This window comes from Haliotis rubra, unplaced genomic scaffold (assembly GCF_003918875.1).
Source record: "Haliotis rubra isolate DU_JTF1 unplaced genomic scaffold, ASM391887v1 Scf1645, whole genome shotgun sequence".
Lineage (NCBI taxonomy): Eukaryota > Metazoa > Mollusca > Gastropoda > Lepetellida > Haliotidae > Haliotis > Haliotis rubra.
In genome coordinates, this window is record NW_025765609.1 from 6,655 (window position 1) to 78,743 (window position 72,089).

Below are 72,089 nucleotides of genomic sequence, written 5' to 3' on the forward strand. Positions count from 1 at the left end.
TTTTAAATGAAATGTTGAATATATGTTTTGAAATAAAACTCATTCCGAGTATGTACTTACAATGTTTATTAATGCAAACTTGTTCTCGTCACTATATGGCTGGAATAATGCCGATGTGACGCAAAACCCAACTCAACTCAACTCACTAAGAAAGAAAGGTCACACAAGCATTTATCCTGAGGTAACCTGGGTGGGAGTTATCTCCCCTTATCAAAATTAATTTGGGTATGCTGTTTGAATTGGAGATAATGTTGATACCTTCAGGTAACATATTTAAAGAAAAAAAATTGAATATTAATCTAGTGTGAATTTACTATTATAAAAAATCATGTTATAAAAAAAATCTTGTTATTATAAAACTTTTCATTGATGAACCAATGTTTTTTTTAACTCCTAGTTTTTTTTAGAAGTTAATAAATTTGCCAAATCCTTGTTTTATTACTTTTTACAGACGGTACCACAAGAGGGTGCCACTTGTCAAACAAATGCCGAGGTGACTTGCTATTTTTATTACATAATTACATACAAAATGATGCCAAATTTAGCAATGACATTTTGATATTTTGCATCCAACCTCCTTGATAGTGGCACATTGTAGCACGGATACTGTTTTCACATTTCACAATGCACAATGAGTCCTACATGCTACTTGACTGCTGTTTGTCACGGGAGTTGTTGTCAAGATACCGTAAACCCAGGGAAAAATCTAGGTGATCTACCCATCCCTAGTAATACCATGCACACGGACAGCACATTATACACCCAATGTCCTTAATCAGTCGCTCATTTTGTGGCACGGAATCCTAACATAGTCTGTCACACGAGAAGAGTAGTTGGAGGATACGTCCTCACACGAGGAAGTGATACAGGTTCCACCCGGCATACACACAAGTTTGCGTTTAAATACAGAAAACAAACTTTAACTTATTTTCCGTTATTCCAGGGAGGTGATCGGACACGGCGTACGACTTCACTGCCTCGCACAATATGCCGAACTACTTATTTTCCCCTTTCCGAACTTTACCCCTTTCCTGTCGCTAACCTAGGCAGTGAGTTCACTTATGGGAAACCTAATGTATTTGAAAGTTGTGTATGTTTCCAACATGTCCCTAGCCATTCGTCCTTGCTTCATATTCCCAAAGCATCTTGTACATGCTACACGAAGGCTATTAGAAGCATATACTGTTTGTAAGCAGTTATCTCGTTAGCTAGTCTTGTTTGATATGCTTGCTCCGATGACGACCCCACACAGATCGTGTTGTGATTCTTCAATGTGATAGGACAACAATTCAGAGCACAGAACAGCGTCATCATTTATTGTCAATCACTGGGTTGTCTGGTCCAGATCGATGTGATAAAGCTAGAGTATTGCTAAGTACGGTTAAGCTAATAAAACATACTAGAGAGGTTATAGAGGATATTTCTTGTGACTAGTGAAATGTGATTTATCTGTCGATATTTGCATAAATGGAGTCGCCACTGTAATGTCTAAATATTATATTACCTTATATATTCTATTTGTTATACGCTTCCAGTTTTGTTTAACTAAATCCACGAAGACCTGATTAACGAAAAGCACATGCTCTGTTAACTTCTATGTTCAGACAGCACACAGTTCTGTATTTGAGAGAGAGACTTTATTGAGGGGCAAAGGAGTTTGGGCTACATATTGCATCCACGGTGTTTGTCTCCATATACCAAAGTTCACCGTATGGAAAGTATCATGGTGAGTATTCCACAGTTATCAGTTTATGTGGCATTACTTGAGTATTAATGAGCACTGAAATAATAACATCATCATACAGGAGTGAGAGTGAGTTAAGATTTGAAGTCACATCGGCAATATTTCAGCCATATCGTGACTAAAACTAGTTCTAAATTCATAATACATTCCACATACATTAAGACTATCTTCCCTGAATGCTAAATAAATATTCTATAAAAGAACCCTAGAGTATACAGGAACCAACGTGGTACACGGGCAGGTATAGCTGCGAAGGGGGTGCAAAGGGTAAGGAAGTGATTTTTTTTATTTTAAGAAGACTGTTATCTGGTCCTTTTGTTTGCAATAGGTGCTATCTACATAATCCAGTAAGTTAAAAGTAGTAAGCCCAGTTGTGTCTCTGTCTAGAATAGATACTGACTGTGGAGAGAATATCGCCTTCCTCAACCTTCAGACATTGCTCGCGCCTGGATCGACCGACTCCTCAACGACGCCATATTTTCAAAAGGAAAGCGGCAAAGAAAGCAGCTGATGACAGCAACTGAAGTCCAGTGTCCATCGACTTCACACGATACCGTAGGCTGGGGAGATCATACAGTGCGCATGCGCCGACCTCACCACACGCTGTTTCCCAGAGAGTACAGGTAGTGTCGATGACCATCCCATACACGATAGGTGAAGGCAGGAAACCTGGGTAGAAGGATTCGTCCAATTTAATCTACCAGTATCATTAATACATACACATTGTACATAAAACATTCAATTCTCAAATCTGTAAGTATCTATTTGTAAAAGGAAATCACATTTAACGTTCTTACCATTATTTCAAGCTATATAAATCTGCATTATGAATTATCTTTCCAAATGAGATACAAAAGTGCATAGTTTGTGGTGTGAATACCTAATACTTATTTCCTTTTCACAATGTATACAACATGAAACGTGTTTTGGCTTTTGAAGCCTGGATGTAAAACAAACAGGTAAGTGTGTTTTACGCCCTATTCAGCAATTTGCAGTATTGCCCAATGGGGACACCGGGAAAGGTTTTCACGCATAGACCATAGTTTAAAAAATAAAATAAAATACGAAACATAATAACTTGCTGCAAGAAGTTGATACAAAAAATGTGATCACATACACCCCTACACTACAACAGCTTTCAGCTGTTATCTTATTAGGTACTGAAAATTAACCAATATTACTTAGGGTTATGCAAGGGTAGAGTCTCTATCCTGTTTCTTTTCGTGGTTTCTAGGACAAGATATGACGCCTGTGACTGTCTACTACGAGCGAACACATTGACAAGTCCCTTATACAGGACTGGTTATATACTCTGAATGGACGTAAATCAGTACCTACCAGTGAGTGAGCGAGTTACAATTTTACACCGCATCGGCAATATTACAGCCATATAGCGATGAAAACAAGATAATCAATTTAAGATATCTGTCGACAAAGGACAGTTACCCAACTAGACTATCACAGATATATATATTTGAAACTAGTAATTAAATCTAAAATACGTTAACTATAGAGGACGATACAATATAAAAACAGGCTATAGATCGCCAACAACTGAAGGTAGATCACAATTCTAGGGACAGTACCTACCAACAAAACTATTAAGGAAAGACGATATAGCGACAGCCATGGATTTGTCCTTCGGATGCACAGACCTTTGAAGAAAATCAAAACAATCAGTCAGTTTTTTACAAATTCATTAGTCAATATGATACATTGGTGGAAATACAAATATCAAGGAATTTCTCAATTTGGTGACACACGGAAGAGAGAGTTAAAGGGGCATAAAGTATTGTCTGTTGGCTTTTCATATGACCTTCAATCTCGAGTATTTCGCGTCAAGCTGGTTAATGTCGTTCTGTGACGTTGTCTTCCAGATCAATAGTATAACATAAACAACAGGCAACGGTTGGTTTTTCCGGGCTTTGCAAGTAAGCATACACACAAACAGCCCTAATACTCGTGTTATGGACATTCTGTTGAACAACGTGGGTACCTTCTGAGAAGATGTGTTCCGAGTGCTTCTAATTAATCTCAACACATTAAATATCATTAATACTGGTACTGATTTATGGGGTTTGTTTCTATTTAGCTCTATGATACTTTCAGGCAAACAATAGTAACAACAAAATGCTAACATGCTGTATAAGTTAAATTTATTAAGTGATATTCGATCAGTGAATTGAAATATTTACTCGAAAAGATGTTTTAGCCCCGATACTGATGTACGTTTCAAATATGTTGTACATAGAATCTTACAAATGTTATACAAATAATGAAAACTGTTCGGTCAGATTTGGCAAATAGATTGTTATAAAAAGAATATGGAGACTGAAAGTGTCAGAATTAATCCCCTATCAATCATGACACTGAATGAAAGTGCCGATTGTATTCGACTCTCTCATGCGCATGTGTTTATGAATCACTATTGAAATAGTGATGATCCCAAGTGTAAGCGAAAGGGTGAGTGTGTCCCACACGATTTTGAAGACAAGCTCATGTCATATATATATTCTACACCTCGAGAAATAAAGTTTGTGATTACGAATATATTCGGTACAATTTTCTGAAACTCCGCAAAATCATGGAATATCTACATGTACATATCTAAAAATGAATGTCTTTTCATCACAATGTACTGTTCTTGATATTATATAACTATGTCATGTATTGATTTGTATATAGTTCCATCTCAAGACAGCTGAAACCGACAAACATGAGACTGTAAAGATGAAGAAACTAACACCATGTTTGCAAATGTCAACTGATATACCGGCCGGATTTAGAATGTAAGCGAAACCACCCGCTTCATGTATAACATTGATATCTGTTGGAAGGCTGCAAGTACCTACTTCATTAACGTAATGACGACAGGGACTAAAGAAATTGTCGCCAAAATTCCGGAAACCATGTCAACGATGATATAGGGGTAAAAGTAGGGACAATCCGCCTGACATCTTCCCGCTGTGCCCTCGTTACCAACAATCTCAGTACATCCCACGTATGTCTGAAAGATTTCTATTTCTTCACAAAAGACACGAAATACAAAGACATACAAATTACAAACTGAAAGCAGACAAATAGAAGAAGATATATAAAGGGTACATTCAAATAAACACATCATTGTATTCCCCGTATATATGTGTGATACTGGCATCCTGTCGTACACGAATGGTGACGATGTCGACGATGTCATGTTTGAGGGCCCTCTCTTGTATTTTTATTGCTTAAGGACGTTAAATGTTTTATTTCTTCACGTGTTTTACGCTTTTTAGCATGTTTTATATGAATAGAAGCGACAAAACCCTTTTCACATTCATAAGAAATCTTTGCCAAAAGCAGGTTCGATTGTACAATTGTGACCATACCATGAGCAGACATTTGTTTCAGAAGTATTACAGCTGTATGATGTTGTTTCTTGTGATTCATAACACAGAGAGAGAGAGTAGCATCTAGCAGAGGTTGCCATGCAATTAACTATTGCTATAAGTTTTAAGATTAATGCCTTTTGCATCACCATGATCAACCCGATGCAAAATGGAAGAAGAGATATGGATGTTATATTGGAATGATATTTGCCAAATGAATAACATTAATAAATATATTCTTCTTTATTATTCCATTTTTGAAAACACATACATTGTTACAAATACGTGGTTGAATTAATCAACTATGTGTTCCAAATGTATTATTGTTAATTATATAATGTGGTAACAACCATTCTGTAGTAACTGGGGCGGTGGGGTAGCCTCGTCACGTCGAAGACCCGGGTTCGAATCCCAACATGTGCACAATGTGTGAAGCCCATTTCTGGTGTCCCCCGCCGTGATGTTGCTGGAATATTGCTAAAAGCGGCGTAAAACCAAACTCAGTCACTCAGTCTGTAGTTACTATTACTGGGCGTTGAGTTTATTTCTAGCATACAACAGGATCAAATGGGGCCAAATCATGGAATTACATGTGATCAAATTTGCTAAGATAAAGAAGCTAACTATATTAAATCAATGTAATAAATAACGACGATTTTTGGGTCTCGAAACTGCTTAAATAACGATTTCTTACACTAAAAGTGACGATGGTCGTTGTTCTCTGGACGTATACTTTGCCAATTAAAATCTCCACTATACCCCTCGATGTATCTACGGCTCGACCCGATAATTTTATTTATTTATGCCTTTGCTGGCTCCGCATTCTCACAGTAGCCAATCAGCTAAGCTGCCTTTACAACCAAGCTTGCCAGTGTCAAGAAAGATCGCGGTCGCAGCCTCGAAAGTTTGTTCGCAGTGCGACTCAGATTTTGGTGGAAATCATACAAATTGACAGGACTGAAACCTTAAAAAATATATGCAAAGCTCATTCTACCTCTTTCAGAGTACCTGTGCAACAATTATGTTGCCAAGTTTAATCGGTAAGATTAAAGAAGCGAACGTGAGTTGTGATTGGTACGCTCAACTTCCCAGCGTAGACAACTGATAGGATAAAAAGCCAGCCAAGGGAAATAATTAAATCATGGGGCCGAGCCGTAAATGAATCCAGGGTATAGTGGAGTGAGTGAGTGAGTTATTATTTAACGTCACATCGGCAACATTTCAGCCATATCGTGACGAGAACATATTTGATTTTGAAGTGGAATATATGTATAATATAAAAACCTGTCGATGAAGGACAGTAAAACAACTAGAATATCACAATTAGAATTAAAAGTAGCGTGGAAAGTTTAAAACTAATAGCAATATAGGGACAATACAATATAAAAACAGACTATAGATCGCCAACAACAGAAGGTAGATCACCATACTAGGGACCATGGGGACTTACAGTACCTTTGCTACCTGCATGGAGCCTCGTTGGATTTACACCATCCCTTCAGCCGTTGGCGATTATAAGAAATGTTAGCCAGGGTATAGTGGAGATTTATCGGAACGTATACCCTGGAGATTATCGAGGATGCCTACCAGACAGAGAGTCAGATACTTATCGTTGTGAGTCTGACATCCTACCTTACAGAAAATAAGTTTACATAGAATTTCATTGTGAGACCGACATCCCACCTTACTGGAAATGACATACTTACAGTTCCATTGTGAGACCGACATCCTGCCATACAGGGATTGATATACGTCACGCCGTCAACTCCACACAGAGGCATGAACTCTGTTGCATCGCAATGACAAAAGGTATCGTTGACCGTATCGTACCTGAAATTCAGGCAATGTCAAAGTCAGTTATACATTGTATGGTACACGGGTCTTCCCTGGATAATGTCATACTATTATGTGTGACAAATGAGACGGTAGTGTACAAAACCATCACTCGTAAGACCAACATCTTGTGCGTAAAAAAATGAGACAAGAATGTACACAGACATTAATCGCCAATGTATTTGTTTCACTGTTTTAAAATCACAAAGTTTCTTGAATCTGAAGTGTATTGTTAAAAGGACTGACAATTACCTGATGTATAATATCACATCAATGACTGTCTCGTTTTAAGAATTTTCTAAACAGGCAACTGAACCACTGATAGTGAGATCACAGCTACTGACTCTTCCGTCTCCAACCAAATCTCTAATTATCTGAACTGTGTTGAATTCTCCATCATAAGGGATACATATTTCAATATCAAAACAGTAAAGGACGTTTTTAATAATGCTAATTATCATTTTATCATTCATTTTTTAAAAGAGATAGATTTGTTAAATGAATTTTGATATCTGTTTTGTAAATAGAGAAAGTTTTATAATTGGTAGTTCAGATTATGAACTTTGATTGTTTGTGGCTGTATCCTGAAAGGGGGTTGAAGTAGCGTAAAATTATTGTCTTCCGGGGAGGATACGTAAGTTCCAAACCTTTCCAAGTCAATTACGCTCAACCATATTTTTTAATGGTAGTATTTTTGTTATTATAAATTTCGGCTAAATTTTTCTACCATCGCCAGCGGCTGAGGGGATGGTGTAAATCCAACTAGGGCCCATGCAGGTAGCCAAAGTAATGTAAGTCCCCATGGTTCCTAGTATGGTGATCTATAGCCCGTGTTTTATATTGTACTGTCTGCTTTAATTAAAATGTTTTATTTTTCCATGCTAGTTTTATATCCATATATGTGATACTCTAGTTATTTTACAGTCACTAATTTTTACCTACTTGTATTTATTGTGTGCCCAACATTTCTCGTCACTATACGGCTGACATATTGCCGAGGTGACGTTAAATGTTAACTCACTCACTCACTCTAATTATCTGACCTCTTTGATTGGTATTCTAGAAGTTGAGGAGATGAAGAACGAGGACAATTTTTATGGATAGACAAGTTCTTTATTCTCCATAGGCGACGTTTCGACATAGACAACGACATTAGAATATATGTCGAAACGTCGCCTATACAGAAAAAAGAAGTTGAATATCCATAAAAAATGGTCCTCATTCTTCCTCTAATTATCTGGTTAAAACACTCAATTTTCAGGTGATGACCGCTTGGGGTCACAACTTTCAAATACTTCCACCTTAACCCTCCTTTGGGAGTAATAGTCACTTACCCGCCATCCCCCAGGCCCTTGATGTTCTGGTTGTCACAGCCTAGGACCAAAGTCAGACAATACAGGAGAGTGCCAGTGGGTATCACTATGGTCGTGAGTTTCATACATCCCATACTGTTCAGCCGAAGTCGGCTAGTGAGAATGCCTCCGAGTAGTGTGCCGACAATCTCCCATATCAGCTCCAGTACACCTTTAAGACGTAATATACCGTGAGAGTCGGGTTAGAATCTGGATCTTCAGTAACCCATGCTTGTCGTAAGAGGTGACTAACGGGATCGGGTGGTCAGGCTCGCTGACGTGGTTGACACGTCATCGGTTCCCATTGCGCAGATCGATGCTCATGCTGTTGATCACTGGATTGTCTGGTCCAGACTTGATTATTTACAGACCGCAGCCAAATAGCTGGAATATTGCTGAGTGTGACGTTAATTAACTAAACTCACTCACTCGTGTTTTGGATGTCACACGTAGTTTTTGTACGGTATGATTCCCGGCTATTTTTTGTTTGTTTCAGCTATTAATAAATACGTTTCACGATGTATCTCGTTGCCACTTTAATGAGATTCACTATGTTACTTCCTGCACGCTCTCACAGGTAACGTCATCCATGAAGATCCGGGTTAGAATTGGTTTGAGCAGACCATGCTTGTCGTAAGAGGCGACTAACCTGATCGGGAGGTCTGGCTCACTGTCTTGGTTGACACGTGTTATCGTATACCAGTTCCGTAGATCGATGCTTATGTTGTTGGTCATTAGATTGTCTGGTCTAGACTCAATTAAACACCGCCGCGATATAGTTGGCATATTGCTGAGTGAGGCGTAAAACTAACTCACTCACTCACTCAACACGCAATATGCAGCTGTGAAAAGTAAATGATAAATTTTGTTTTTCACTTTCAAACGACCGTGATATCCTGTCCATTTAACTTTACTGCAAAACCTTACCACTACGTTTTCATATCTAGAGAAAATGAATTCATTCTGATTTGAAACACAATGGTTCATCACCAGCTTGTGGCCAACAATCATTTGGTAGTTGGCAACACTAATCTTAACCAAACTGTTTCCTCTTCACTGGTACTCGCAATTAAAACAAATTATATCGGACATTACACTGTAAATAATCACATTATTCAGACTTACCACATATGAAGTTCGCTTCAGCTGCTGACGTCATAAACTGGCTCTCAAGGTATTTTGGATTGAAGCTCACATAACCCCCAACAAAGAAAACAAGGCTAGAGCTCCCCAAGAGGAGACAGGCTACTACTGGGTTCTTCAATATCCGTAAGACCGTCTTTGGAAGGTCTGTGAGTAAAAGAACGTATCAAAAGTTAAGTTATGACAAGGACATGGTAGGCATCCAATTCTGGTTGGAATTGCGTTTACTTAGAAGACTGTATTCAGCAGATACTCACTCATACAGACTGTGATGAGCAATAAGCATCCTATTACGTGTGATAATCTTCTAGGAAGCCATGATGAAGGATGAATAGAAATGTAACTGAGGGACATGCAACTCCAGTGCATCACCACAAACCTTCATCCATATCATCATATTGCTCCTAAGTGAAGGAAACGTTTCGACTACAATGTATATGTTTTGCACGAATAACAATTTTCTAACGCATTCGCGGTTGGTTTTGTTGGGAATAACCTTGAGTTTCTTGAGAGGCATTTGTTTTCTCGTAGACATTCCTCGAATGAATCCCTTTCCTTGCAGTGAAATAGTGCGACCCATCGTGTCTGTTCTCTGAGGTCTTTCAGTACTGAGTTGAATTTTTGTGTAAGTACCCAAACGCTATGCCCCATATGACGGCCTGAGAGTGCTAAACATGACAACATGTCCCTCTTTTTGGTGATCTCTTTATTCATGCTTCAATCGTCTATGATAAAAAGCGTCGATCTCCCTTAAACGTGTCGTGAAATGATCGTAAACAGTCATGTAAGCGTACTCATGGGTCAATTGTATGCACCTCCGCGTCATTCAGAACCCATTCTCTCTCCGCGTATGTTTTATTGAACCGGAAAGTAGGCCAACGAATAACGATATGGTTTACAAAACCTTGGTAATAGTTGAGTTGAGTTGAGTTGAGCTTTACGTCACATCGGCGTTGTTCCAGCCATATAGTGACGAGAACATGTTTGCATTAGTAAATATTGTAAGTACATACTCGGAATGAGTTTTATTTCAAAGACATTTATTGATTACATTGTCATTCAAAAGCAGAAAAAGTCATAGCATCAAATATAAAGGCAGGCGGTTTGTTACATTTCATAGTTACAATTTATGGTTGTTACATTTCACAGTTACAATTTATGATACAGATCAACTTCCCTCAGGTAGTTCCGGTATCAGATACAGCTCACGCGTGAGAACAGATCTTTAGGTTTGTTGCATCATAATGTGAGTCCCTTTGCAGGCGATAAGTCCACGCATTCAAGCAGAATATGCTTGACGGTGAACACCTCATCGCAAAGAGACACATATGGGGTCCATCCCCATCCGTTTTTTTCAGCAGATAGTCATGTGAAAATCGACTGTGGCCAATAACGCACATCGCCGTAAATTACCTCATCGCGTCTTGACTGACAACCCAAGTAGGTATAACCGATTGTTGGCTTCAATTCATGGAGTTTGTTTCTTCCTACTTGGAGTGTCCCACCTTTTTGCATCAGGTCCCGAGTATAGCTTTTGATAGTGGGTTTGAAGTCACTGTATGGGATTAGCAGTGGAGATAGGGGCTTTTCAAGAGCTGCTTTTGCTGCAGCATCGGCCTTAGTGTTACCTGCTTTGCCGACGTGACCCGGCAACCAGCAGAGGATGATGTCATATTGGCCAGTAGAAAGGTCGTTGTACAGTTCTAATATGTCCAGGATGATTTGCCGATGTGACGTTAAATATTAACTCGCTCACCTCACTTATTTACAGATGGATTCAATGATGGTGTCGCAGTTGCTTGTGCCATTGTTGTTGGATCCAGAACAATATCTTTCAATATTTTTTCACCAAACTTGGCACAAAGATAAGTCTGGTGATGAACTGGTGCCTTTTGGTAGTTTTGAATTTCTGCAGAAAATATCTTTTGCGTTTCCATGGCAGCAAGTTTGACTGAAATTAGTGGTGGTGCTCTTTTCCGGAACATAACTGTATACTCTGTTAATATTCTCCTTCTATTTTGCAATATAGTCACTGGCTTGGTTCAAATATATCATTGAATCCCAATTGTTTACAGACCATTACCATATAGCTGGAATATTGCTTATTGTGGCATAAAACTAAATTCACTCACTACTATATACACGCCAAAACATTTGCGTAGCCATAACTAATTGACATAGTTATGAAGAGTAGTTTGCTATTGCGGGGGATATTGATGACTTTGCCTTCTTGTTTAAATGTAGTATTCTTGTCATTTCAATTTGGCTACATTTGACTACACTCGCCAGCTGCTGAAGGGTTGATATAATTCTGTCTTGGGTCCTTGCACTTAGCAAAGGTACCTTAAGTCCTCATGGTCCCTAGTATGGTAATCAGCCTTCAGTTGCTGGTGATCTATAGTCCGTTTTTATTTTGTACTGTTGTCTATAGTGATATATTTTTATGCAAGCGTACTAGTTTTAAATTAAGAGCTGTGATACTCTAGTACTTGTACTGTCTTTCGATGACAGGTTCTTACCTTCTAAATGTATTGATTTTAATATTGATATAAATTACATTGTTTTCGTCACGATATAGCTGGAATATTGCCAATGTGACGCTAAATATTAACTCACTCACTCATCCACACACACTAAAAAACAGGTCAAATTTTTAGTGGGACATCATTTTGTGTTCCCGCTAAATGTAGTTTGTTCTTATGGGGCCAGGAGCAGAACTGAAGTGAAAAGGCTTGATGAGTTCTGTCATTCTGTCATTCTGTATACTACTGTACATCATACATAGTTCCTCGTCTCAGAAAGTCTGCTTTCTATGTTCGACTACCAACGATAATAATCGATTATGACATAAACCTCACCATCTGTTGCAGGACAATCAAACTGCTGGAGAATCACATTTACATGAAAACTAAACTACTGGAGCCATGCATTATGAATTCGCGTGACCAGTCTTTATCTAGCATTCGTTTGACTTTTAAGTTCAAGTATTACATGTGTTATATATATAACATATTTCACTACTATTACCATATGATAACATTGGAAAAAATCAATTTCTCTGAGTAATTGTAAATGAGTAAGTTCAAGCACGTCGTATGGTGTCATGTCGTACTTCGCGTTAACAAGACAATGTTGCCGCACTTACCCACTACATCGTCCTTAAAAGACTTCGTCGTGGCAATGACATTGACAGCAGGTTTCTTAATATGTCTTGGAAAGCATCCCAAAGGTACGGCAAGAAGGATGGCTGCACATCCAAAGACCAGGAACCCGATCCACCATGCCCCGACCCACTGAGGGTGATGAGCATCCAACTGTGATTCTTGAAATCAAAACATACTCTCAAAATATTTCATTGACAGCTCCATATTTTGGTTTTGCACATTTAACAACGGTTATTAATATTTAAGGGTGTAGTCCAGCGGATAACATTTAGTACTTGTTGACATTTGAAAACATAAAAACACATGATTGGAAGAAGGTGTAGCAGACATATATCCGTAATTCCATGCGACATTCTCTGCATTTGAGGGCAGCATTTCCTCTAAACCTTCTTTGTGAAGCAATATTGAATTTGTGGGAGTAAAGTTTAGTTCACTTTTAACAAAACCTACCGCTGCTGTCTACAGGCATGGAGCTAAACCATCCACCAAGGTTAAGCGCAACACATGGACCGAGGAACGCCCCAGTCATAGTGATACCTGCAATACCATGCAGATTATCAGCAACATACCGTGTCAACAAAGGAGTTTATGTCGACATGGACAAATGAATACAATACGACCTGTTCATGTGATATTATACACGATACATCCTTCATTAATATCAGTAGCCTTGACACTAAACGAGTTTTCAACCAAGCAACAAAGGAGATACAAGGCTCTCCATTTCACCTCATTATTCTGGAAAATTCAGCAACCCACAACAGACATCTTTAGTGCATGTTCATGAACTTCTGTAAAAGGGACCACAAACGCATTTGCAAAATATAATTTATAAATAACGTTTGCTCCAAATCCACGAGTAGTGTAATGTAGTTGCATTTGTCCTTAAATCTTTATAGTTGTAATTGATCACATAATAATTCAGTGCAAAACTCTAGTTTTCACTCTAGGGGTACCGGAAGCTGGAATAACAGGTGTTGTAAACAGAAAATTACCTGACAGTTAGTCAGCCTAACTACTTATGTTGAGAGACAATTGAAATCATGCTTTAAGCATAATCAACGAATATTAAATTTAAATAATTCGCACATTGATACATGTTCAGAGTAGAATTATCTATTCTCCCTCTTAGCAATAAGAATGATTTCCTTTTCAGCTTAGATATTGTCTTTTGTTTCTTTTGAACAAAAAACTTATAAAATTCATCAAATGCGTTATAGGCCATGGTCACAAAGATAAACATACACCTTCCTCCACACGCACAGCACTTTCTCCTTCCTGAACTCTTCTATTTAACAGGTGTAAGACTTAAGAACATTTAGTTTAATTTCTTTGACCGAAACTCATTTCGCTTCTAAAATCTATCGTCAACATTTTCGCGTGTGTGACTTGAGGACATACCTGTCAGTAAGCTTGACTGTTGTTTGTCACGGGAGTTGTTGTCAAGATAATGTAAACCCAGGGAAAATCGTGGTGATTTACCCATCCCTAGTAACACCATACACACGGCCAGCACATTATACACCAAATGTCCGTTGTCATTCGCCTGGTCATTCATAGCTGGACACCGCTTTGGTTCCTGCAAGGAATCCTGACATAGTCTGACTCCTTGATGAGAGGAATAGTTGGTGGATACGTCCTCTAGACTATGACGTACGGGACTCACGAAGTGTAACAAACCCGCCATTAAACTTGCAACACCATACACAGCCAGTGCACATGAAATGATCCTGGGTATGAAGTGCCTTGCCCCAAAATGGCTGCAGAAGAAAATAGCTGAAAGATAACCGATTTCGCTGCAGCTGAGGAGTAGGCCACTTCTTGTGCTGCTGAGGCCAAATTGCTTCTCAAGGGAGGTGGTTTGGGACACCGTGTAGGGCTTGACTGACTCGAACACCAGAGATGATACACTGAACACGGCAGTGAACCAGAGAACATTGTTGAAACATTGACGTCGGTGTCTCCTAGATTTTGTTTTCACTCTTGTGCTGATCCGCTCCATCTACAGGTTTAAGGAGACATAAGAATGTTTTGGGTTTATTAAACTTGGTTGCAAAGGGGTTAGCTTATTTTGATGGTGTAATAAGGAACGAGCATTTGTAAAGCTATAATACATATGTTTCATCATTCATAGTACTGTGATTGTTCAGAAATATGTATATATATTTCTCTATCATGATCAGCTTTATTAAGTATATATTCAATGTATACTAATTCGTTCCATGTCTTCATCAGCTGTCCCCCAAACTAGCACTCCTTCCCAATCTGCATAAAATGGTATTGTTCAAGTTTACTTATATTCCATATACATATTACATATCTGCATAAAGTGGCTTCCCTTGATAAAATGAGACTGTGACACTTCGCTTGGTGCATTGATGATTGAACCATCAACAATATCAACATTGGCACTGGGAGTGTTTTTCTGGTGACCCCTGCCATGATATTACTGGAATATTGATAAAAGGGTCGTAAAACCAACTCACTCACTCAATCTAATAGAAACAATTGGGTGGCATCTATAGTCGGTCATGATTTTTCGTCTCAGACTGGCAATACTGTGGATTTCTTGTTTCTTCCAATCACCAACACCAAATCAATATGAACGGACGAGTAAAGCACAGATATTTGTGGCTTTAACTTTGTTACGAAACTCCAGATATTTTATTCAAGTGGCCTCAAAATTCATTCGTGAGGTACAGAATTAAAAGGTTGCCTGTGGTCTGTCTAATAAACTGAGAGGTTATGGTGTTATCTTTGTGCCTGTTTAAGTATCTTTTTAGGTAAGGCATGTAATTTGTCAACGTAGAATGACTGTTAAAAGATTGCGATCACTTGAATTATGCTTCTTTGCTTAGTCTACGTATATGTGGAGTATTTCATCAGCAAAGGAAAAACGTAGATAAGAAATATTAGCTATATTACTCGTTTCTAGGCTCTTGGGGGCAGTAGAATGTGGGATGTTTTGTAGTCAGCCTAATACATAACATAGGATATGTATATAACGGATATATATATTATCTTATCAATTATGGCTAAAACTAGTTGAATATGGTGTCGCGTAAAGCATCGGACGAATGCTGCGAACTAATCTGTGCAAATTTACTTTTAATGAATATGTTATGATAACATTTCCTCGTGGATAAATCCACTGACCTTTGATTATTTCTATAACTGACGTAGTGACTGCGAATAGCTACAATACTCCTGATTCTACACCGTGCAACGTTTACTCATTCACTCACTGCGATACTTTAATGTTTTCGCTATCACTGGACATATCCATGTACAAAGTTTCTTTCGTTAAATTATTTTGAACGTGTCACAGAAGAAGATTTATATACACTACATAGGACATTGTGTCTGTGACTTGCATTGTGTTTTCAAGCTAAGTCATACTAAATGCTACTTGGAAAATGAAGAGCATAAAAGCAGCGTGACAACAGAACATTTTCCTTTTCTGGCGATTTCGTGTCTTTGTGGCCAGACCTGACATGCCCAAATTGCGAGATTTTATTTTATGTCCAAATGTTCCATTCTCGTGTAGTCGAATTCTGACAAAAGGTGCTATGTACAAAAACACAGGTTGGGTGTATTCAGCACGATACATATGTAGCATGAATGTTTGCAGTTTGTCACGGCGGATATACGATTTATCAAACACAATAAATGCTATGTAGCGGTAACAGGTGTACCCTTACCAAGAGAAATCAGTGATCTGTAATATAAAGAACGAAGAATGAGTGTAGAGCTGATCTACTGGGCCCCAGATAGAAGACAAAGACTCCAATGTCCAGCGGTTTCCTGAAACAGGGTAATTTAAACTGCATATATCATACACGTCCATTGACCCCTTAGCATCAGATTGATATCTGTAATACGGATCATCCGTATATATCGTAAGTGCCAGGTGTCCCATTCGTAATTGTATTCGTGTGGTGTGGTGTGTGTCTCTGTGTGTGTGTGTCTCTCTCTCTCTCTCCCTCTGTCTGTCTGTCTGTCTGTCTGTCTGTGTCATTGTTTTTGAAGCAACTTCAGTGGTTTCAAGTCGTGCTGGTCTACTGGAAAACAAATTGAAAACGAGGACTCAAAATGTCGGCCAGTTTCTTGAAACAGCCTCATGAGCGTCCATTGACGTCATCTGTGTGTTGATGTTGTTTGCATTCATATAAAGATATAATGACCTATAGATTTTAATATGACAAATATATAGATATGACAAGGTCACGTTGTTCAGATAAAGATATTGTCTGACCAGAAAAGAGAGATGTTCTTAACATTGTACCTCTATTTCTCACTGTTCTTGATCTGCCACTGATTCGCACCAAGAGGAGTTCCAGGAGGTCTTTTACTTCTGTGAAACACCGATTGTCAAATACTCCATATGATGACAAAATACATAACATAGGATATCTATATCACGAGACTGTATAACTATGATAATTTATAGAAAACGAATGATAACAGAAAGCTGATAGTACAGAGATATTTCACTTTGCAGCAATATATAACTGACATTTTATGATAAGCCTAGTAATTTATCATTTAATACTTTATAATTCTAGGGTAACCATTCCTCGTGAATAATTTAAAAAATAAACACCTAATGTTACCTATGTGTGGAAATGTGATCCTAAAAGCATATCATCTACATTGCATGCCAATGAAACCATGTAACCTCATTTAAATTTAGTAGATAGTAGTATTTCATGAATCGAAAACAACACAATTTAATTCTAACTTATGCTAATGCTCCATTTTACAAGAGATTTATCTTACTGATACATTTACAATAGGAGATAACCGAAATTAACACATATAATTCTGATAATGTTATTCATATTTTCATATCTCTTGGCAATCTGTATATAAGCATGTTATATTTCATATATAATATACTCAACAAAATTAGAAATTGACTCCCACATTTTTGGTAATATTTCAGAGAGGGTCGTTTGTCATTCTGTAAAATCAAACTGGACAATTCGTCAACGTACGAAAGGTGAGGACGCTGTTGATTAAATGCTTACCAAAGTGTAAGCAAAGAGGTCTCACCTGGGATGGAAATAATCCCGAGACAGTGAAGCATTATTTAGTTGATTGTCCAGGCCACCATCATATCAAACAAAACTTTAGAAGAGCAGTGCTTGAGAAGGAAAGCTCATTTTCTCTAATTAAACTTTTGGATGAGAAACATAATTTAAAAAACTCTCCACAAGGCTGTTTGACAAAAGGTATGATTTCAACTTTCCAACAGTCAACTTCCCTTTCATGTCAAGCAACAGTTCCAGCCTTTGGTGTTAACATTTCACAACTTTTGAAGTACTATCGAGCGTGCTCTTATTATCAGGATTTCAAAGAGCGTCTTACCACTCTTGCTCAGAAGTTGTTTGATCTACAACACCCAAGGTTACAACACCCAAGAGGTTTTATTAGACAACACCATTGACAAATGTGTCCTCAGTAAAGCTCAGGTATCATCACTTCTTCTGATAGTGATTCATAACCTGGTATCATCATGCTCTGTCATCGTATCGTCAAGGTGACAATCACTGAATTGTCTGGTTCCAGACGCGATTTGTTTACAGCTGTAATCCTGCTGAAACAAATATATACTCATCATTTCGTCACAATTGTACAATCGACTCTGCTTTTAGCAGAGATTTCTTATGGAAGTGAAATGATTTTGTCGCTTATATTTACGGATTAAAGTCAGCGAATGATATTACACTTTGGGGCTGCATCGGGGAAAAAAATTGGATATGTTATAAAACAATCTAGTATACACAGTGAGTGAGTGAGTGAGAGTGAATATTTAACGTCAAATCGGAAATATTTCAGCCATATCGAGTATACACATAGATTTGTATGTAAAGCCATGTTAACAGGGTGGGTGGGGTTTAACAGCTTTTTTATGGAATGAGTAATTGCTTTTCAGCAATAAAATAGTATTCACTTCTAAATACAAACTATCACTTATGTTCTTGCTCAGTTAGGCCTTTAAAAAAAGGTCCAAGTCGATCTGAAAACCAAACACCACACCATACTACACTATACGTCTTGGTGGAACATCAGTTCTGATCACAGGTTTTAGAATAGTTGGTAAATGGTCACTTCCACAGAGCTCATCTATAACTGACCATTCACATTTACTTATGTTTCCTTCTTGATGTTTTTTTTAAACGGTTTAACATTGGTTTACGTCCAGCAGTTATCTCGTCCTTGCCCACATATGACAAATGACGAGCTAGGACTCTTATGGTACCTCTGCACAAGTGTCTTCTGCACTGAAACAACAACTATTATATGTTGAGACAATGTACAGTATATATGTCATTTGGGTCTACAGTGTATATATGTTGTGGCAGTTTACAGTGTGTACATATGTATATATACTAACAGTCACTTGTATAATTATCTGTATATTCAGATGTGTGTTGTAAGCAACCCTATTCTTTGTCGCGTGCACACCTCTTCATCGTATCATTGACCCAAAGCAATATATCACTCTGTCAAATTTAATACTGAAAAATAGTATGTTGCAGATAAACATATTTTACACAAACTAATCTAACATCTGTATCTAATCGAATACGATTATCAGATATTCCAACTATCTGCTATATTATATAACTGCACAGAACTGCGGAAGTGCAATTCTTATGCAGAGATATACCCTGCAAAAAATACAGAAACACAAAAGTGGTTTTCAGGTGCATGCTTTACATATTATATAAATAGACAACAAATTATAGTAAATTGTTCACATTTAGCACAAATCCTTATTACTGACATAGCTTTCATTACAACTGGAAAGAGCTGGTCTCCATGTTCCTGAAGGAGAGTGGAACCAATCCCCACATCTGAGGCATCAGTTAGTAGATAAATCATCCTTGTAAAGTCTGGAAGTTTCTCTCTAAAGTATCACACGCATTTTGTTGTGATGCTTCCCATCGCAGATGATAGGACTGTTTTTCTTGGTAATATCTGTCAAAGGTACAGCAAATGCAGCGAAAACAGAAATATATTTTCGGTAGTAACTTGCTAAACCAATGAAAGAACAAAGTTCCTTCTTCATTCTTCAATCTTCTGGATTTGGACAGACTTCAGTGAACCACTTCCGGTGTCATGCCCGAGAAACACTACTTCAAACTGTCCAACTGACACTTTGTAGGTCTAAGTGTCAGCTTGGCATCTCGTATTTTAGTGAGAAAATATCTCTGTATTATCAAATGTTCCTTCCAAGTTTCCGTAAAGATCAAAATATCATCTGTCAAATTTACTTAACTCGGAATTACTGCTAACAGTCACAAGAAAATAATGATGATTTACAAACATTTACAATTTGTAAAAATCATACTTACAAAAATTCACACATTTTGTAAAGATGATATTTACACAGCTTTAAATGTTTGTAAATTTAGGAAGGTTTTTACCACTACTTCTTTCAATTTCCCTTTTTCCCAAGGATCCCCTGTTTTAATTTCTCTCAGATGTGTATAGGAGGAGTGTATAGACTTAACTATTTCACGCATCTTCTGTTCTATTTGAGATCATATTGTTGATATACATAAAGCATCTTGCATGTGACACATTTATGCAGGAAAACTGCAGGAACAGCCGTATTTTAAAAGTATCCATTTGTGCTATCAACTAGGAACCAATTCTATAATTAGTATAACTTCACTCATCTGCATCCTTCTTGCTCTAAGTGTCAAAAACTGATATTGACTGTTATATGTTCCCCTACTATGGCTAGCATTTTCCAAAATACCGTTTTAAGTGCATGTTTCAGTTGTTATCCACAAAAGCGCAAATATAGTTAGTTGTTTACCCTGTCATTGTTCAGATAAATACAAATTACATACGGGTGTAGTGCAATTCCCCACCAGGTCATTACCCCATCTGCCATTCCCCCACCTGGACATTTCTCCACCCAAGAATATTATTGCCTGGTCATTTTGCCCACCACTTTGAAAGCACTTCCCAAAATTGATGAGTTAATTAGTGCATCTGAGTGAGTGAGTGAGTTTAGTTATACGCAGCTTTTAGCAATATTCCAGCAATATCACGGCGGGGGACACCAGGCATGGGCTTCACACATTGTGCCCATGTGGGGAATCGAACACGGGGTCTTCGGCGTGACCCCTCCGCCCTAGTGTTTCATTTCTCTGTTTCAGCACCCTTGTTATTCGCTATTTTTTACAATGTTTCATTTCACTCAAACTCAGTTTGAATCAGTTGCTTCACTGCATGTTCCAACATGTCGTTTAAAGTACCCATTAAGCACATAAAAAATTGCATTTGCCTCAGAGTATAAATGAACTGACCACGTTTAAGTTTATAAATGAATCTCAAAATTAGGGTGTTCCCATACTTTTTGTTTGTGGTATATTTCCTATCATTACATGTGTCATTAAAGCGTCATTTATGCCATTATAATGTTCTCTGATCCATTTCATCATATAGCATTTATTTTCATTGATCTCAGATTAAAAGATCTCATCCCAAAGTCGTGTAATCCTATTTCAGGTACTGAGAAATACTGATTTTGTACATATTAGATAGATTTTACACATCTATCGGTACCAGTTTGACCGCCTCCGTGGTATGGTGGTTAGAGCGTCCGCCCGGAGAGCGGAAGGTCGCGGGTTCGATCGCCTACTGCGTCATACCAAAAGACGTTAAAATATGGTACTTGTTGGTCCCTGCCTGGCGCTCGACATTAATGGGTATAACAAGGACTAGTCGGCTCGGAGTCAGTATAATGTGTCTGAGTGGGGTATTCATGCTTCACTGCCGCATGGTATCTCAGTGGGCTAGCACTATAAAACCAGCTTCTGTCTGGGCTAGTACAAGCAGCCGCACATACACATACACACGTATGCACGTCGTCATATGAGCGAAATATTCTCAAGCACGACGTTAAACCCAATTTCACCTCACCTCACCTCACCTCACCAGTACCAGCTTGACGTGTCTGGTCATGAGTTAACAAACATTGTGATTATATATTTTTTACCATTACATGTGTCATTAAAGCGTCATTTATGTCATTATAATGTTCTCTGATCCATTTCATCATACAACATTTATTTCATTTAATGTTTTGAAGCTCATATGGTAAGGTTACAGGCCGGGAGAGCCACATTTCCGAAACAGATAGCCAAAATTGATGTGGCTCTCCCGGCAATAGTTATGGTTGCGTGACCATAGAATGTGGCTCTTCCGGCTATGCTGTCAAGACATGCCTAGTGATTCAAACAGGTCACCGTATTTAACAAAACAAGACATGTTTCCTCATAATTTTATTCAGATCACAACCGTGATATGGTGGCATCCGAGCTCGTTGGCAACAGCCTTGTATGTTGACACCATCTGCAACATCCCTAATGGCTCTTAGCCTCTCTTCATCTGTTAATCGTAGCATATTTCTCGTACTTGTGTATCAGATCATGCATTCTAGGCTCTCTTTATACCCTAAAGAATCATTCTATACGTGAAATGGATGCAAATTCTGCTTGAATATTACTACGTTTTGGCGATTGATATTGTTGTGTGTAAACAGAAAACTGAAAATGTTACTTTGCAAGCAAAAATGTTAACAAAGGTGTTCCTAAACACTTTTTCACAATATCAAAGACACGTTTACATAGTTTACCGGTACTGCTAAACACCACGCTTGTGAGTAGAAAAGACTATTCGTTTCTTGTGAAAACAATATTATACGTGGGGACACTCTTTTACCGGGTTACGGTAATCCAGTAATTAATTAATTTCAGATACTGACCTATGCATGTGTAGTGACAGACTTCTGGGTGGTACTACTGGGTGGTACATGTGCTAAAGGGCCTAGATTTTCGATGCTCTTTCAGCGCTAAGATAGTCGTAAGTTAATATTAATGTATGACATTTGCGACTATCTTAGCGCTAAGAGAGCTTCGAACATCTAGACCCTGGCCTATGCATGTGTAATGATATACTTCTGGGTGGTACTACGGGGTACTACAGACACAACACTACAAACATGTATCATTATGAACTGGGGCAGTGGGGTAGCCTAGTGGTTAAAGCGTTGGCTCGTCACGCCATAGACCCGGGTTCGAATCCCCACATGGGTACAATGTGTGAAGCCGATTTTTGGTGTCCCCCGCCGTGATGTTGCTGGAATATTGCTAAAAGCGGCGTAAAACCAAACTCAGTCAGTCAGTCAGTCATTATGAACTATTTCAGATTCTGGCCTTTGCATGTGTAGTGTTGTATGGTGCTCAGGTCCAAGGGCTTGAATTCCCGACTCCCATGTGTTCAACAGATCCCCAATCAACTGTCAGCCCAGGAGGTGAGTGTCTGTCTCAGGTGTATACTCAGTACATACCACACTGTATACAAGCACTGGAGTATTATCATTCTAGCTTGGCTCGAAAGGCAGACGCAATTTCAAATGATGACTGAAAAGAGTGTGTAACTTGTAACACTGCATCCGTTGGGCTGTGGGGTAGCCTTGCAGTTAAAGCGGCCATGCCTTGGACCCACGTTTGATTCCCCTCATGGGTACAATGTGTGAAGACCCCAGCAATGACGTTACTGGAATATTGCGCAAAACCTGCCTAGACCCCAACTCACCCATCAAGGCTGCCTAGACCCCAACTCACCCATCAAGGCTGCCTAGACCCCAACTCACCCATCAAGGCTGCCTAGACCCCAACTCACCCATCAAGGCTGCCTAGACCCCAACTCACCCATCAAAGCTGCCTAGACCCCAACTCACCCATCAAAGCTGCCTAGACCCCAACTCACCCATCAAGGCTGCCTAGACCCCAACTCACCCATCAAGGCTGCCTAGACCCCAACTCACCAATCAAGGCTGCCTAGACCCCAACTCACCCATCAAAGCTGCCTAGACCCCAACTCACCCATCAAGGCTGCCTAGACCCCAACTCACCCATTCGCTTTACCTTGGAATGATGCCAGCAATCTGACTTAAACATAAATACATTTCTTGAAATTGTCGCATGTGAAATACTCATTGCACCTGTATGCCAGTCATTCCCCTACTTGTCTGTCTGTAATCATTCTACCCGTCATCATTTATGTCATCGTATGCCTGTCAGGGGCGAATACAGCCTTTTGAGAAAAAGGGGTGGGTGCACAGTTCATTTTCATCCGTTTTCAGCGTCATTTAATAAACTTTTGGGACAAAATGGGGGTGGGCCTTCATCCCACAAACTCCCCACCCCCTCTGGGTCCGCCTATGCCTGTCATCACCCTTTTGTCCGTTGGTCATCGATTTACCCAGTGTCTCTCACACACTTACTCCTCTGTCTGTCATCATATCCTTGTATGTCTGTCATCCCCACCTGGACTTCATCATTCATTTGCCAACAGTATCTATTAGAGATTACGTTAAAATAATCAAGTGAAAGTCACACTGTATCCAGCCCGGTATGCATTGTCTAACGCTAACCATGTACGTTATTTTCTGCTTAGGTTCACTGTTAGCAAATATTACACTTTGGAGGAAATCAGAGTTCTGTCCCTTGCGTAGATTGCCCCACCGTCAGCAACAGAAGCTGTCGAGTCAAGGTAGCAACCTGTTTTAGTGTGAGAAGCCAGTTCGTGGTGTCTCCAGCCGTGATATTGTTGGAAGAATGCTGTATTATCTTGATTCGTACAGAGCAGGGCCCAGATTTTTTAAGCTCTCTTTAGCTCACTTAGAGATTCGTAAGTGCAAACATTAACATTAACTTACGACTATCTTAGCGCTAAGAGAGCTCCGAAAATCTTGGCCCAGATCACGTGATGCCACAGATCTGCTGTGTTGTAACACTGTATCACGTCATTTTGGTACAGATCCCAGACTACCTATTTTGCCCTCGGAGTTCGAAGTCCACGTGGAAGGTACAATCATTGACCAGTCGATGACGGTGACGGCCGACGAGTATGTATCGATGATCATTGGAGCGTCGTCCCTGCAGGTGACACAGGGTGGGAATAGCGAAACTGTTATTCTCAACACCAACACATACGAAAGTTATCACATTCTTGGTGAGTAGTCTGCCCTTAGAGAATATTATTCCATGTACACATGGGAACAGTCTGGCCTTTAAACTAAACTAAAAACACAAATTCCGCCTAACTTACCCTTCCAATTTCCCGAGCACAGGAAGCTGAACACATCAACCCCAGTTCCGCACCAAATGTCACCTACTGGAAAATATATGTACACGCATTAAGCATAAGTCATGGTGATGAAAATGACAGCACTAAATACTTACAATTGTGGTCAGTTTTAATACTTTACTGGATGGATATGCTTTTGAAAAAAAAAACACCGTAAGAATCTTACACTATTTCATCCAATCACAGCTGTTCCATGTCTCTATTTCTTCAGATGTTTACATACGCTACTCGCTCAGGGAGCATGTGATTCTGATTTAGTGTAGTGGAACCTAGAGGAAAACGTCTTAGACTCTCGTTATATGGCAGTGTTGTTTATTGTGTAAGAAGGTTCTGGAAAGTACCACGGGGCACTGCAACAGGGCACAGGGGTCTTTCTATCACATTCTGATCCAGGGAGTTGATAAATCTTCTATGGTCTTTTTCTTTGGGATATAAGGGGAGCTAACTCTTGACTCCCACCTCACACTACATCTCAAGTTAAAAGACGGGCAGCATTGGTATGGAGGTTATTCGTACCAGCTTGACAGTGTAGTGAATATGACCATCTCTATCATTGTTGCTATTTCCCTGAGGACTGACTGACTGACTGAGTTTGGCTTTACCCCGCTTTTAGCAATATTCCAGCAACATCACGGCGGGGGACACCAAAAATGGGCTTCACACGTTGTACCCATGTGGGGATTTGAACCCGGGTCTTCGGCGTGACGAGCCAACGCTTTAACCACTAGGCTACCCCACCGCCCCATTTCCCTGAGGAACATTTCCCCCTAACCTTTGGACTTCATGACTGTGCATCCCTCTCCCCTTCTCCAAAAACCTTGATCTGCCTAAGACTGACTGACTGACTGACTGAGTTTGGTTTTTACGCCGCCTTTAGCAATATTCCAGCAACATGACGGCGGGAATCCGCCTAATTACAAGACGTGTTATGTGTGTGTTATGTGTGTGTTATGTGTGTTATGCACTACACCTAAGTTGCGCATTCGCATCACCATATTGACACTGAGAACCGTATCGTTAGTCTTGTATCTGAAATAACACTTGTTTTTCAACACCACAGATTCAGAGTGTACCGTGTATAACAGGTCGACCGACGTTGTGGACGTGTTGAACGGGGGTTCGTCAGGCATGTCGTCAATGCCACATACATACTCCACGGCGTCTGTGCTCAAGTTCGCCCAGAAGTATGGCGAGGTTTGTTTCTTATGTTGTTGAAGAACAAGAACCAGGTCCTCTAAACGATTAACTTCTGACCAAGAGGTAACCTAGGTAACCTTTTCACAGAAGCAATACAACGTGAGTAGCGTCGCATGCTTACCTATTTGGTATTATGATATTATTAATGTAAAGAGAATCTTATAACGAACAAAACAAAAAACAAGCCAGGCGTCAGTTTATGATATTAACATACGTTTATGTCACTCCTTATCCTCTGACCTGTGAAGGTCCGGGTTAGAATCAACCTTCAGTAACCTATGCTTGTCGTAAGAGGCGACTAACGGGATCGGGTGGTCAGGCTCGCTGACTTGGGCATGTCATCGGTTCCCAATTAAGCAGATCGATGCTCATGCTGTTGATCACTGGATTGTCTGGTCCAGACTCGATTATTTACAGACCGCCGCCATAAAGCTGGAATATTGCTGAGTGCGGCGTAAAACTAAACTCACTCACTCACCCCGTATCCTCTGACATTTCAAACACATGACATGATTATCCTTGTGTTATCATTGATCAAAATGATCAGGTAATTTGTTACTGTGTTTTGCCACTTAAGCCCGTGAAAACATTTTTGGCAGGCAATTGAGATTGATGTTTTCCGGCGTTGACATTTTGAATTTCTATTAACGAGGACTAATTATTAAGAAGGATGCTTGTGTTGGCCGTCAAGTACCCGAACCAATTACTGGCATCAGTTTACATTTCAACAAGCCGATTAACGTTTTCCCATCATTTCCACATTTAACAAATGTGTTTCTAAAATGAATAGGAAAACGATTTATTAACTTCATCTTACACTAACCGTTGAGTTGCCTCCCTTTGTATTGCTGGAATCCGTTAAACTCAAATCGTTGATATACCATTATAACCAGGTTTTCAGATCAGTGCACATTATCAAGAAAGCGTCACATTGAGCATTCCCGTCACATAAGCTGACTCTCTGACCCATAAAACACCGTTGAACTCCCATGTTTCCAGGTATATAAAGGCAAGACAACCGTTCGGGGCATTTCGTGTGATCACTGGCAGTCGTGCATGTACTGGGGGTTACTCGGCGTCAACTTCACTCTCGACTACTACTTCTCTGGTAAAACACACGCAACACCCGTAACACACGCACGTACGCACGCACGCACGCACGTACGTGCATACCTGTATTTAGCGAATGATTAAGGATATATCAATTCATTCCCCGAATGAAATACTTTTCGAGAGTGCAACACAGCTTTTAAGTGCAAAAAAACAAGCAACGCACAGGAAAGCCCACATAAAGGCTTCAGTGGCATGACGATCATAATCATCATTATCATTGCCATTGCAGGATATTTATGTAGCGCGCATATCCACGCAACTAGTACATGCTCAAGGCGCTGGATGTTCCCTTCATCAACGGATGTCTTTTTTTCTGGCATTGTTTTTTTAATGTTTTAACCAACGCAACTCCCTGGGGAGTATTCGACTCATGCAGCCTGTTAGGCGCAGCGATTTATCACACAGACCCATCCTCACAAGGTACCTATTTGCAGCTGGGTGAACTGGGACACATAGTCACAGTATTTTGTCCAGTGACACTGCACATTACTATACCCGCAACTAGGTGTCTGCACGTGTTCGGGTGTGTACTATCTGGTCACCTACCATCGGATGAGTGGGTTCATTTAAGTGCACAGGGTTGTGTACTGCACACCAAGGGTTGTGACAATACTAAGAGCCTGCAAGTAATGTTAGCTCCAAGGTTTATACACCCGGTCACAAGACTTCGATCCCGGTCACGGGTTCGATCACGGCACCTTTCGATTACTAGACCAGCGCCTTCGACAGCTCGCCATCCTTGCCCCCAACATTGGGATGTTCAGCATAAATATGATTAGTAGTTCGATACATGGAGGGGCGGTGGGGTAGCCTAGTGGTTAAAGCGTTGGCTCGTTACGCCGAAGACCCGGGTTCGATTCCCCACATGGGCACAATGTGTTAAGCCCATTTCTGGTGTCCCCCGCCGTGATATTGCTGGAATATTGCTAAAAGCGGCGTAAAAGTTAACTCAGTCAGTCAGTCGATACATGGAGGTCTATTTTGCCCAAGGCGAAGTGGGCGAATATCGAGGATGTTAGGCAACTGTCTCAGCTCAAAGGTTACACCTGGTATATAGAAGATCCTTATGACTTGTTTCAGTTTTCAACTGGACAACAGCAGACGGTTCTCCTGGAATCCCGGTCAGGGCTGAAATCGTCGGCTACCAGAATTTGCTGGGCCCCGGACCGGATTCGAGCTTTCATCATATATATGACTATACTGGCTTCAAGAGCTATCTCACTGACATAACAGTTTTGCAGGTTAGTTGTTTGGAATAGGAAGGGAGTGAGTATCCTTTTTCGCCGCTTTTAGCACTATTCCAGCATCATCCTGGCGGGCTACACCAGCAATGGGCTTCACATATTTTACTCATATGGGGGAATATACGTATTCGGCATGACGGATGAAGGCTTTGGCCACACGTCTACCCCACCACCCTCGTTTGGTAAAAGAAACCGGAGGGAAACTATTGTGATCACTGGTTGATTATCTTGAGGGTTCCATCGGTGATGTATCCCTGTTTCTTTCAAAGACAAAAACACGACTTTATGTCAAGAATATCTGCTCCCTTTTACCAGCGTCAACTTTATTCATGAACACCTGTGCCTTTTACCAACACCAACTTTATTCATGAACAACTGTGCCTTTACCAACACCAACTTTATTCATGAACATATGTGCCTTTATCAACACCAACTTTATTCATGAACATCTGTGCCTTTTACCAAAGTCAGCTTCACTCGTGAACACATGCTTCGTTTACCAAACTAAAAAATGTATCGTGACCATTTGTTTCAGAGGGGGTGACGTGGGCGCCCATTCAACTTTTGAACACCTGTGCCTTTACCAACACCAACTTTATTCATGAACACCTGTGCCTCTTATCAAAGTCAGCTTCAATCATGAACAAATGCTTCTTCTACCAAAATAAGAATGTTCAGAGGGGTGAAGTTGGCGCCCATTTAACCCATGAACACATGTGCCTTTTACCAACGACAACTTCATTCTTGGACACCTTTGTTTCCAACGCGCACGTCACTCCTGAACTTTCTTCATCACGTTTGTTCAAAAGAGTTGTCCTTCTTTTATCACGCCTATAAAACAAATGCTCATGATACATATAATTACTTTTACACATCCAATTATCTGCCAATATATATTGAGGTTTTACCAACTGTACCTCGTAATGTTTAGACGCCAGTAGGTGTGGCCTGTGAAGGCCGCCGTCAGACACGCCGCATGCCGCAGCTGGGGCCAAAGTACCGGTACAGACAGGAGGTAACACATCTCAGCGAACAGATGGTTTACCAAGAAGACGTGAGTTGGTTTTGATTTGTTCGTTGTTTAACGCCGCACCCAGTAATGTCCCAGCTTTTTTTTATTTATTTTTTTGCGGCGGTCTATCAACATATCCATATCCTTCACATATCCATGTTGGGAATCAAACCCGGGTCTTCAGCTTGACGAGCAAACACTTTAACCACTAGGCTACGCCACCGCCCCTGGTCATCATGGAAATAAATCACATTTCTGGTCGAGTTTCCAGAAACAAACTATGTACAATTACGCAAATCAAAGTCAATTTGTAAAACGTCGAGGACGGAGATGTCTCAGTTTCGATTATCTGCCTATTACTTGCCTATTATCTGCCTATTATTTACCTATTATTGACAGATTATTTGGGCAAAGGGCAAAAACAGCGGGCAGGCTTAATGAAGAGTTCAGTGAAAATCACCTAGTGTTCGTGAACTTCCGAAAGGAAAAAAAAGCGAGGCTTGTGTCTGAAAACATCTTGAAAATTTGAAACCAGATAACAGAAATCAGTCACGCTGTTTCTTGAATTGTTATGATTAGTGATTTTACCTTTCCTCACACATTAATGCCGTTTTCTGATTGGCTAAACGTTCTTCTATTATTTTCAATGTACCCAGCTTTCAAGCTCGCAACATTTTCGATGTTACCCGCTGGGAATGCCGAACTGTGGGATTCATTTGGTACTTCGTGTTTGGTAATTCTCTATCACGAACAATTGAGTCACGCATGATGTACGGAAATTACCGATGTTTTGCAAATGCAGATCGATGGAAGGGAGATAACTCTAAATGTATTTTTCGTGTCTGCCGTTGTCGGTAATGGCTAATTGCCTAACTCTGGTACTAATTATTATGATCCTACACCTGTTCTTCAAAAAGTTCAGAATTAAACATTGAGGTGTTCAGTAAGTTAAATACGTTATTCACTGGTCCCTCGGGGCCCATGGGTTGAGGTACCCTCTAAGTTTTTCGGAGGCAGGGAATATAAACAGACATAGAGGGTACATCGACCCATGTCCTCTTCGTGACCAGTAAACAACTCATAATATATATTTATTACCCACGTGGTCAACGTATGGGTGGTTGCATACTAATCTCGTACGTTACACGAGTGTCGTATCGCGTTGACCTGTGTCGTAACAACTTGACCTGAGATTCTAACGATTTGATTGGATAACCGATGACCTCTCAATTAGGTCACATTCTGACGTTACTATTTTTTCATTCATAACAAACGCGTGAATTCATTCATTCTACAACTTAAATGCATTGTGGGAATGTAAACATTGCAAACGTTGCCGCGTCGCTGTTTAATTTTGAGTCGAACTGAGACATTATATCTGTTGAAAAACATAAACGCAATGTTTCCACCAGTGATGTTAGCCGAATGAAGCAACTGGAAACCAAGAAACGAGGTGCTACGGAGTAGTTTTCTGTAGGAGGCTGTACGAGGCGATGACAACTGACATGCATCGTGACGTCGGTTACCAAGGCAGTGACGTCATTGCAGTGTGACGTCACGCAAATATTGTACTACCGTACAAAACTCTTCCGCAACCACTTTATGAAACCGGTTTCGGTTTGAAACCAAAAACATAACAAAAATACGCTTTTTTGTCAATTTAATGCATGTAAGACGTGGGTAATAAATAAAATACCACACTCGGTATTATTACATACGAATTACACGAAACTCGTGACCCTATGCTTTCGCTTTCGCTTTCGCTCGGTCAGATACCATAGGAAGGACACTCGTTTCGTATAATTCGTATGTAATGAGATCTCGTGTAGTATTCTCTATATATCTCCACTGAAAAAAAAATACTCTATTTCTGTCCTTTGCCGATCATATTGACTGTTTAAACATAATTAAGACTGCTCTGCAGAAATCATAATGACGAACCGGATTGTGTGTGATAGGTGTGGTATGACTACAACCTCCAACTCGTCCGCTGGGACCACCGCCCCACACACAAAGACAACCACTACAACACCCTGGACGCTATCACCGAGATTCACGACTTCAACACAGGTGTACATATGCCCCAGGGACCTGGGGGAGAAGAAGGGATGGTAGAAGTGGATGGTGTGTGTGTGTGTGTGTGTGTGTGTGTGTGTGTGTGTGTGTGTGTGTGTGTGTGTGTGTGTGTGTGTGTGTGTGTGTGTGTGTGTGTGTGTGTGTGTGTGTGTGTGTGTGTGTGTGTGTGTGTGTGTGTGTGTGTGTGTGTGTGTGTGTGTGAGAGAGAGGAACAGAGGGTTGACGGGAAAAGCTAGCGACAGGGTTAAATGAACAGGTTAATGGCTCCAAGGATTGATACGTCTGTGAAACATGGCTTACGGTTTAAACATATATGAAGGGCTGCATTCATAAAACAATCATGCACTTAATATTGCATGTATAAAAGATGCAGTACATTTGTTTTTATATAAAACAACCATACAATCACACTGTTGACCAAGTGAGATGTATAATTTCATAATTTCAGCAGAATTATTTTCTTTCTCCAGTCAGTACGTTTCCATGTTGACGTATTTTATGTGAATTTTATTAAAAATTTCAGATTGTTTGTCCATAACAACGCTATATTAATGTTGACGCTTATATTTCAGGAGTGGCTTATGTTATTTACAAAGACTTCCCTCGCTGCAACATCTTTCCCATACAGAACAATACCTGGGATGCAACTAGAAATACGTCAACGTCATCACTGAGACTGAAGCAGCCAGAGGAAATGTTCAGCCTGGATTCATCGTATGCTTATTCAGGACAAGTACGTTCTGTCCAGGACAGTTAAGCTCTGTTCAGCACAGGTACGCTCTGTTCAGGACAGGTACGCTCTGTTCAGCACATATACGCTCTGTTCAGGACAGGTAAGTTCTGTTCAGGACAGGTACGTTCTGTTCAGGACAAGTAAGTTCTGTTCAGGACGGGTAAGTTCTGTCCAGGGCAAGTAAGCTCTGTTCAGGACAGGTAAGTTCTGTTCAGGACAGGTACGCTCTGTTCAGGACAGGGAAGTTCTGTCCAGGACATGAAAGTTCTGTTCAGCACCTATACGCTCTGTTCAGGACAAGTAAGCTCTGTTCAGAACAGGTAAGCCTTGAGTTAAACAGCTCCATCCATCGTTTATGTCGATTCCTTAAGTCTTTTCCTTCAAACTTGCTCCCCAATACACGAATTATCATTTCGTTGTGTAGAGCTATGTCCTTCAGACATGCCAGAAATATTTGACCATGGGTTTTAAAACAGATTTGCGATTACATTTCAAGGTTTAACAACACCATACATGTGCCCGAGGGTTTACTTCAGGCTGTTAATGTCTATGAAATATGAGATTTCAACCTAGAACTGTTTTGTCCTAGAGAAGTGACACCCTGGAATATTGTTCAAAGGGGAATTAAAGCAGACTATTTCACTCACCTATAATGCCATGCTTCACTTCATCTCCCAACTTACTTTTTTATTCTCCTTGTGCCCCTCCTCGATCTGTTCAAACAGCACCCGCGTACGAGTATGAGCCTGGAAGGCGGAAGGTTGAAGGTTCGATGCTCTGGTCGCGTCGTGGCATGAGACGTGCCACAATTGTTATGCCCTGTTATCTGACTCGGGGCTTGGCATTAGGTGCATTAATCAAAGACAGTGGACTTTATCTTACTTTCATGTAAAATACCTCAATTTCATTGGTCAATGACGATTTAACAATATAAGTTGTGTGCTTCTCTCGAGGGGAATACGGTCTGATGTTTGCATCTTTGTAGCAGTGTTACCCAAGCCGGCAGCTGAGAAGGTGTATTGCTAACAATCGTATGACGTCATAATCTGACGTATGCAATGCACGGAGTTCGAAACCCGTTCAATTAGCTGTTTTTTCAGTTCACTATGTGCACATTTATTTCACTGACTTTCACTTCTTTATTTAAACTATTCATACATTGAATCGTTTACACACTCAACCTAAACAATATTAACTATTTTTATAGCAGTGTTTAGCTTGTGAGAATATGTTTCACTGAATTTAAATATCCAGTCGAGGGGCAGACGCCATTTTGCTACATGTCATATAGTCGGTACATTCGTGACCCAGTCTTGTTATTCCGGGACAAGCCGAGTCTTCTTGGAGGTTACGGAAAGGAGCGAGTGGTGACGAATGATAGTCGGTAGCGAGCTTATCGATTTTCAAAATAAAATAAAGTGATATTTTGTACATTTGACATGGCGGTAAGATAAATACGTTGTAAACATCTCCCTTGGGTACTACGGTCTGATGTACACTCGTGTCAGTGTCACCCGAGCCGATAGAAGACGGATGATGACACTGCTACAAAGGGTACATCAGACCGTATTACCGAGGGAGAAGTTTCCAACGTGATTTATCTTACCGCCATGTCAAATGTACAAAATATCATTAACTCCTGCGTCATAGTATCTCAGTGGACCAGCACTGAAATAGGGCATTATCATTTCTGTTATAACATTTATATTGATGTCTTCACTTGACAGCTGGTCCTGACTTTTTCGCTACTGTCCTGGTTATGTTTACTAACAACGGGATCATATTGGTATGGACGAATATTTGTAAGCCACTGAGCGAACGTTCATATGCATTCAAAGCTTTACGTTGGTGTTATTGTCTGGCGATGCCATCGCGGAACTTCTAGACTCTATAACGTGAAAGAGCAATCTGCTGCATGTCAGCCATGGCTACTATGACGTCAGGTCACGTGATAACAACTCTGCTCTTAATTCTCGGTAGTTTCCGGAATGAGAGTAGTCTTTTAACGGGGTCTTTTTGCTATTAATATTGACTTTTGAAAAAATATTTCTTCTTCACGTCGTTTGATATGCCTTAAAAGTGATTCAATTATAATATTTTACTGTATGTCTCCTTTAAGTGTCTGATATATTTTCCAACCCAGAGAGAGTTATAGCTATGATTAACTTTGACTTCAATAGTATTATCTATTATGAAGATATATGGATTAGTCTTTCACTCCTTTCCAGCGAACAGTCCGTGGAATGGCCTGTGATGTGTAATCAGCGGTTCGGGCGGACTATGAGAGTCTCCGTGGTCTTAATGTCACATTTGAGTGTTGTAAGGATGCTACTTTAATCCTATATCGTCCATTTTGAATTTATAATGAGACACCTGGACACCTGGTGTGTCTATTGTTAGATGGTGAGTCTTTGTCTCAGGTCTATAGTGAGATCTATGGTGTGAACATCTGGTGTGTCTATTTTTAGATGATGAGTCTTTGTCTCAGGTCTATTTTTAGACTCGGGTGGGTATATAAAGTCCCCCCCGAACAGTCCTCCATATCATTCTGACTTCAGTCGGGCTACGTACGGATCTTATGTTCTTGACTCTACTGATAGCTGTTTACCTCGAAGATGGAAGCCGTTCACCGTGAGAGTTGTGATAACGAAGCCCTGTTAACACTTCCAAATCCCAGATGCCATTTACATCTAGGGGACGACGTCTATGTGACAGCCAAGACATGGAATGGAAAACTAGAAATTCATGTGAGGAAGTACGAAGTATACCCGAGTGGCAAGTGCTACCCAACCAAACGAGGCATTGTGCTTACCTTGAAACACTGGCTTGAAGTGTCTAGTGTTCACGTGCAGCTGAAACAGCAGGGAAGGTACTCACACGTCCATGTTGGAGGGAACATGTACGTTTCCTGGGACGACAATGGTATTGATGTGCGACAGTGGGAGAATGATCAGAAAAGTGGTAGAGTGATACCTACCAACCAATGTATTCTGTTGTCCCTAGATCAGTGGGAAAAGCTGGTAGATTGTGTAAGAGTCATGTCAGACTTTGTGCCAGAACTGAAGGACATGGTACCCTGTATGCTTCAGGACGATCATCAAAACCAGATGGGATACTTCCAGTGTTCCTTTTGCAACCCTAGTGACTACAGTTACTGGGTGTAAAGCCATTCTTGGTTTAGACGTTGTACTGTGTGGACGTGTTACCATTGGTCTGGGATATCATGGATGTGTGTGGACATTACCCATTCGACAAGACTGTCGTTGCCGATTGCTGTGCAATCAAGACTGAATGGACTTCATTCCAGAAAAGACTCGATTCGTTTAAAGACTGGCCAGTGCAGATGAAACAGAGTCCTAGTCACATGGCTCAGGCAGGATTTGTGTACTTAATCAGAGGGGACGCTTGCAAGTGTTTTCAATGTGGTCTCGTTCTCAAGAACTGGGAAGTAGATGATGATCCCTGGGCCGAACATGAAAAATGGTCTCCAGATTGTCCGTATTTGGCCCTGGTGGGAGTACCTCAGAAAGAGGTGACCCGTTGGGGTAGTCATGTGGATTTGCAACCAAGAGTGTGATGTAAAATGTGTGACTATTGGAAATAAATCAATGTTAAGAGTATGTCTGCCTTGGTTGTCTATGTATAGTATAAATAGAGGTTGACTCAATACTAATCTCACTGAGATCCCAACCGCGATAAGAGTTTGTTTGCTTGAAATAGTATGGCTAGGTACGTGTTGAAGCATTACGAATTTTTAAGGTTCATGTTAATGTTTCAAGACATTGAGGAGATTCGACAAGACATCTTAGAAATGAACAGAGAACAGATTCTTGCCATCAATGGTATTATCAATAGGTTATTAAAGGGAAGATTACCAGTGACTCGATATGAAAGGCGTCGTTTCCTGAGGAAAAATGATAGAAATAACTATCTAGCGGTGTTACGAAGATTAGTTCACCCCCTGTGGACGACAGACAGTAGGTGGAAGAGTCTTTTTTGCCAGCAACATGCCAATCGTAGTATTTGTTTTGAAACCACAGTTTGTCAATGCACTTAGAGATGAGGCCATTCAAAATGCCTGGTTGTATGATAGAGCATTGGCTTAGTATGTTTGGTACACCTGGTTTAGTTTGTCATAGTAGTGCATCCGAACCATCCTGGCAGCGACGTTGAAAGCTATACCAAGCCCAAGGTCAATGAAGATATCTATATAACAGGCCACAAGGACTATCTAACTTCATTTAGCCGTGGACCAGTGACAGTGACGCATCACCTCAGACCGCTCCCGTTTTCATCATGAATAATCCACGATACAAACTCTTCGTACCGGATGCCGAAAAATGGACACGATTTTACATGCTCAGGGCTGAAGGGAAAGGAGACCCTTATCATTCTATAACACGTGGAGGAGAAAAATCTGCCATGTTGTCTGTTGAACGATATTTGGAACTGTATGATCCAGAGTGGAAGAAAGACAAACAAAAACCAGAAACCACAGAACAACCTAAGATTAATTTCGTTACCCCTACTCAACAAGTGGTCGAACAAGCTAAAGCCAAGTTAAAGAGAGAAAGGGAAAGTGCCGTCAATAGGGAAAACACAAAGCGAATGAAAACATATTTTTAAATAGAGACAAAAGGCTAAATGTGTCATTTGTAGTAGGACTGTTGACGTGTGAACATTATTATGCATCCCTGTCCCGTATGCTCCAAACAATATGTTTGGGCTCATGACTTGTCCCGTCATATTCGAACAAAACATCCAAAAGATATCAAGCAGCAGCAGCAGCAGCAGCAGCAGCAGTAGCAGCCGTCACCACCCTCTCCTCCTCCTCCTCCTCCACAGCAGCAGCAGCAGCAGCAGCAGCAGCAACCACATTCGTCAGAAAGTATTACCCAGTCATTGGAAGAATGTAGACTGATTCACCCCTTCACCATGATTGTCTCAGGGCCAACCTCCTGTGGGAAAACCTACTTAGTGAAACAGATTCTAGAAAGGATGAACATTAAACCTTATCCTGAACGTATTATATGGCTCTACAAACGATGGCAGCCCTTGTATAATGCCATTCAAACCCATGTTTATCCCTATGTGGAATTTCATCAAGGCATTCCTTCTGATCTCGAAAAGGATGCATTTCTAGACCCCAGTGTGGTGAACGTGGTTATCCTCGATGACTTAATGTCTACTGCCAGCAAAGATCCACGCATTACAGATCTGTTTACGGAAGGAAGTCATCATCGTAATCTCTCAGTGATCGCCTTGAACCAGAATTTGTATTTCAGTAAGGATCCCACACAACGAAGAAACTGTCATTATCTGCTTCTGTTCAACAACCCTATCGATCAACAACCCATCATGACTTTGGCGAGGCAAATGTATCCAGGTAACACAGACCATTTCATGGAGCCGTTTCAAAGGGCTACCCAGAAGCCTTATGGCTACTTGTTGGTTGATCTAAAACCCCAAACACCTCCCCATAGGCGACTTTGTCCCAATGCATTCAGTTTAAAAGGACACCTCCAAGCCAGGACAATTCAGTCCGAGTTAGATGTTCAGCGTGAGCAGACGTGTGAAGAAAACCTCTCAACCATGCCGTCTTGTGATGCCTGTGGACTCGTGTTTCAAGATGTGCAAGATTTGCAAAAACACAGAAGAAACTGGTGTCCTGAAAAGTCTTCAGTGGGTCCTCCTGGGATACCCCAAGTGAAAAGGCAGTGGGAGGAAGACAACAACTTCTCACCTGTAAAGAGACCACGTCCTCTGGTGGATTGTGACTATTGTGGTCAAGTGTTTAGCACTAACCATAACTTACAAAGACATTTACACGATAAACAATGTCCTGAAATGGAAAATGAGGACGATGATGTTGAATCATTAAGCGATGTCACACATGGCAACAGGAAAAATAAGATGGCTGATCTCGAAGAGCAAGGTATAAGACAAATGTATTCACGTACGCGTGAGCTGAATAAAGACTTTTTGGATGAGAAACGACAGCTGTACATAAAAAGAGGTTTAAACGAAGACATGATTCAAGCCAAACTGAACAAATTGATCTGGAGCACGTTTAAAGAGACGTATGCCCGATTTATTACTTATCTGTACCATATGCAGTATGGTCCAAAGACACAAGGAATACTGAAACGAGTAAAAGACACAAATAATATGTATCATGAAGTGATTTCAAAATTGTACCAATATAAGTCTTGGGTCGAAGGCATGACCGAAGATGAAGACATAACATCTGATGAAGAGAGTGAAGGACAGGTGGATGATGATGAAGGGTAATAAGACAACAGATGTAAAGTAGGCATTTGGGAGAGCTCCTATCCTAATGTCTACTCATTTGAAACGGAGCTAATAAACAATGAAATCTGTATATCTCTCTTGTTTCTTAATGTATTGTACCTCTGGGTTACCCTTCAGTAACCCATGCTTGTCATAAGAGGTGACTAACGGGATCGGGTGGTCAGGCTCGCTGGCTGACACATGGGAGATGGTGTAGAATGACGCTCATGCTGTTGATCACTGGATTGTCTGGTCCAGGCTCGATTATGTACATTATGTACAGACCACCGCCATAGAGCTGCTAAGAGTGTACTAGACTCACTGAATGTATTGCTGGAGGATTGACATAAAACAACTGTTGTACAATTCTTGGTTTTTATAATACCAATTTCAACCCTATTTCTCTGAATCCACGAAAATGTTTAACATGATCATACTAGTATCAGACATACAAGTTTCAGTTTAATCGTCATTCCTGTTGATTGAATACAATGTAACAACTGTTTCAGTTCATGGTATTGAAGATAACAACTGTTACAGTTCATTGTATTGAATACAACAACTGTTACAGTTCATTGTATTGAATACAACAACAGTTTTAATGATCTGTAATGAATATATTTATATAAATATATATATAAACGGTTTATAAATACATAAGCTATTACACTAGTGTTGTAAAGCCATTTTTGGTCTACATAACCGTTTTGGACATGTAGCCGGTTTGGACATGTAGCCATTTTGAGTCAGAACCGTTTGCGAACCGGTTTGATAGACCCTTTTGCGAACCGGTTTGGCAGAAGCGGTTTTAGGCAGGGGCTGTTGGCGCCAAGCTTGAATGCTCTTTGTTCACCGCCGTGTGCAGCCGGTATGTTGTGCTGTGCGTGTTTAGGTATTCTGGCGGTTTCATGACCGTTTAAAACAGCACAGTAGGTGTGGAATTTATGTGATGGATCATTCTCTATTCTAATTTGTGAGTATTTTTGCGTATGAACGTATTGTGTGAATAATGTTGTTGACGACAGTATCGTGAGTACACATGTTAACAATGCGAGTACATCTACGCACTAAAATTGGTTTTATGCAAGCTATAGTTTAGAAAAAAACGATGAATCTAGGGAAAGGTTCTGACTATATGTGTTTATTGTGTTGGGATTTAATGATTCGTGGCAAACGGGAGTCATGTCAACTTTCTATCGATCGTATCCTGTGTGTGTGTATCAGGCTGTGTTTATTCATGTGATTGTGTGTGAGTTTTAAAGTAGGCTCATGGTATATACGAGTCATGTGTAATCAACTATCTATAGGTTGTATTCTGTGTGTGTATCGGGCTGTATTTATTCATATGATTATGTGGGATTTTTAAAGTAAGTTCATGGTGACTCGTTCTACATGGGATACTTTGGTGAGAAGCATGCTGTGTGTGATTTCGCTATGAGTTTCAACATTTCACTCAGTTTTTTTCATCGGCGGGCATGGCTAGGACTTTGTTATTTGTTTAAATCTATTTATTTATCATTTTTTTTCAAAATGGCGGCGGGGGACGCGGTCTATGACCTGGTTTCTTCAATGGGCGTGAAGGCCGTCATGCTTATCGGTTCATTGAACGTAGGGAGAGGCAATGTTATGGCAGAATGAACATGGCACACCTCACTCGGAGGCTGTCGTAAATTAAAAGAAAGTATTAACATGGACACTCGGTAACATGTATTTGAAGTTATTTATTTTTCACTCCATTATACGCTTGTTTTCTTAATCTTCATGCTTGGGTGGGAGAGGGGATTCCCTTCCCGTAAACATAGCTTTGAATGGCTGTAGGTCGGACTTACGGGTGGGCAAATGAGTCATTCATTGTTGGAGTACAGTATGAATCAATCTGTTTCTTCACATGAATGGGTTACTTGTTCCAACCCCTCTAAACATCTAGATTTACCACCACTGTTTGCCTCAACAATGGATATGATGAACAGAGGTAAGTTGACTTCATGTACACTTTATCCCAAACACTCGTTCAATCTGATGATGATGTAAATTTTAATCTGTGTTACAATGTATTCTGTGTTACAATGTAAGGACTGAAGGTAGGACGTTGTATACATTTGAATTTCACATTTTTAATAGTTATAGTTAGTCAGACGGGAATTGATACTGCGATAACGGGCGCTCGCTTTGAGATAAAAGAGAAATACACTGGTAGTATGTGTAGTGATTCTATTGTATAATCCAAAGATGTTTTGTAATCCAGTGAGAAATATACACAATGTTTAATTACTCCAGAGATGTGTAGTTGAGAGGCTGATGAAAATATATATCCAGTAAACAGTATAATCCAAGGTTGATCAGTAATCCAGTGTACACAGTATAATCCAATGAGAAATACACTCTGGTATATCCACAATGTGTAATCACTAGGTGTAGTGACTGAAACTGTGTATGCCATGGGGCTGTTCGGGGGACCTTTTATTACCCACCCGAGTCTACAAAATAGACACACCAGGTGTACACACCATAGATCTCAATATAGACCTGAGACAAAGACTGATGGTCTAAAAATAGACACACCAGATGTTCACACCATAGATCTCACTATAGACCTGAGACAAAGACACATCATCTAACAATAGACTCACAAACCATGGACCTCATTATAAATTCAAAATGGACGATATAGGATTAAAGTAGCATCCTTACAACATTTGAGATCTATTTCATGAGCGTAAGTTTGCAAACATTTCACAACGTATTTACAGAAGATACGGAAACAATATGCCAGCGAAAGGTCGTCATATGTTAGTCTTTCACAACATTTTACATTTTAACATGTCCAATGTTATTCTTTAAATACTTGCTTCAATCATATTATTCTTCGTTACGGGTGAAGCATGCTCCATCTTCTTGTTGTAAATAATTGCATAACCTTCTTTTACAAAACCCAGATTCTACATCTGCGACATCTGCAGCATGACTGGCATAGTGCTAACGACATTGGCACCGACCCCGACAGCACGGACACGCCTGTCAGACTATACATAACAGAACCAACAGTAAGTTTATTTTTTGTCATCTGCGTTGTGTGATCTAGTGAGACAACGCATTTTATATTATGAAGATATGCCGCTTGTCTTACAAATCAATATGACCAGGCGCGTAGCAAACCATGTTTTTCATGTAAGCCCGCTAGGTTGCAAAACTTTATATACTCACACTTTGCTAAGGATAAAAAACTTCACAAATGTAGATTCATAATTTGAAATTGTATCCATTTAAAACTGGAAAAATAATAATATGGTAACCCCTCTTTAAGCAAACAGTCAGTTTAATGTAACCTTATGCACTTGATACATGAGTAACCATCAAAATGGTCTTCATGGCACCAATCAAAAATTTTGCAAATCATGGAACGAGTCATTGACAAGTACATAACACCTGTAAATAGCAGGTATGGGATCCACAAGATGAAATGACATACTGAAACCTAAGATCCATGCTTACAATAAGCTTAGATATTTAAACCAAATTTGACCCCACATCATAGTTTTCTGTTGAATCCATGATTTGATCCTTAGCAAAGTGTGAATAGTATATTTAGATAGCATTCAGGGCTTGCCCAACCATTTTATCAACAATCATGTGTAAGCCCGGGCTCTTTTTTATAATGGTAGCTACGCCCCTGATGACTGTTGCTGTCGCCTAAAAAACAGTTTATAGATTTGTTGAAATAATCCTCAAAAGGCATGAAATGTCTTGAGTTTGTTTGTCAATGTTGACAAAGTGCCATTATCTGTTCCACATATATGCTTTTTCTGTGAGTTCTCTCGAAGCGACGAAGAGACATTGACTCAATTCTGAGTGGGCTTTATAAACGTCATTTGCGACGTCTTCTCAAATCAACCTGTGAAGATCCGAGTTAAATTTGGTCTTCAGCAACCCATGCCTCTCGTAAGAGACGATTAACGGAGCGGGTGGTCAGGCTTGCTGACTTGGTTGTCAAGTGTCATCGTATCTCAATTGCGTATCAATTGCGTAGATTGATGCTCAGGCTGCTGATCAATGGAATGACTCGGCTATTTACAGACCGCCGTCATATAGCGGGAATATTGCTGAGTGTGGTGTTAATCAACACATAAACAAACACATCAAGCTGGAACTAATCCTTCGTCATGTTAAGGATAGTCTTATACCTTTCTTCAACACATGATTGTCACACTGAGGGAAATAGGTTTGTCCTGCACTAATGCCCAAGGTGGACTACTGCTTGCCACCCATCCCCTCGACATGACGTATTCCATCGGGATTGGAATCTACCCAACTTGGATACGGTTGTGTGCTGCAAACAAGTCAGCGAGGCCGGCCAAACGATCCCGTCAGATGCCACTTACGATAAACCACTCCTTATATTAATCTGCCCGGGATATTATGACAAGTATTGACTGCTGGAGACCAGTTCTAAACCATGTCTGCATGAGGTTCTTATGACATGCATGAATTGCTGGAGACCAGCTCTAAACCATGTCTGCATGAGGTTCTTATGACATGCATGAATTGCTGGAGACCAGTTCTAAACCATGTCTGCATGAGGTTCTTAAGACATGCATGAATTGCTGGGGATCAGTTCTAAACCATGTCTGCATGAGGTTCTTATGACATGCATGAATGGCTACAGATCAGTTCTAAACCATGTCTGTGTGAGGTTCTTATGACAAGCATAAATCGCTGGAGACCAGTTCTAAACCATGTCTGCATGAGGTTCTTATGGCATGCATGAATCGCTGGAGACCAGTTCTAAACCATGTCTGCATGAGGTTCTTATGACATGCATGAATCGCTGGAGACCAGTTCTAAACCATGTCTGTGTGAGGTTCTTATGACATGCATGAATTGCTGGGGATCAGTTCTAAACCATGTCTGCATGAGGTTCTTATGACATGCATGAATCGCTGGAGAACAGTTCTAAACCATGTCTGCATGAGGTTCTTATGACATGCATGAATCGCTGGAGAACAGTTCTAAACCATGTCTGCATGAGGTTCTTATGACATGCATGAATTGCTGGGGATCAGTTCTAAACCATGTCTGCATGAGGTTCTTATGACATGCATGAATGGCTACAGATCAGTTCTAAACCATGTCTGCATGAGGTTCTTATGACAAGCATGATCCGACACGGATCTCCGCGGTGTTTAGCCGATACTTACTCGTGTACGTCATGACGTATACAAAAACATCCCTGCTATTGATGAATCTTAATAAACTGTGAAACAATTCCATGCGGTAGAACCCTTGGTGAGAGAGCCAAGTGGTTTAAGCATCTGCTCGTAACGCGGATCGAGATTCTGTTCTCCATATGAATACTTATGTGCTGAGTCCATGTGTGGCGATGACTGTGAAACGTGTTGGCTACGTCCTGGTTATTCGAGTGAAATATTTAGTTTTTTCGAAACAAGCTCACGTTTGTCATAACAATAACCTATGATGGAAGGAAGTATGTCTTCCTATGATTCAAGGATATTTTTACGTGTTGATAAGTTCAAACAATAAGTTCAGCGGAATTCAGTGAGACACCAAGCAACAACAACAAAGGAAATGTTAACAATTCGATTCTAAAATTAAGTACATAAACCTCTACACTTCAACACAGAGGAAGTACAATAGAAGTGCAAAGTAGAGGGCCAGTGAAAATACAATGCCAATATAATATATAAGCAGTGATCATGATTATACAGACAGAGATGAAATACACCTCCCTACAGATGTGGTAAACTTCCAAAATAGGCAAAAGATGAGAGTGATCTTCACAGAATTGCTGGTCTTTCTGTGATATGAGATGCTTGCTGCTTGGTTGGTTTGTTGTTTAATATTCCCGCCATATGGCGGCGGTCTGTAATTAATCGAGCCTGGACCAGACAATCAACGTCATGAGCATCGATCTACACAATTGGGATACGATGACATGTATCAACCATGTCAGCGAGCCTGACCACCCCATCTCTTTAGTTGCCTTTTACGACAAGCATGGGTTACCGAAGACCAATTCTAGCCCGGATCTTATTCACTGGGCTCGCGCCAGCAATCTATACATAAATGTGTAACCGGAACTTTCTATAATATCCTGGTCAGACTGTACTGGAAAATCCCGGGCGGCTCTCGTACCTTCCAGATCTCTGAGTTTAATATAGCACACCAATGATCCTGCAGTCACCAGGAACAATTTACTGCACTGTTCTACAATGAATAACACTGCCAGTGATAATTAACACCATGTCAGAAAGCATTGTATGTATCTTTACTTTACAGACTGGTTATGAAGTCATCTACGACTATTACGACTTCGACCAAACACATCCAAATGTCATCAACGCCTTCGACATCACGTCATGCTACAGAGACAACCAAGAAATAAACTTTTAGATTACGTTTCCAGGTAGTACATTATGTTCAAAATAGTTAGACATTAAAAACAAAATCCGTGAAGTAAATGAAAACACCCCTTGGGCTTCCTAGGTAGAATTGGTAACATAAGCTGTTGTAAAGGCACTGGAATGTATCGGATGGTAAGGCACTGTGTTGGCACCGGACAGTGCTCATAATATCAATCACTTGTTTGTCTGGCCCGGATTCGATAAGGTACTAGTCGATACGTTACATGATAGGTAGAATATATTTGAGTGTTGCTTTAAAGAACCAATCAACCATGGGGTACGAAGATCTTACGTTGTTTAGTACTACCGATTCATATCTTTCGAATGGTCTCATGGTTGTCAACTGACAGTAAGGAACCGATAATGCTTTCAGGAATAATAAATTTCCGATCTAATCATCCCCAAATTAGCCAACTATTACGACTGTCAACATCTGTGACAGACAAGCTTGGTTGTACACTTGGTCCGGTCTAGTAACGTCATTTTTGGCGGTCGCTCAATTTTGAACCAGAACTGGTCCTTGAATATACGCTTGTCACCGGAAATCTCACTTATCGCAAGTTGGCGCGTGCAAAGCGAGCCGGGAACCAGCTTAGTAACGGAAGTATCAATTGAAGCGACGAAACTATTTCAACTATCATACAAAACCTCAACCCCCATTAATGCGTGAGTAGGCGTAGAGGTACCATCTGTTTATAAACTGTATATTGTATTCCTCTGTATACATTCCTCAAACCGGATATCTATTAGTCCAGAAACCTCGCCTTTATTTGTCAAAGTGTCCAGTCTTTGTTTGAAAATCCGGACATCCGTTAATCTAGAAACATCGTTTTCTGGGCACCTTCAGTTGTCAAAGTGATACTTTATTAAAAATCAGCGCATCAGTTAATCCGGGAGGCTCACTTTCTGGCGACCTTCTTTTCGCAATTAATGTATCCATACCTTATTCCCAAATCCAGACCTGTTAATCCGGTTGAGGTGTCTGAACATTATACAGACATGGATTCCATAGTGTTATTGTGTCTGAACCGGAATTAAAGACACAGGTGCGAATCACGTAAATGTAACTGAAGCTATAACAATTGTTAGCTTTATTTGCAATTTCAGGTAATACAAGTTCTATTTTGCCCGCGCAAGAAAACGTCGTGCAAGACGTGGCAAGGATTGACATTGCCGGTGCAGCCCGAGTGACCCCTCTACGTATTCAGGATCTGGAAGTTCACTGGGATGAGAACAATACGTACATCATTGGGACATTGCTGTATCAGGCCCCTCTCACCGGTGAGACGAGTGAGGTGATTGAACCCCCCGCTTTGAACAATATGCAGGTTATATTACGGCGGTTTTGTCTGAACATGTGAGGAAATTCCAAAATCGACCAGTTTGTAGAGTTACTATTTTGGAAACCCATGAATAGGGTAATTACACCTAGAGACACTTGTATGCACACCCAGCGAATCCTTCACTGGCAAGGGAGGCCACTCTACACAGGGGATCTGTACCAACGTTGCCTGGAATAATGAATAATATGTTACGAAAACAATGCTTATTTGTTCCGTGGCTGAATCATCTTGAACTGCCACAGTGATCAGCGAAACCACCCTTACACTGCAGCATGTATTACCAACCCTATGTAGATATTTGTGTACGATTCCATTCCAAGACCAATCATCATTGTTCAGTGCCATCCCAGACACCGTGTGAGGTTTCATGGTCACTCTTAAAACCCCCATCATCATATTTCATTCCATCAGTGTGACATTTTATGCGCTGAATTCTAGCAATCTTAAATTTTGCTGTCTACTTCCACTAAGCATGGGTAAATTTTGTTGTTGTTTTGTTAGGTGGCGCTGACCACGAGGTGAGCATTGGTCAGGCTTACACAGCTCTGGATACTGCGGTGACAAGCGGTCAACTGGTTCTTGGTGTTCCCCAAGGAAACACGGTATGGGCTTTGTTGGACTGTGGACCTCAGGTGTTTGGATGGTAACATCAGTGGAAGACTAACTGATGTGTGTTTATGAAGGAACAGGTTTTGTGTGAATTGATACTGGTGCAGGTTGAATTAGTATTGCACTTTGATCTGGACACTTGTTGGTGGACTTCCAAAGTGATGACGTTATTGACGAACATGATGTTGGCGAAACCCCAGAGCCCGGGTATTTTGTTTACAAAGCTACCACCATGATCATGTGGTGAGTGAGTGAGTTTAGTTTTGGGCCGCTTTTAGCAATATTCCAGCAATAACACTGCGGGGGAACCAGAAATGGGCTTCACACATTGTATCCATGTGGGGGATCGAACCCGAGTCTTCGTCATGACGAGCGAACGTTTTAACCACTAGGCTACCCCCATCGCCCCCTGATCATGCAGATCTAGTTTTAGAAACCACGACCAAAGGGTTCTCGTGCCCGTTGGCAGCATATGGACACGGGTCAGTCAAGGTATCCAGTTAAATCAGTATGAAGGATTCATACCGTTGTGGCTGATCCTTGCATACCTACCTTCAATTCTGCTTGCTATAATTCATAAAATCGAAGGGTACGTATTTTCGCTGGGTTTGAGGAACCCCATGATTGCAGCTTCCAATCCCCGAAACGTTGCATCTAGGTTTATCAGCAGGCTGTAACACTGTTTGTCTTGGACAACTGTCCGACTTGTCGGCAAAATATGACCAGCTAAACCGACTCTGTCCGTGAGGACTGCAGGCCTACGCAGATTGTTACTCGTTCATCTGCCTTTAAAAGCAGGCAGGAAAGACAAAACAGAAGAGAGAGGTGACAGACAGCGGGAAGAGCGCGAACAGACCAGAAGAAAGGCCAGCCTGGGACAGGAAGCGACAAACTGACCAGCCAATCCAGCCCATCTATTGCCCAAGTGTCAGCCTCGCACTTCTCCGCTTTCCCCTTGAGCAAGCTGTGTGCAAACCTGCCTTCCCCTGCAAGTTGTACTGCCAGACCTAAGACAACCATTCTTGGTACGTCACTACGCCTCCAGTGTTTCAAGAGCCCCGGAGGAGTTACAAGCCGCATCGTGTGTTTGACTTGTTGTAACTTCAAAGACATGTATCACTTCCCTCTGACAGGCTGTGATCTCACTCACTCAATTCAGAATTCCACCTCCTGTTTCAGAGCACTGTTCTTAACGCCACGAGCATCACAACAGACATCTGGAGGCAACAGACATCAGCAGTGCAGTATTCATCCAAATGTTAGTCTCAAACCATGCAAATAAATCATTATTGTTCAAATTAAAGCATTGCATAACTAAAACAATTAAAAAAACAAATTTCATTTACAATAAGCCAAAAAGAACAATATTATAATGACTAAACGTATGTTAGAAGAAGCTGTACAGTGTAATATAACTATTACATTCTAGATTCCGGGCGAAAGATTTCGCAAAACGGACCGTTCTGTAATCTAACAATTTGTACACCTTAAATGTACGATAAACCCGTTCTTATTTACAGTATCAGTCTTGCATCATTTCACGTTTTCTGCAAATCGTGCATTTCCCAGAGGGGATGGTAATATGGTCCTAACCGGACTGTCACTAGAAGACTGCGCTGGTCAGTGTCTAGCTGCCTTGGTCTTCTCGTGCCGGACATTTCAGTACCAACCAAGTAGTGGCAAGTGTTCCCTCACCTCTGACCTCCCTGACACAAGTCATACAGCAAGCCACGTGGAGGCGTCGCATGTCTACACACGTGAGTCTCTTGGTCCAATTGCCTTCTTTACAGGACATGCTGACCCTGTCTGCGAACACCTGGCATTTTCATTGCTTGCCAGTGGTCCATTCATATACTTTCAAATGTTCTTTCCCCTTTACACAACATGGAATCAGTTTCTGAGGATAGCCCAGTTTTGGTATTTGAAGATCCCGGTTAGAGTTTATCTTCAGCAACCCATACTGCTTGTCGTAAGAGGCCACTAACGGGATCGGGTGGACAGGCTCGCTGACTTGGTAGACACATGTCATCGTATCCCAGTTGTATAGACCGATGCACGTGAAGTTGATCACTGGATTGTCTTGTGCAGACTCGAATATTTTGAGATCGCCGCCATATAACTGGAATATTGCTGTAGCTTTAAACAAAGACAAACAAACGAAGTTTTGAAATGAAAGTTTGGATTGTCCAGTTAAATCTACCAATGTAGATCTACACCAGTGTGTATCTGTATCAGCGTGTATCACTACCAGTGTATGTACCTGTACCAGTATATGTACCTGTACCAATGTGTATTTTTCCATAGTGTGTACTTACAAACGCTTCACGATTTAACATTCAGATGACTGGTACAAAGCATTGTCAATACACGTTTCAGGCGATTATACACTGGGGTTTGGAGTGCTCTATTCCACGTACATCGGGAACAAGTCCTTCTCAGAGACACACCCCAGCATTCCCACGGTCAACTCGTGTGCACAGCTTTGTATAGATGCGTCGACGTCAAAACCATGTACATCTTTTAATTACGCCCAGAAATACGACACGTGTGTCCTTGAGTCACATGACCTGAACGACGTGTCCCCCTCTGATGGTGTTTCAAGCACTATCTGGAACCACTACTCACGTACGTTCGAGTCCTTGCTGCCACGAATTCCACTGCCGTTGTCTTACTATCATTGATCCTAAAATCCGACTCATATACACAAGGGGACATATTTAAGGCAACCCTGTCATTTCAGACATTAAAATAAAAAATCAAATTGGTGTACGATATAATGTTACAACACGTGGATTACAAACTTAGTCAATGAATACACAATGATACTTTAGAAAGTGGTCAAATGTAGTGCATGCTATATTTGGGATTGCACTTTCTCAGTAAAGTACAGATTCTATAGTACTTTTGTTGGGTTTAATCTCATCCGGGATTCGAACCCATACACTCAGAGTCAGACACTTAATCGCCAGCACACAAAGTCAGCCGTCTAACCCACTCAGCCAACGTGCTTCCTGAAAATTATCATTTGAGGTTCCCATAAATACTGTTACAGTCACACACACGCACGCTCTGATAGTATTTGCGTATTGCTCATAGCGGCATAAACAGCCACCCACATACACTTGTATGATACATTTGTTTCATTGACAAATATGTTGTTTTTTTCTTTTATATATTCAGGTGACTACAGCTCAGACTTCAAGGAAAGCAAGGGGTATACCATATCGCAAAAAGCTAAACTGACTATTCAGCAAAGTTCGGTAACTGACTGCGCAATGTTGTGCGTAGCAGAAACGGATTTCTCGTGTGACAGCTTCATATTTTGCACGGATCTCACGTGCAGACTCCAAACAGAGTCTCTTTTTTGACGTGGATCACGTGTCAGCTATCCCGTATGATGGGTGCAGTATTTACAACCGTCAGTATAAATTGTTTGGTTCCCACGTTTAACGATGTAACCAATAATTGATAACTCGTCTGGTCCAGACTATATTGTTTACAGACCGCCGTGGAATGGCTGCGTCCGTTTTTCACCAATCTTTGATAGCAAAAGTATTTGAAAGGTACTACATACTTGCATTGTATCGATGCTGTGAAATTTCAGTGATAACACTGGGGTGTACCTCGGTACCTTTTTATTCTGGTTCTGTGCATGCCATGATGGTTTCGTACCAATTACATATAAAAGCGAAACGGGCATTCTCACCTGGAATATACATTACAAATTTAGGACAAATAGCGAAACGAAATAATATTAATATATTACAATACCCACGTAACACCGAGTTAGTGAGCTGTGAAACACAGTTAGTTTAGTTTGGCTTCACTGGACAGAGAGAAGTGGGTTTCATCGTTATGTCACATACAAGTGCCAAATCTACATACTGTTGACGTCGAATTCATTTTATTCATTGTTTACGAAATAACGATCATCCCGAGAAAAGGTGTCAATTATCGCCATTCCACTTGTCTCGAACAAGTGGAATTATTTTTACTTTACCAAACCGCTTCGAGTTGTCTAGATTTTTGCTGCACTGTAATCTGTGGTTAGAACGAAAACCAAGGGGCCACTGAATTTAGTTCGTTATGACCAAAGTTCGTCCGACTAAAAAATACAACACGTGTCCGGCACCAAAAAAACAGCTCGTTACACGTGTTAGTTCATTATGAACGTGTTTGATACAGACGTAGTTTACCGTACTTATCAATAAAGCATGTTATAATGATTTGAAACCTCTGATGCGTCTAGGTAGATTTCGTAGACGTCATATTAGAAGCACTGATATATATAATGTATAAAATATATCAGTTCAAGTCGGACAATTCACTCTAGTTCTTTTCAGGTATGCATTACCCGAATGGGCGTCTCTACCTTCCACATGATCTCACGGCGAACACATGTCTTCAGAGTAGGTTAAATTCTATTTCAGACATATATCTACGTTATGAAAGCAATAAGTGAGTTGGTGAGTTTAGTTTTACGCCGCTTTTAGTAATATTCCAGGAATATCACAGCGGGGGACAGCAGAAATGGGCTTTACTCATTGTACGCAAGCGGGGAATCGAACCCGGACCTTCGATTCCACACATGGGCACAGTGAGTAGTTCGTTATATCACAGTGTCAGGTGACATTTGTTCTTATTGCTAGTAAATAATTACATCTCTGGGGCGTGGTGGGCGAGCAGGCTAAGGCGCCAGGCTAGTAATCCAGCGAGGTTGGAGGTGCCGGGATCGAGCCCACCTGTGACCGGGTGTAAAAACCTTGGAGTCAACTTTGTGTGCAGACTCTATCACAGTTGTCACAGCCCCTAGTGTGCAGTACACAACCCTGTGCACTTAAAAGAACCCACGAATCCGTTGGTATATGACCAGATGGTCGCCACATGGATATGTGCAAACACCTAATGCGGGTACAGCAACGTGCAGTTAACTTGGACAATGTACTGTGACTACGTGTCCCAGTCCACCCAGCTGTGAATGGGTATCTCGTAAGGATGGGAAAGCCACGTTAACTCGGTGTGCCTAGTGGCTGCAAGAGCTGTTGGCTCCCACAGGGAGTTGAGATTGATAATACGAAGTGCCGTTGAGACTGACATCCTATGATCAAGGGAAAAACAAAGCCCCCGTGAGCAGCCCAGCTGGAACTCGGCGCTATATAAATAGATTATAATAATAATATTAGTTAATTATGTCATTGCTTTATCATGTCAGTTTGCTGTATCAATAACTCAGTAGTTCATTATATCACTATAAAAAGCAACATCACCGAAGAGTATTTACAATTCTCACTAACAACATCATTGTCTCAAAAAGCTACCAGCCCCAGTACAACTCAAGCAATAACAGATGGGCCAGCGAATGTAACTGCACACACAGAATCTCTCTCATCATCAGCGACACCGACAACCACGACTGGATCGACAACAGCTACATCCACATCAACTACTATCAAGGTGCAGAAACCTACTCCTTGTGCTTGTGTCTGCAACAGCCCCACAACGTCAGCTGCATCCACATCAGCTACTGTCAAGGCGGAGAAAACTACTCCATGTGCTTGTGAAGGCAAAAGCTCTACGTTGTTAGCTGCATCACCCTCCTCCACAAGAACGTATACTGGTGAGTCAGTTTTCTCTATAACACCTGAATGTTCATCGTGTTACAATATAATAAAAAAAATACCCTAATGCGAAACATCACTACTGCAACAACTTACTGTCATGTCTTCATTACAAAAGCAAACAAATTTAATGTACAATAAAACTTTCCCCCTATTACATGTAATCAACACTGACAATATTAAAACAATATTATACAATTATAGATTGGTGATGAGGTCAATACCTGGTTTTATGGACCCGCGAAAAGTAATATTGACCGAGGACGAAGCTTTTCGCGGGTCCATAAAAACTGGTATTGACCGAATTCGCCAGTCTATAATTGTTTTAGTATGTAATTACCGAAAAAAGCTCCTAAAATCAAAAACATGTCCATTTAGTCAAGAAAAGTAATTTTATTTTCACTACAAACCAATAACGTTATGTCAACAATACTGTGACATGTAAACAATAGAATGACGTCATAGCTTGACGTGAATGTCGTCATAGCTTGACGTCAAAGTAACTCAGGGCAATATGACTTTTGATTGGACCTTGGTTGGAGTCAACATGCTTTTTCTGTTGACGGTCACGTGACCGCCTCTAGACCAATCAGGTAGCCGGAAAAATATGCTTGCATAATAATAGTAAATATGTATTATATCGGTTTCCATTCGTTGCTTGTTTCTTCATTAGCGCGTTGCTTTGGACTGCTATACTCCCTTTTCGCACTAAATTGTACCACAATATCGCCACGGAAAACGAGCTCAGTTATCTCCCCTACAGAGTTCCTGTACACTGTTGGAGCACCGTGCAACAATATTCAGGGTCTCCTTGTAATTTCTAAATGTAATTACAAAACTTTTGCAAGAACTATAGTTGAATAACTAACAACATGATGGTAATTTGTAAAACACATACACCAGGACGGAATTGTCACAGACAACGGTAGACACAATTTGAAATGCACGTTTCTCCATAGATTTTTTACAGAACCATGACACATTCGTTGAATAATTCAGTATTGATCAGCTGGCATGATGATAAGATAACATCATTAAATATTTGCACGAAATTAACACAACATTATAGAAAGGTGTGATAAATAATATTACATTGCTTTGAACGTTCAAATATCGCTGATGATTATGATGATCATGATTCATTGCACTGGAGTATCATATAGCAGGATTATAAGTTACCTTATGACAGTTGATATACAGTGTTATACATCTCATCAAAATGCATTTATTTTAGGAGGACACAAAACATCACCGTCGTCGTCGGCGACGCAGTGTGGGGAAACGTCACCGTCAAAATCTTCGCCAGCAACAGGTATCTTGTAATCGCAATATCTGAAATGAATGAGTACCTAGCCAATTATTTGGGCTCTTTCTCTGGCACTAAGTAATAGATCTCTGACAGTGTGGTGCATTTCAACAGGATGAATCAATGTTCGATGGCATGGAATATCGATAGAGCTGAAAGAGTGGGGTGTCGTTTGGCAAGGTGAAGCAGTGATAGATCTCAGGGAAGGTAACATCGTTATGCTAGATGAAGCAGTGATAGGGGTTCAGGGAAAGTAGCGTCCGTTATGGAGATCTGCACCCTGGGTGATGGATGAGCAAGCACTTGTAGTTTTGGAGATCTGCTCACAGGGTTCCATTGACAGAGCCCTTTGCGTTGTTCAGTTTGGTGGCAATTACGTTATGGTGTGGGACACAATCACATCTCATGGTCAGACAGATCTTGCCATGTGCCAATGTAATCTGACAGGTCTGCGATACAGGGATGGGATCACCGAGCCTCATGTGCAGCCGTTCATTCAAGTACAGAGACTTCTCGCTTTAGCAAGATAATGCCTGTCCACATGTCGCTCGTCTTGTGACAGATTTCCTGAAACAGCAGGACATCCCGGTACTCCCCTGGCCAGCTATTTCTCCCATTACGTCAAGCCCAGAATCAGCCGTGGACGTTAGCTGAATTGGGACAAGCGTTCAACTTGGTTCAGAAACAGAACAACATTACCCAAGCTTACTTCAATCGCTTAGTGTCGTCTATGCATCGTCTTTGTCAAACCTGCAATGGTGGACACGCACGTGAATGGTGGACACACACGTGAATGGTGGACACGCACGTGAATGGTGGACACACACGTGAATGGTGGACACACACAATGCTAAATTTGAAAATGAGTTTTGTCATCACATCTCTTAAAGGGCGTGTCACAATGCCTGGAGTCTAATCATACAGAATATGATATTACCCTGTCAACGGTTAAACAGGAAAACACTTGAAATCGTGATATTATCTTTTTACATTAACAAAATAACATGACATAAAACAATTCACAGTTACTTTATTCCAGTAGTGTTATTGCACCCCATAATATAAAAGAATTATATTAATTTTTTTCCACTTTCCAAGGTACACTTGTTGGAGTAGCAATCGCAATGTTGGTTCTGGGCGGCATCCTCGGTGGCGTCATAGTTTTCTTCATTCAACGACGTCGCGGGGGTGATATGAAGTACGACAAATATATAACCAACCCAGCGAACATTCATTAAACTACGTGAGAGTAACATTTGGATGTTTCTTATATATACCTAAGTTCGATAACAACAGTGATGAAAGTAAACAAGGCCATGTTAACACTCATGTTGGAGGCTTACAATGAAACACTGAGTTTGATTAATTGAATTTAGTTTTACGCCGCGTTTAGCAGTATTCCAGTAAAATCACGGCGTGGGGCACCAGAAAAGAGCTTCACACATTTTATCCAAGTGGGGAATCGAACACCAGTCTTCGGTGTTACGGGCTAACGATTTAACCATTAGGCCAACCCACCGGCCCTTCAATAAAACAAACAAAAAACGTCTGTTCGATGGTGATGAATGTGATACCAGTTGTAGTTGTTTTGATCAAGTGATGGTCTGATGTAAATCATGAGGGCTGTTCCTGCTGTTGGAAACGAGATTGTTTTGTGTTTTGACGAACAAGGATATGTGCTAAGCTGGATTCTTTCCTGCAGCAAACCTACGGTGCGCAGATGTTGATTGTGTGCTTTGTTTCATTGGTTACCACAAGCTTGTGTACCTAAAGCCATGTTGCATTTCTTCCTGCTCGGAGATCCGGGTTAGAATTGATCTTCAATAACCCATGATTGTCGTGAGAGGAGACTAACGGGATCGTGTGGTCAGGCTCGCTGAATTGCTTGACACATGTCATCGTATCCCAACTGCGTAGATCGATGCTCATGATGTTGATAAATGGATTGTCTGGTCCAGACTCGATTATTTACAGACCGCCGCCATATACATGTAGCTGGAATAATATTGCTGAGTGCGGCGTAAAATTAAACTCACTCACTCACTCTTCCTGGTCGACTTCTCGTCAAATCATGTTATCATGTTCGGTGAAACAGTAACACATGTGAATGTGTTGTATGCTTATATTGCATCACGCGCTCAGCCGTTTCAGCAGAATTTAAGTCCATCTTAGTGTTAACGTAAACACAAACATACTGAGTAATTGAATATTTCTAAATAAATAATTATTTTACTTTTGAACTTTCATTTAATATCTGTCATATTGATGGTGTTAAGAACCGCTCTGAAGTGGCAATGATGTACAACAAATACAGTTTGCAAAGATGAACGTGGATGGTAGTGCATTGCGTTTTTCGGACATATTTGCTTCTACGACAATGACGAATCAATCCAGTCAGGGTTAAAATGTAGAAGGTTAATTATATTTATTGATCATTATACAGGTCTTATTTGTGAAAGGTACCAAAGTGTTTTAATACTTACTAAACATTATTACCAATTGATTTAATGCTCGTTTAGAAACCAATAAAACTGTACATATCAAAATGCATTAAAGCTCGCTTACCAGCAGCCAAGTATACAAGTGCCATGAATGAAAGTACACATAGTACAATGTACAAAGTAGGACTACAGACTACATACAGTGTTGGTCTATTTTGAACATATTCATCAGAAAGGCTGGTTGGTTGGTTTGTTGCTTAACGCCGCATTCAGCAATATTCAAGCCATAATGGCGGCAGTGTATAATTGAGTCTAGACCAGACAATCCAATGATCAACAACATAAGCATCGATCTACGCAACTGGTATACGATAACACGTGTCCTCCCGTTTATGTTAGTCGCCTCTTACGACAAGCATGGTCTGCTCAAACCAATTCTAACCCGGATCTTCACGGAGTCCGTTCGGGTTCAAATGTGAACGATGAATGATTGAATATCTCGAAATAGGGATAAGTGCACAAAGCAAATATGACACATGGTCCCAAAACCTCTGTACCCAACAGGATCTCAAATCTGATGTTTCATGAGCGATCGCGGAAAAGGTTGTTTAAGAAACCATCATGTAATATTGTGCTATTTTCACGCTTCACAGTGAGGGTTGACTGTTTCACAGCGGCTGGTGGAATAGCACCAGCTTTCATTCAGATGCAACTCAGCACAGCCAGGTGAGATGACCCCAGCTGGTCAGGCACTGTTCAATCAGCCGTTTTTCACCCCTCGATGTGAAGCGTGAAAACAGCATAATATTACATGATGGTTTCTTTAACTACTTTTTCCTTGATCGATCATAAAATGTCAAATTTCAGATCCAGTTGGGTACAGAGGTTTCAGGACCATGTTTCTCATTTGTGTTTTGTGCACTTATCCCTATTTTGAGATATTTAGTCATTCGTCGTTCTCATTTGAACCCAAACGGACTGTAGTTCTTTCTAGTCAGTTCCACATCATTCTATAATATTCTGTCTAAATCCGGCAAAGTCCATATATAGCACACGACTGACTCCGGAGACTGACACACTGCAGATGGCCACACCCGACTGTTAGAATTCTGTGTCCATTCAGACAACATAGCAGCTTTTTCCAACATTCTCTTATTATTAACGGTTAATGATGCAAGCACCACAAAACTTCCTTTTAACACATTCAAAAAGGCACCAGCAAGTAGGTTTTGGAAAATGTTCTACTTTGTGTCTGGGAAATTGTACAGTGGGAAGCGTCGTGCGAAGATTATCCGGATCCCATGATGGAATGTCCGAGACCTTTGTGCGATGCCTGTATTAAGGCTTATCACTGGCAATGGCATGTTGGATTTAACTTGTTCCGAATTCACAGAACCGGATACCAGGTACAGTGGGCCCTAGTGATTAAATTTTGAAAACAAACGGCAACCGAGAAGTTAAACACTGAGTGAATAACGTTAGCTCCAGATACGATGATAAAAAACAAAAAACAACGATCCAAAGGAATCACTTGGAATTTTAAAAAAAATGAAAGAGAAATAATTGTTTGATCAATTGCTTGTTAGTTGGGAAGGGTGCCACCAGCAAAAAAGAGTTAAATAATTTTTTGAAAAACGTCTCAAATATATCACAAACTGTCCCGTTGATCCAGCACATGATATATATATATTTCCGAGGACAATCTATTTCTTCGTCTGATGGACATAAATATACAAACATGGAAACTTAAACAAAAAAACAGGAAATTTAGTGGCAGTCTCTTTGTCAAGTAGTATTTACTAAAAATAGTGGCGATTCGCCGTAAAGAGGACTAGGAACGTGATTTATTTCCTGGTCTGTGCATCAGTGTAACACAATGGCGGCGGATTAACGTCGTGCTTGAGAATATTTCGCTGATATGACGACGTGCATGCGTGTGTGTGTGTATGTGTGGCTGCTTGTACTAGCCCAGACTTAAGCTGGTTTTATAGTGCTAGCCCACTGAGATACCATGCCGCAGTGAAGCATGGATCCCCACTCAGACACATTATACTGACTCCGAGCCGACCAGTCCTTGTTGTACCCATTAATGCCGAGCGCCAGGTAGTCTACACTTGTGACAAATGGTGTATGTGACAAGTGCAACTGTGGAACTAATACCTGAATATCAGATTGTAACGTATGCATTCTTACTGAATTAAGAAGGGTGTATTCGTAGTGGGAAAACTAGCGCTTTTTCGTTCGAAACACTGAAACATTTGTGAGTTTATATACTGAGTCAAAAGAGAAACTTCACATTCTTCCTTCAGGGCAATATAAAAGAACAAGAGATGGTAAGATGGTTAAATTGTTATTATTTAATAGCTGAGATCTGTGTGATGTACTCGATACACTGACAGTGCCATAATCAGTTCCATTAGGCTACACCGCCGTTCCAAAACATGGGTATACAGAATGTCAAGTCACAAGAATAAAAATGCGTTTTTTCTTAGTTCAATATCGTGTATGGCCGCCCAGCGCATTCACCACTGCCAAACACTGTCTCCTCATCGACTGCCTGATGCTTGTGAACACGTGGTTCGGGATTCTGCGCCATTGCTCTTGCAAGGCAGCGCCAAGTTCCTGCAAATTCTGAGGTTGACCACGAAGCCTTCTCCCAAGGGCATCCCAAACGTGCTCTATTGGATTAAGGTCAGGGGAGCTCGATGGCCAGTCCATGACGTTGATTCCAGCGTTTTGAAGGAAATTTCGTGTCAACATCGCAGTATGCGGCCGAGCATTATCATGCTGGAACAGTAGACCTGGGCCATGAGCCGCCAAGACAGGAACGAATTCAGGGGTGAGCACCTGGTCGCGGTAAGCAGCAGCTGTGAGGTTTCCACGGATGACCAGAAGTCGGGAACGGTCTTTCCATCAGAAAGCACCCCACACCATGCAACTTCCGCCCCCGAATCTGTCGACTTCCTGTACACAACATTGGGCATACCGTTCACGACGTCGTCTCCAGACTATGAGAGCCGTCCGCGAATCTGAGGGTAAACCTGGATTCATCGCTGAAGACGACTCGATTCCAGTCTCTCTGGGTCCACTGGAGGTGACGTTGGGCCCAAAGCAGACGTTGACGTTGATGAAACGCCGTCAGTATTGGCCCACGATATGGACGTCGAGAATGGAGATTGGCAGCCCGCAACCGATTTCGAATGGTCTGTGAGGACAGTCGACCTCTAAACATCTCAGCCCAGGTTCGTGTAGCCGCCAGAAATCTGTCACGTAGGTGACGTAGGACGATTTGACGGTCTTCTGCTCGTGACGTAACACGTGGACGACCCCACATTGGGCGATCAGAAGTGGTGCCAGTTTGTTGTAGACGACCTCGCAAGTCATACACACTACGACGGCTGCATCCCATTGCTCTTGCGACGTCAATAACTGATCTTCCCGCTTGCAACATGCCAACGGCACATTCACGTTGCACATTTGACAATCGTGGCATTTCAAGTACCGTTAGAACTGTGGTTTAAAAGTGTTTTTTCAATTCTTGAGGCCAATGTAAACACGTACATATAAAGAAAACTTCGATGCGAAGATCACGTGATCGACTGCACGTGCAAAACCTGATTTGGCACTAACGTCATTTGCACGACGAATGGGTGGGTTTGAGTGGGTTTTGCTAACGTTTTTCTAGAGTCGAAAGATAGGGATCCCATTTCGGATACATAGATGTATCATCAGAGAAAAATTATTCATTATTTTTCAATTACATTTTGTGAAGTTTCGTTTTTGACTCAGTATATTTATAGTTACATCGGCAGTATTTCAGTCATATCATGACTAAAACAAGTTATACACCAATAATACATTTTTAGACTGTAAAACATGTCGACTAGGGGAAAGTGAGTGAGTGAGTTCATATTTAACGTCACATCGGCAATATTTCAGCCATATCGTGACGAGAACATTTGACATTTAAATAGAATATATATACAGATATTAGAAAAACCTGCCGACGAAGGACAGTAAAACAACTAGAATATCACAGATATACATGTAAAACTAGTAATTAAATCTAAAATATTTTAACTTTAGGGGACAGCACAATATAAAAATAGGCAATAGATCGCCAACAACTGAAGGTAGATCACCATACTAGGGACCATGGGGACTTACATTACTTTTGCTACCTGCATGGACCCTAGCTGGATTTACACCATCCCTTCAGCTGTTGGCGTTTATACCGAGAAGTAGCCATACATTAAAATGACAAAAATACTACGATTAAAACACCTGGTATTCTTCAATTTACTTGAAATGTTTTGGGACTTACGTACCCTCTCAGGAGGACAATAATTTTACAATACTTCAACCCCCTTTGAGGGTACAGCCACTAACAATCTAAGTTATTAATCAAGTCTACCAATAATTAAAATACAAATATGTACACAGCATATTAGTCAAAATTCATTCATGAAGTCAATTTCTTTTAAAAAACCAATAATTAAATGAGAATTAACAGTAGTAAAAAGATCCTTAACTGTTTTCACATTGAAGTATTTATCCCTTATGATGGAGAATTCAACACAGTCAAGCAGGACATGCTTGACTGTGGTTCTCTCATCACAAGGGATACAAAACGGAGGATCCTCACCTTTCAATAGGTACGCATGCGTGTATCTAGTGTGGCCAATACGACAACGTCGCATGATGACCTCTTCAAATCTGGACTGACAACCCAAGTAGGTATAACCAATATAGGGTTTTATTTCATGTAATTTATTGATACCCACCTGGGTGTCCCACTTCTTCTGCATCAGATCACGGATGTAAGTTCTAATGCCAGCTTTATAATCAGAATACGGAATAAGAAGTGGTGTCACAGATTTGTTGAGTGCTGCCTTGGCAGCAAGATCAGCCATTGTGTTCCCAGAAATGCCAACGTGGCTGGGTAACCAACAAAAGACGATGTCGCATTGGCCAGTAGCAAGATCATTATATAATTCGATTATTTCAATTAAAAGTGGATGTTTGGAAGAGAGATTTTTAATCGCCTGAAGGCAAGAAAGAGAGTCAGAAAATATTATATATTGTTTATGTTTGGGATGTCGTTGAATATATTTAAGAGCCGTTAAGATGGCGTTTGCTTCTGCTGTAAATATAGAGCTGTTATCAGGTATTCTAGAAGATATTGTTCTGGATCCAATGACAGTGGCACATGCCACTGCGCCACAATCCTTGGACCCATCTGTAAATAAAGATTTGTATGTATTATAGTTATTCTTTAATTGATTATATTCTTGTTTATACTGTAATTCGTTAGTTTTGGATTTTTTAAACTTTGTCAGTGTTAGGTCAACTTGTGGCCTCACTAATTGCCAAGGAGGAGAAGAAAGAAGACGGGAAGGAGATATATTCTCCAACTCAATGCCAGCAGCAGAAATATATTGTTGGATTCTTATCCCAAGAGGTGGAACAAGTGAAGGTTTTTTATTATACAAGTCCTCATAAAGAGGATTAAAAACGCAAGTGTGAGCAGGATTGGATTCATTAGAATATAACTTTGTGATATATTGTAGGGACAATTTAATACGGCGAAGTTTTAAAGATGGCTCATCGGCCTCAACGTAGAGACTGTCAATGGGAGAGGTTCTGAAAGACCCAAGACAAAGTCTTAGGCCTTGGTGGTGGACAGAATCAAGTAGTTTGAGGTTGCTTTTGCAGGCCCCACCATATACGATAGAGCCATAATCAAGTTTCGAGCGGACCAATGATCGATATAGGTGGAGGAGGGTAGTTTGATCCCCTCCCCACTTTGAGTTGGAAACAACTTTCAACAAATCGAGTGCCTTCAGGCATTTAGCTTTAAGTGATTTAATATGCGGAAGAAAAGTTAAATGAGAGTCGAAAATTAGACCCAAGAACTTGGCCTCCTTGACAACTTTGATTGGAGTGCCATGTAAAGATAGTTCCGGGTCTTTATGCGGTTTATATTTTCTACAAAAATGTATACAATTAGTTTTGGATTTAGAAAATTTAAAACCGTTTTCAAGACACCATTTATCTATTTTATTTAAACACAACTGCAGTTGCCGTTCAATAGTATGCATATTTTTACCACGACAAGAAATATTAAAATCATCCACAAAAAGAGATCCATCAATTGAATCATTTAAAACCTTGGATAAACTGTTGATCTTAACACTAAACAAAGTGACAGACAAAATGCTGCCTTGAGGGACTCCCTGATCCTGACTGTAATGATCAGACAGGGTAGTCCCCACTCGGACTTGAAATTGTCTGTCTTCTAAAAACTGTGATATAAAAAAGGGGTAAACGACCCCTCAAACCAAAATCATGGAGATCTTTCAAAATGCCATACTTCCATGTCGTATCATATGCCTTTTCAAGATCGAAAAAAATCGACACAGCATGTTGTTTATTTAGCATGGAATTTTTGATGAAAGACTCCAATCGTACCAAATGATCGATGGTACTACGATTTTTCCGGAAACCACATTGAATGTCAGTGATGAGGTTGTTGGTTTCCAGGTACCAAACTAGACGATTATTAACCATACGTTCCATTGTCTTGCAAACACAGCTAGTTAAAGAAATTGGTCTGTAATTAGACGGATCAGTATGATCCCGTCCAGGTTTAGGAATAGGAATGATTATGGCATTGTGCCATGATGGTGGGAAATTACCAGAAGTCCATATACTGTCAAAGATATTTAATAATGTTTCTAAACATGATTCAGGGAGATGTTTAAGAAGCTGATAATGAATATTATCGGGACCTGAAGCAGTGTCATGAGCTTGCCCAAGGGCAGTATGGAGCTCATGAATGGAAAAGATTTCATTATAATCCTCCCCATTATCGGAATTAAAATTAATTTTCTTTTTTTCTTGCTGGTTTTTTAAATTTCTGAAAAGTTGGTGAATAATTGGATGAGGAGGAATGTTTGGCTAAAGTTTCACCTAATTTGTTAGCAATATCAGATTTTTCTGTTAAAAAAGAGTCACCCTCCTTAAGATGGTGCACACTACATTTGGAACCTTTACCTTTTATCTTCTTCACCATATTCCATACCTTAGAAATAGGTGTTCGTGAGTTAATTTTAGAAACATAATTTCGCCATGACTGTCGTTTATTTTGTTTAAATGTACGACGAGCCTTGGCGTTTGAAATTTTAAATTGGTTTAAGTTATGGACTGTTGGGTGCCGACGGAAATATTTTTCTGCCTTTTTCCTAGCCTTTCTAGCTTGTTTGCAGTCAATGTTAAACCATGGTTTACGAATGTGTGGAACTGTAGAGGATTTTGGAATACATTCATCAGCAATAATAATGAGTTCATCAGAAAATGTTTGAATAGGATCAGTAACATTAAGGAATAAGTTAGGTTGCAATCTTTCAGTGCATAATGTATGAAATAAAGACCAGTCGGCTTTTGTAAAGTTCCACCTTGACGATGGTGGGGCATCACTGGGATGTACAGTTGAGAGAACCGTGGGAAAATGGTCGCTTCCACAAAGGTCATCGTGAACCGACCATTCAAATTCATTTAATAAGTTTGAGTCTGTAAGTGAAAGATCTATTGAAGAATAACTTCCAGTTCCAGGATGTAAATAAGTATGTGAAGTATCATTTAATATACATAAATCAGTATTCGAGATGAAATCCTCAAGTATTTTTCCCTTTGTATTTATAATTGTACCACCCCAAAGTGGATTGTGGCCATTCAAGTCACCTGTGATAATACAAGGTTTAGGGAGTTGATCATATAACTTTTGAAGATCTGATTGCTGAAGACAGGATGAGGGTGGAACGTAAAGAGAACATAAAGTGACAACAAAACGCAGAGTAAGCCGAACTGCAACTGCTTGAAGAGGGGTATTAAGTGGGACAGGACTATGGATTATACCCTGCCTCACAATAATTGAAGATCCTCCAGTAGCCTTATGCCCTGGAGGGGAGAAACAATGGTATGATGTATATCGTCGTAAGTCAAAGTGATCAGTTGATTTGAGATAAGTCTCTTGCAAGCATAAAGCTGATGGTGTATAATCTTGAACTAAAAGCTGTAACTCATTCAAATTATTCTTCATTCCTCTACAGTTCCACTGGATTATATTTTGAGAAGTCATTTAGGATGTGCTATGGGAGAAAGCTCCCGACCTTTCTTTTTTGGGAGAATGGCTCTTGGAGCTGGTGCTCAGTTGGGATGACACTTCCATGTCATCTAAGAGATCGAACCTGTTTAAAATGGACACAGGGTCTCTTTGTCCCTTTGGAACTCGTTCATTTCTATGTTGTTTTTTTTTGAATAGTCAACATTAGCATTTTTCTTTTTAACGATTGGTGCAGATGTTTGGGTTTCTGATGATTGTGATACTGTTTGTGAGGACGAGTTAGAAGTTGTGCCAGAAGTGAGATCATGAACAGGGATAGGAGTCTGTGTATTCACCCAAGTCAAGTCAGTTTGACAATCAATGGAGTGAGTGGAGGGTTTCGACACTTGAGCGTAAGTTGATTTACCCCGCAGTGGAGTGTTACCAGATGGAGTAGCTGAAGCAGCCAACTTCCTTGCTTCTGTAAAACTAATATTCTGTTCTGTTTTGCTGCGTTGGGCGGCCATTTCAAATTTCCAAACAGTACACTCTTTAGAGGAGGATATGTGTGAATCAGAACAGTTCACACATTTTGGTTCTGATGTACATGTTCCACTGTCGTGATCTTTGTCACCGCAACGAAAACAGGCAGCATGATTTTTACACGAGTTTTGTCCGTGACCGAATTTCTGGCAGTTAAAACACCTGAGAGGATTAGGAATATACAGATCAATCTTCATAGAGAAGCATCCAACTTTAAGAGATTGTGGCAACTTTGGAACATCAAATGTAAGCAGATAAGTATTGGAAGGCAAATATACACCGTCTTTCTTGAATGTAAAACGCTTCGCCTCAACTACACCCTGCATTCTTAATTGACTTACTATGTCATCCGTGGAGAGATCAGCTAGACTCCTATCTCTGTCGCGGATAATGCCTTTGCTGAAGTTGAGAGACTTGTGGGGATAACATTTTACAGGAATGTTTGCAAAGGATTTTGTTTCCATGAGATTTGCTGCTTGTTCTCTCTTTACACATTCTATTAGAATTGAACCAGATCTAGTTTTGGTTACATTTTTAACAGTTCAAGCAATACCTTGAATTGCTTTTTCTAATAGAAAAGGAGAGCAAGAAGTTAACTTCTTCGGCAGATATTTGAATGCAGTTAAGCTGCATAAGTTATATAAGGGGCTATATAAAGAAGGAAAAGGAAAGGGGTGAAGTTGGATAGGGAGAAAGAGGGGGGGGGAGAAAGAGGGGGGAGCTGAGGGGAGCAAGGGAGGCAGTGAGGGATAGGCCGGGCTGAGAGAGGAGCGGTGGTAGTGAGGTGGCTGATGAGTGGCCTTGACCTTGGCAGTATGGGCTTGTGACGGGTTGTTTACATTAGCGAGAAGGGAGAGCGAGCGTAGCGTGTGCAGAGTATGGATAAATGAAATTGAGCGCCGGGTCTAAAGTTGTAGGGAGCAGAATGGATAACTGAGGTTTGAACGGCTGGCCTGAATGTTGGAGTAAGTTGGAGGTGAGAGATGAGAGAGATGGTTGTAGTTATTTAGGGAGTTCTAGATTCTTTTTAGAAGGTTTGAGTTTTGTAGAAATATTGTTTGGGCGTTGAAGATACTTATTGGGTTGTGTGGGTTGAGGAGTAGTGGGATGTTGTTGTTGTGAATGCCGTTTTGTAGTTGCTTAATTTTGGTCTTTTGTAGCTGGCAGTGTATGAGAATGTGATTTATGTCTACTTGGGTATTACAGTGTGTGCATAGTCCATGTCTATTTTGTTTGCAAAGTGTGGTTGAGGTTTGTGATGCCTGTGATAGGTCTGTTTATGGCTGTGTCAATATTTTTAATGTTGGAGAATGTAGGGATTTTCCTTAAGGGTGATTTTATTATGGAAGAAACCCATGTTGATTTGTTGTTGTTTATGTTGTGTTGAAAGTCAGTATGAAGAATATTTGATTTAATGAGTTGTTTAGTTTCTGTTTTGGATGTATGAAAGTTTATATTTGGTGATTTGTGTGTTGTTGCTAATTTGGCTGCTGTATCTCCTGTGTCGTTTCCTATTATGTTCGAATGGCCTGGTATCCAGGTGAAAGTTATGTTTTTATTTGCCTGTTTAAGTGAATCTGTTTGGATTGTGATATTATGAATGAGATCAGGGCGAGATCTGGAGTACTTGTGATGTATTTGCCTAATGGAGTTTAGTGAGTCGGAGTGAATTAGGAAGTTAGTTTGTGGGAGGGTAGGTATTAGGTGCAGTGCGGTGAGGATCGCTGTTAGTCCTGCTGTATGTATTGAGGTGTGGTTTGTATAGTGCAGGTTGGTTGTAATGGGGGGTTGGGGGTGTGTGTTTGTTGGACATGTATGCCTATACCAGTTGTTTTGTTTGGATTGATTGAGGCGTCTGTGAGTGAGTGAGTGAGTTATTATTTAACGTCACATCGGCAATATTTCAGCCATATCGTGACGAGAACATTTGATATTGAAATAAAATATATGTATATTATAAAACACCTGCCGACGAAGGACAGTAAAACAACTAGAGTATCACAGATATACATGTAAAACTAGAAATTGAATCTAAAACATTTTAACTATAGGGGACAACACAATATAAAAATGGGCTATAGATCGCCACCAACTGAAGGTAGATCACCATGCTAGGAGCCATGGGGACTTACATTACTTTTGCTACCTGCATGGATCCTAGCTGGATTTACATCATCCCTTCAGCCACTGGCGATTGTAGGAAAATTTAACCAACCGTTAAAATAACAAAAATACTACGTTTAAAATGTGATAATTTATATTTTACTTTGAAAGTTTTGGGACTTACGTACCCTTTCAGGAGGACAATAATTTTACGCTACGTCAACCCCCTTTGAGGGTACAGCCACTAACAATCTCAGTGACTAATTTAAATTACCAATAATAAAATATTTATCTATTTACAAATCAGTTAACAAATCTAATTCTTTTAAAAATTCAACTATTAAATGATACCCATGAGTATATCTTGTGTGGCCAATACGACATCGTCGTATGATGACCTCTTCAAATCTGGACTGACAACCCAAGTAGGTGTAACCGATAGTTGGTTTGATTGCATGTAATTTATTGATACCTACTTGGGCATCCCACTTCTTCTGCATCAGATCGCGGATGTATGGCTTTATATGCTGGGTTTATAATCAGAGTATGGGATCAGAAGTGGTGTCACACATTTGTTGAGTGCTGCCTTGGCAGCAAAATCGGCCATTATATTCCCAGAAATGCCAACGTGGCTGGGTAACCAACAGGGGACGATGTCGTATTGGCCAGTTGCAAGATCATTATATAATTCTATAATTTCTATTAAAAGTGGATGTTTACAAGAAATATTTTTAATGGCCTGAGGGCAAGAAAGAGAGTCTGAAAATATGATTTATTGTTGATATTTAGGGTGTCTATTTATATATTTAAGAGCTGTTAGTATTGCGTTTGCTTCTTCTGGGAAAATTGAACTGTCATTGGGTAATCTGGAAGAGATTGTTTTGGACCCAATGACAGTGGCACAAGCAACCGCCCCACCGTCCTTGGACCCATCTGTAAATAAGGATTTATATGTATTATATGTGCTTTTTATTTGATTATATTCTTGTTTATATAGTAAGTCATTAGTTTCTGATTTTTTAAATTTAGTGAGTGTTAGGTCGACTTGTGGCCTAACCAATTGCCAAGGAGGAGAAGAAAGAAGACGGGAAGGAGCTATATTTTCCAGCTCAATGCCGGCAGCAGCAATAAATGGCTTAATTCTGAGCCCAAGAGGATACAAATCCTCATAAAGAGGATTAAAGACACAGTGAAATGCAGGATTAGACTCGTTTGAATATAATTTTGTAATATATTGTAATGATAATTTTATATGGCGTTGGTTAAGAGAAGGTTCGTCTGCCTCGACATAAAGACTGTCAACAGGAGAGGTTCTAAAAGACCCAAGACAAAGTCTTAGGCCTTGGTGATGGACAGAATCCAGTAGTTTTAGGTTGCTTTTGCAGGCTCCACCATATACGATGGAACCATAATCAAGCTTCGAGCGGGCCAGTGATCTGTAAAGGTGTAGGAGCGTAGCTTGATCCCCTCCCCACCTTGAATTAGACACGACTTTCAATAAATCGAGTGCATTTAGTTTTTAGAGATTTGATATGCGGAAGAAAAGTTAAATGGGAGTCGAAAATGAGACCTAAGAACTTGGCCTCTTTTACAACCTTGATGGGAGTGCCATTTAAAAACAGTTCTGGGTCTTTATGTGGTTTATATTTACGGCAGAAATGTATGCAATTGGTTTTTGATTTAGAAAATTTAAAGCCGTTTTCAAGACACCATTTATTTACTTTGCTTAAACACAACTGTAGTTGTCGTTCAATGGTATGCATATTCTTACCGCGACAAGAAATTTTAAAATCATCCACAAAAAGTGATCCATCGATAGAATCTTTTAAAACCTTGGATAAACTCTTGATCGTAATGCTAAACAATGTGACAGACAAAATACTGCCTTGTGGGACACCCTGATCCTGATTATAATGGTCAGACAGGGTAGAACCCACTCGGACTTGAAATTGCCTGTCTTTAAAAAAACTGTGATATAAAAAGAGGTAAACGACCCTTAAACCAAAAAATCATGTAAATCCTTTAAAATGCCATGCTTCCAGGTGGTATCGTACGCTTTCTCGAGATCAAAGAATATCGATACTGCATGTTGTTTATTGACTATAGCATTTTTGATAAAGGATTCTAATCGTACCAAATGATCAATGGTACTACGATTTTTCCTGAAACCACATTGAATATTTGTTATTAGGTTGTTGGTTTCAAGATACCATGTTAATCGATTATTTACTATTCGTTCCATGGTTTTACAGACACAACTCGTTAAAGAGATTGGTCTGTAATTAGACGGATCAGTATGATCCCGGCCAGGCTTTGGTATAGGGACTACAATGGCATTAAGCCACGAAGGTGGGAAATTCCCTGAAGTCCATATTGTTTCAAAAATATTTACAAGAGTTTCCAAACATGATTCCGGTAAATGCTTCAAGAGCTGATAGTGTATATTATCAGCTCCTGTTGCTGTGTCATGAGCTTGCTCAAGTGAGTGAGTTAAACTTTAACGTCACATCGGCAATATTTCAGCCATATAGCTTGCTCAAGGGCAGTGTGGAGCTCATGTAATGAAAATAATTCATTATAGTCTTCGCCATTGTCCGAGTTAAAATTTATTCTCTTCTTCTCCTGTTGTTTCTGATATTGTTGAAATTCAGGGACGTAATTCGACGAAGAAGAGTGTTTGGCGAGCGTTTCACCAAGCTTATTGGCAATGTCAGCCTTACCAGTTAATATATTGTCACCATCCTTCAGATGGTGAACAGTAGATTTGGAACCTTAGCCCTTAATTCTTTCGATCATGTTCCACACCTTTGAAATCGGTGTTCGTGAATTTATTTTAGAAACATATTTCCTCCAAGACTGACGCTTATTCTGCTTAAATGTACGTCGAGCCTTGGCATTTAATATTTTTACTTTATTCAAATTATGGACAGTAGGATGTCGCCGAAAATATTTTTCAGCTTTCTTCCTGCTCTTTCTGGCCTGTTTACATTCATTATCAAACCATGGTTTACGAATATGTGGAACTGCAGAGGACTTGGGTATAGTTTGGTCAGCAATGTTATTGAGTAGATCAGAAAATAACTGTATCGGATCTTCGCTGTTCGCAAATACATCATGTTTTAAGTGATCAGCACATAATGTCTCATATAATGACCAATCAGCCCTGGCGAAGTTCCTTCTCGATAAAGGTGGATCATCCTCAGAGTTGACTGTTTTGAGGATGGTGGGGAAGTGATCACTCCCACATAGGTCATCATGGACCGCCCATTCAAATTCATTATACAAGCTGGAGTCGGCAATTGACAGATCCAGGGAAGAATATGTTCCCGTAGGATGTAGATAAGTGGGAGAATCATCGTTATATATACATAGGTGATTATCGGAAATAAATTCCACAAGGATTTTACCTTTAGTATTAGTATGGTCACTTCCCCAAAGCGGGTTGTGGCCGTTCAGATCGCCCATGATGAGACATGGCTTCGGAAGTTGATCAAACAGATTTTGAAGATCTGATTGTTGAATATTTGAAGAGGGAGGTATATACAAGCTGCACAATGTCAGAGCAATGTGCAGAGTGAGACGCACAGCAACAGTTTGAAGAGTCGTATTAAGAGGTAAAGGGCTGTGTATGACGCTCTGATGAACCAAAATAGAAGCGCCTCCAGATGCTCGATCTCCCGGAGGAGAAAAAGAATGATAATCACTATAGTGTCTGAGATTAAAGCTATCTGTAGTTTTAAGATATGTCTCTTGAAGACAGAATGCTGACGGATGGTGATCTTGTATGAGTAATTGTATCTCATTAAAGTTAGTTTTCAATCCTCTGCAATTCCACTGCAATAAAGTCGACAATTGAGTCATGGTGGCTCAATTGGCGACCGTTCACGTCAATGGGAGGAGGAAAAGCTCCTCTGCCTGTCCTGAGAGGACAGAGTGAATTCCATATCAAGAGGCCCAAATGAATTTTGGAGAGAAACCTCCGGAGGTGATGGGGCAGAATGTTGGTTTCTATTCAATTTTTTTCCTTTCTTTTTAACTAGATCAGCTGATTGGGAATTTGGTGGTTGTGAAGCAGACGGTTGTGAAGTCTCAGGATGAAGTTCAGTCTGAGACCCTGACGTAGATTGACTGACTGGGGAAGTAGACTTTGAAAAAGAAGTTTTTGTGGTTGAAGAGACAGGTTTTTCTGACTTGACCCATGTCAAGTCAGTTTGACAAGCAGTGGAGGACACCGCAACAGAGCGGGTGACTGCAGCAGAATAGGTGATATTTGATGGAAGTGATGACAGAATTGTGAAAAGGTTCTTGGCCTCAAGCTAAGACATATTCTTTTCACATTTAATTTTCATTATTTTTGATTCCCGGTGAAACACAGGGCAGGATCTGGATGAGGCTGGATGTAAACCAGCACAATTAGCACATTTGTAGTCCTTTTCGCAATCTGTAGTTTCATGGTGGTCACCACAACGATGACACACCACAGAATTACGACAAGAGTTGGACCCATGTCCGAAGCGTTGACACTTGTAACACCGGAGTGGACTGGGGATATACACATCCACCCCGATGTTAAAATAACCTGCTTTGATCGACTGTGGAAGGGATGCTCTAGCAAAGGTCAGGATATATGTATTTGTGTTTGTGGTTTTGCCATATTTTTAATAGAAAAACGTTTCACCGCCGTAACAGCCTGGTCTTCAAGTTCTGCAGCTATGTCCTCCTCTGACATGTCAGAGAGACAACGAGCCCTGTCTCGTACGATACCACGGCACGAATTGAGAGTCCTGTGCACGGACACAGCAACCTCAACATTAGCAAAAGTTTTGATGGACAAGAGATTAAGAGATTGCTGTCTCCGTGCGCACTCCACCAGAAGTGAACCACTACGAAGACGGGTAACATTTTTAACTTCCCCGCATATCCCATGGATAGCTTTAGAAACAGCAAATGGATTTAGTTTAATGGGTAGAAAGTCAGAAGCTTCCATCACTAAGAATCTAGGCCAGGAATCAACGTTTGACGAAATTGTTTCAGTTGGACGATCTAGTTCGTCCAGGCGTCTCTTTTTGTCATAGCGAGATGAACCAGCTTGTGGGGATGCCATAATGAAAGGAAAATAATTCAGCATCCCTGCTCCCCACCCACCATGGAGT

At 40.5% G+C, this 72,089-nt stretch overlaps 1 protein-coding gene and 2 long non-coding RNA genes across 3 annotated transcripts; all 3 read left to right on the plus strand.

The window, feature by feature from the left end:
• The first annotated feature begins 29,314 nt into the window (after window positions 1-29,314).
• On the plus strand, window positions 29,315-47,832 carry LOC124271937. The gene is made up of 7 exons (XM_046707110.1): window positions 29,315-29,392; window positions 31,309-31,420; window positions 31,999-32,159; window positions 34,775-35,120; window positions 45,977-46,150; window positions 46,714-46,814; window positions 47,620-47,832. The coding sequence occupies exons 1-7, from the start codon at window positions 29,315-29,317 to the stop codon at window positions 47,830-47,832; spliced, it is 1,185 nt and encodes a 394-aa protein (XP_046563066.1).
• Window positions 47,833-48,022: 190 nt separating this feature from the next.
• LOC124271938 lies at window positions 48,023-49,349 on the plus strand. Its single transcript, XR_006897184.1, has 3 exons — window positions 48,023-48,079; window positions 48,342-48,578; window positions 49,198-49,349. It is a non-coding gene; the product is annotated as an uncharacterized LOC124271938 (long non-coding RNA).
• Window positions 49,350-50,183: 834 nt separating this feature from the next.
• Window positions 50,184-52,426, plus strand: LOC124271939. The gene is made up of 3 exons (XR_006897185.1): window positions 50,184-50,239; window positions 51,165-51,230; window positions 52,136-52,426. It is a non-coding gene; the product is annotated as an uncharacterized LOC124271939 (long non-coding RNA).
• The last annotated feature ends 19,663 nt before the right edge of the window (window positions 52,427-72,089 follow it).

Excerpts from the sequence above, each read along its gene's own strand:
- LOC124271937 (XM_046707110.1), top strand. The coding sequence starts at position 29,315 with ATGCCGCAGCTGGGGCCAAAGTACCGGTACAGACAGGAGGTAACACAT. Across the intron at positions 31,421-31,998 it reads GATTCACGACTTCAACACAG|GAGTGGCTTATGTTATTTAC; the intron begins GTGTACATATGC and ends CTTATATTTCAG. Across the intron at positions 46,815-47,619 it reads GTGTTCCCCAAGGAAACACG|GCAGGAAAGACAAAACAGAA; the intron begins GTATGGGCTTTG and ends CTTTAAAAGCAG.